Consider the following 71079-nt stretch of genomic DNA (forward strand, 5'->3'; position numbering starts at 1 on the left):
TCCGAGCCCTTTTACAAACCTGGCCCTAAAAGAAAAGATCTAGTAAATGAATGAGAGGAACCTTAACCCTAGCTCCAAAAAGACGACGCACGACAGAGACGGGATACATGAGAGATCACCCCGTGGGCAAGCCCACTTGCTTAGAATCAGCTGGTGCCAGGGAGGACTAGAGTTTTTCATGGGAAATTGCAAATTGGCCAAAAGCGAAGCCATTTATGGGAGGTGGCCGGTTTTGACAAATTTTCCAACTTGAAAAAAATGGTGAAAAAAAATCTTGGAATTGCCGTCGTGCTGACATGTTCAAAAGGAAACATTTCACTTTTCCGGGTCAAACGGACTGTTTGTTTGAAAATTTAAATTCCTTTATACTAAAAAAAAAAGAAAAGGTTAAGAAAAGAATTCAAAGTCAAAATGGAAAGGTTTCAGTTGACCCAAACTGAATTTTTTTTCTTTTGGTTTGTTGGTTCATGAAATTTTTTTTTTTTTTGAGATTATGACCATTTGTCTTGGTTCAGGATGGGAAATTGGTTTGAAATCTCACAGGACAGGAAAACCATTCCCCACCGAGCCCTACTGAAGCCCTGTAAATACAGGGGTTGGATTCTCCCCCAGCTCCAGACGCAATCGCCACCTGGCTCTGTACTAGCGTTTTAGACAAGCCTTTCTCGCTGTGAATGGAACGTATTTTCCCTCGGTTGCTTCTCTTGGCCCTGGCTTGCAAAGAGTTAAGGATCTTAGCTATGGCTCCCTGGCGGTAGAACAACCTTTCACATAGCATTTAGCTACTGACCGCAAACTTACCCCCAAATTATCGATTGTGCTCCAACACCCCGTGTAGCAACACCCCCACTGACACTGCAACAGGCTCATTAAGACACAGAATCCTGTTATCCAGCCTTTGCTGACACAAAGGAACCTTTGCATGGAGCTGATTTGACCTGTGTGTTGTGAGTGGGCGTGTTGTGTATGTGAGTGTGGCGGGGGGGCTTTGTGTTGTGTGTCTGTGTGTGGTGTCAGTAAGGGTGTTGTGCGCATGAGTACGCAGGGCTGTTGCAGGTGGGGGTATTGTGTGTGTTGTGAGAGGGTATGTTGTGTGCATGATGGTAGAGGGGTTTTGTGTCAGAGGGTGTGTTGTGTGTTGTGAGTGGGTGTGTTGTGTGCATGAGTATGGAGGGCTGTTGCAAGTGGGGATGTTGTGTGTCTGTGTGTGTTGTGTCAGTGGGGATGTTGCAGGTGCGGGTGCTATGTGTCTGTGTGTGTTGTGTCAGTGGGGAGTATTGTGTGCATGAGTGTGGAGGGGTGTTTTCGGTGGGTATATTGTGTGGTTGTGTGAGTGTGTCATAGAATCATAGAACTAGAGGTGTTGTAGGCCAGTCCCCTGCACTCAAGGCAGGACTGACAAGTGTGTCTAACCTGCTCTTTAAAATCTCCGGAGATGGAGATTCCGCAGCTCCCCTGGTGTCAATGAATGCGTTGTGTGTCTGAGTGGGATGTTTTATGTGTGTAAGTGAGGAATATTGTGTGCCCCTGCTGCGAGTGTGTGCTGTGTGTAGGTGTAGTGGATCTTTGGACTGGCCCCTGCTGGGTCCATGCAGTGAGGCCCTGACCCCTGGTAGGGTCGTTAGGTGCAGCTGTTAGAAAATGAATAATAAAACCATGTGAACATCCAGGAGTCCCTGGACTGTATTTCTGCCAGAAGCCTGCGGCTCACGATCACAGCCGACGCCATGCTTGCCTTCTCAGTGTCGACTCTGTTCACAATCTCAGCTGGAGACTTGCAGGGAATTTTATTTTTAAACTCGCTGAAACTTTCTCCAGCCAACACTGGGGCTCTCCTTCTCTTCCCCCCTCCCGCCAGCGCATCCTTCTCTGAAATGCCATCATTTCATTTTCCAGGGGGCTGCTTTCCACTTTCGATCTTGCAGATGGCACAGTTAATTATCCGCCCAAACACTCCAGGACTCCCAAAATAAACCAAGAGGCCAGCATTTAAATGGCTGCATGGACCAGAGATGCAGCGACTAAAGCGGCGTTGAAATCCAGGAGCAGTGGCCACGGTCGGCTCTCTGTGACTCGTGAAACGGGCGAAACAGAACATCTCTTCGCTGTGGAATCCACCAGGTTGCAAGGCGCTTTCCCCTGCTACCTTCCTGGTCAATTTCTTGTGGGAAGAAGTAATGGGACTTATCAGTTTGTTGCTGATATCAGTGTCTTTACTGATTCCCTTTTGAAGATGTGGAGGAGGGCGCCGGGCGAGAAGGGAAGATAACAATCTCATTAGGGAATCTTGCCATTTTCTTTTTTCTTTCTTTCTTTCTTTTTTTTTACTGACATATACATTTATTTTTAACATATTTTACTGACAGGCAATTTTCACTCCCCCCTACCCCTTAATTCCACTGACAGTAAACTTGCTGACAGATGGAGCCTAGCCGTCACGCCCAGCTCAGGGATGGGATAAATCAGTGAGGACTGGTTTAGACCCGGCTCTGGGCAGAACTAGCTAACTTAATCTAACGGTCTATCTAATCTCTCCATCTAGATACTTTTCTGCCCTCTGCCCCACCAGCAAATTTTCAGAGCGATTCCCAAGTATCTAAAATTAGAAGTATCAACAATATGCTTTTCTGCATCTCTTTCCTCCTTGCCTGCAGGAGAAAAAGCTCCATGAGTTTATTGGCTGTTTGTTTATGTTTGCATATGTGAGTGGGTGTTTGGTATGTGTGTGTGTGTGTGTGTGCGCATGCTTTGTGAGTGGCGTGTAATGTGTGTTTTGCGAGTGGGAGTGTTGTGGGTGGGTGTAGATGTCTGTGGGGGTATGTTTTGTGAATGGTATGTGGTGTGTGTTTTGTGAGTGGGAGTGTTGTGGATGGGTGTATATATCTGTGTTTGTGTGTTTTGTGAGTGGGAGTGTTGTGAGTGGGTGTGGATGTCTGTGTGTGTGTGTTTTGTGAGTGGGAGTGTTGTGGGTGGGTGTGTATGCCTGTGTGTATGTTTTGTGAGTGGGGTTGTTGGGTGTGAATGTCTGTGTGAGTTTTGTGAGTGGGTGTGTGTGTGTGTGTGACTTTTGTGAATGGGAATTTTGTGTGTGTGTGGGTGAGAGTGGGTGGGTGAGGGGGCGAGCGCTGTGTGTCTGTGTTGAATGTGTTTTGTGAGTGGGTGCTAGTGGAAGAGGTGTGTGTATGTGAATGTATTTTGTAAGTGGTGGGTTGTGGGTTTTGTGAACATGTGTATGTGGTTCTGCGTCTGTTGTGTGAGGGAGTGAGCAAAGGGGCGCTGTGTGTGATCGGGAAGCTAACGGCAGCTTCAGGGACCCGGGGGAATGTCACACCTGGCTGGGGTTCGTGTCATTAGAACCAAGGCCCCCACGTCACAGATTCAGCCCCAGGGCCACTCAAAACTAGCGACGGCCCCAAACCAAACCCCTGAGCCTGACTCCTTGCAACTTCAGGGATTCAAAGTCCAGATCAAAGGGCGAGTCCGTGCCAGGGTTGCCTGTGAGAGCAGAGTACTGGGCCCTGGGGCCCAGGCGCTCCTTCCCAGTCCTGTGCTCCTCGTCGCCATGGTTTGGGCTTGTCTCTATTTGAAACTTGGCTGGAGGTTTGCCAGACTCCTCAATCTCAGCCTTGCCTAGATTAATAGATTGTAAATCAAGACAGGACCACTGGACCGTCTAGTCTGAGACCCTGCCTAACACAGGCCAGGAAACGTCACCTAATTATCCCTGCCTGGAGCCCAATAACTTGTGTCTGACACAAACGTCTTCCCAAGAGGCGTCCACTCGGGATTTGATCCACACTTCCATCCCGTCTTGTGTGCTGACGCTGGTAACCCCACTGAGCTATAGAAATCATACACATGTAGGGCGGGAAGGGACATCAAGAGGTCACCTCGTCCGGTCCTCTGCACGGAGGCAGGACTAAGTATTATCTAGACCAGTGTTCCTCAACGGCTGGTCCCTGAGACCTCCCTGCCACAATTTAGGAAGGCAGTATGCCGGAGTAAGTCAGTCCCTGGCATCATAAAGGTTGGGAAACAGTGCTCTAGACCACCCCTGACAGGCGTTTCTCTAACCTGCTCCTAAAATCCTCCATTGATGGAGATCCCACAACCTCCCCGAGCCATTTGTTCCTGTGCTTAACCACCCTGACAGGAAGTTTTCCCCAAGGTCTAACTTAAATCTCCCACGCTGGAATTTAAGCCCGTTACTTCTTGTCCTGTCCTCAGTGGTTAAGGAGAACAATTTGTCACTCTTTTGCATATCACAACTTTTGGATTTCTCTGAATTAATTCCTCCTTCAAGTCCAATAGCTCTGGTCGTACTACAGCAGATCTCTTAGAAAAGCATCCAGTCTTGATTAAAAAACTCCCGTGATGGAGACTCTGCCACAACCCTGGGTAAGTTGTTCCGATGGTTAACTACCTTCACTGTTGAAAACGTGCATCTTATTTCTAGTCTGAGTTTTTGTCTGGCTTCACCTCTTTATAACAACCTTGGACGTACCTGAAGGCTGTTAGCATGTTCCCCCCTCAGTCTTTTTCTCCAGATTAAACCCGATTTTTTTCAGTCTGTTTTAGCTGATTATGTTTTCTAGACCTTTACTCGTTTTTGTTGCTCTCCTCTGGACTGTCTCCAATTTGTCCACCTCTCCCAAAGTGCGGTGCCCAGAACTGGACACAATATTCCCATTGAGGCTGGAGAGGAGAAGAATTACTTCTCATGAGTTACTTACTTCTCATGAGTTCCCAGGTCACATGGTTATGCTACGTTGCATCCAGCAGAGGGCACAAGCAAACACACACACTAAGCAGGCTCCTAACCTTAAGTGTAGGTGAAGGCTACCTGGCTGGACTAGATACGCCTTTATGGCGGATGGTCTCCCCTCTTGGAAATGGGACGTGATGCCATATGGGTGCTCTTGGTCACGGTGCATCATGGGAGATGTAGTCCGGCCCACCGGGGACCCGGGGCAACTGGCTTACAATTCCCAAGTGGCACTGCAACTACATTTCCAAATCAAATTATGCAGCTTTGGAGGCATTCGGTCTCTGATGAAAAAAGCAAAAATTTTCCATGGGACGCTGATATGGTTCGTGGATGTTTTCGTTTGAGCAAAAACCCAATTTCCCATCAAAAGGCAGTTTCCGTGGAAAATTTCCAGCCGGCCCTTGTCAGCTTCCATTGTAAAAAATTGGAGTACATTTCTACCCCTTGCGTGTGCAGAGAAAAGCCTGAAAACACGGTCATCTATACATGGTGGCTGCTGTTACTCCAGGGGAGTTTAAATAAGTAGAGGATCTGAGCCTGGGAGCTTTTCCCTTTATTTCTAGCTAGCTTTTAGGTTTTTGATCAGGCCTTAGAGGAAAACCCCTGATGTCCTTTGCTCAGCTGCGCTCTGCTGCGCTCGCTCCAGGGACTGCGTCACCTGTGATCATTTAGCTCGTCAGTGCAAACACTCCCAGGCCCGTATGCACCTGGAGGTCTCCCCCTGCCTGTTTCTCTCTCTCGCTGCTAAGCCCTGGAAACACAACAGGCATGAATAGCAGCCAGCAGCAGGGTTGGTCTCCCCTTGAAGCTGCCGTTTGAGAAGGGGATTTCAACTGGAGAGCTAGAGATGTGGGGCTGTGAAGTTCTGGCTGCCCTGAGTCTGGGTGTTTGTTATTGTAGGGTAGCTTTTGTGCAGCACCAATGCCCAGCAGGGGACAGTCAGTGCAGTGGTCCCAGGAAGCCTAGCCAGCTTCCTTTCTCAAGGTTGCAGAGGCAGGTCTAGATGACAGCTGCAGGGGGGAGGATGAAGTGTAGCCAGAGTTGCCACCCCAACGGCCACAGCTGGAGTTTGGAGCAACAGCTGGAGAGGAAGCATTGAGGGCGACAGCAGCAGCGTGACCTGGCCCAGCCACAGCTGGTAAGTGTGGGGAGGAAAGCCCCATGGCAGGGGGCAGATGTAAGAGGAGTTGGGGGTGGAAATGGCCCAGCAGGGGTGGTTTTGCTTTTGCTTTTACATCTTGCTCTGGGCTCTCTAAAACTTGATGGCACCTAATGGTTTGTTGTTGTGAGTTCGCTTGTGCGTGCTGGGGCTCCCCACGCTGGAGTGTTGTTGTAGGGTTGCTTGTGTGGGCTGGGGGTGCTGCAGCTTCGATGGTTATTGGAGGGCAGCTTTTGAGCTCTGGGGCTGCACGCACTGGTGTGCTGTGGTAGAGTGGCTTGTATCAGTTTGCTGTTGAACTGCTCCTGTGGATGCTAAGTGTTCTGAACTGGTTTGTTATGCTAGGGTTGCCCATGGGCCCTGGGCTCCATGCCCTGGTTGTTTGTTGTAGGTTTTCTCATGGATGCTGGGGCACTCGTGGGTTCTGACCTGTTTGACCCACAGCAAATCTCTTCCCTGTCCTGTGCCTCAGTTTCCCCTTCTGTCTTTTGTCTTTCTTCCCTATTGAGTTTGTAAGCTCTCTGGGGCCAGTCTCTCACTATGTATCTATGCAACCTCTGGCTGTAGAGACCTCTTGGTGCTACGGTGATACAAATCCATGTGTTGAGAAATTGGAGTGGTTCCAGGGAAGAGCCCTGAGAAGGGTGAAAGGATTAGAAAAACCTGCTTTATAATGGGAGGCTCCAGGAGCTCCGTCGATTCAGCTGATCAAAGAGACTGTTTAGGGGGTACCTGATCACAGTCTATAAGTATGTCCATGAGGAACGGAAATATGATAATAGAGGGGCTTTTCAATCTCTGACAAAGGCATAACAAGACCGTACGGAAGGTGAAATTAGACAAACTCAGACTAGAAATAAGATGCCCGTTTTTAGCAGTGAAGGTGGTTAACCATTGGAACAATTTACCCAGGGTTGTGGCAGAGTCTCCATCACTGGAGTTTTTTAATCAAGACTGCATGCTTTTCTAAGAGACCTGCTGTAGTACAACCAGAGCTATTGGACTTGAAGTAGGAATTAATTCAGAGAAATCCAAAAGTTGTGATATGCAAAAAAGCAGACTAGATGATCATAATGGTCCCTTCTTGCCTTAGCATCGATGAATCTCTAGGGATAAAAATCCCTTTCACTTCCACCAGCTCCTATGTTAATGAGTATCTCAGTCAGGGAACTTCTTTTTCTTCTTGATCTGATTTCCTTTTTCATCTGGATGGCGTCCCGTTAAGGGGTGCAAGCAATCCGGATCCATGAAGAAATTGACAGTAAAATGTACTGTGTTAACTAATCTGTGGCAGTATTATAAGAATTAAACGGTTGTTCCCGATTACGATTCAGTTCAAATGAAAGATGTGCTAATGGATTTAAAGCTGCCTCAAATTGATGTTGGAAATGTTGTCAAGTCTGTATTTACTGGATAAAGTGCTGCGTTAAAACCCGCTGAATTCCCGGTTTAATGACTAGAAAAATGTTTTAAGTAATTGGGCAAAGTTCAAGGGGTTGTATGGAATTATATGATCAGACCACTCACAGAGTGGGGGTTGGTATGTTTCTAAGGCCTTGTCTACATTTGAAAATCAATTCGGATTAATTTGGTTGTGAATTTAAAACGCTATCGCTAGTCCGGAATAAAGTCCATGTGTAGACTCTCTAATTCTGCAGTAAAAGTCTTTTGGGCACGTTTACCTTTATCCGCTGTCAAAGAGTAATTCCAAGGGGTGATGTAACCACTGGTGAGCGTGAGAGACCCCCTGTGCTGATCTACAGCAGGTCGGAGTTGCCAGTACCCCCTACTTACTGAGTTTTGGCTCATGCATTTAGATCTTCAGGTCCTCAGTTCGACCCCTCAGCGTGTTGGCCACGAGGGTGCTGTTGTATAAACCAAGACCCTGAACTGAGTGATCCCGAGGGGGCTTTTTTCTCTGTGTCTGGTTAGTGGCTTTTATTTAATTCGTTTATCCTGAGCGCGTTCCCAGCAGGCTTTGAGGACACACTTGCTATTAAAGGTACATTTATAAACAGTGCATAAAGGGCTAATAAATGAGGAATCGCTCATGTAATACATGGTTAAAGTGTTATAGAGGCCAACAGGTGGCTTAAGTCATCTGTAACGCTTTCTATTTATCCCATAGCAACTGTACAGCGCCTTGGGTGCCTACACACTCCTGCAGCACAAATAAATAATAATGATGACCATGGAGTGGAAAGGAGTTTTTGCAGGTATCTATTTATTGATTAGAAGCACATCTAGAGAAGAGAAAATGTAAATCTATCGCTATAGACCGACCGACGCGTGCTCTGTCTATTCTTCTTTGATCCCCGTCTGTCAGATCAGTAGCAACGATGGGGCTGAATGAAGCCTTTCCACCCTTTCTCTCTTTAAACCTTTTTTTTTTCTGTGTCAGCCTTCCCCGTGTCTATTCACCGCGTCTTTGGTCTTCCTCTCTTTCTAGTTCCTTGCAATCATGTGTGGATCACTGTGTATGGTATCCTTCCCAGATCCATACGTGACATGTGGCCAAACCTTTGAAGTTGTCTTTCTTGACACTACTGACACAGCATTATTTTTTGCCCTAGCTGTTTTCTTATCTCTTCATTTAAATTTTCTGTAGTCTTGAAACTCTGGTAGGCCCCTCACCAGGTCTTTTCTGCAGTCATGATCTTTGGTTCATTGGCTTTCCTCATCCTCCAGCATTCTAACCCATACAGACGTATCGGCCTGACAGTTCTCTCCTATATGCTGATATTTGTTTATCAGACTATCATTAGCCTTCCAGATCTGGCAGAGTTTTTTCTAAATTTCTAAACAAGAATCTTCTTTTTATGTCTTCTTCACAATTCCCATTCTTCGATACTAGTCCTCCAAGGTACGCTGATTTTTCCATTGTTCGAGTTCTTTGTCTCCGAGTTTGAGCTTTCCCTCTTTTTCTTGTCTTCCAATAATAATTTTGTCTTCTCCATGCTAATTTTCAGTCCAAATTTTCTGCTTCCCTGAACTGCCTTGTCAGTTACCCTCTATAGAACCTCCTTGGTCAGTGCAGCATTAACATCGTCTGCGAATCTGAGGTCATGTGCTGTCCTACCACGTACCATGATTCCTCCCATTTCATCTCTCAGTGCTGCAACCATTATTGCTTCCAAGCTGAACAAATCTGGTGATCGTGTGCATCTCTGTCTCACTCCTACAGTTCTCCTGAGCCATTTTGTCAGCTGCTTCTCTGCGCTCACCACCCTGATCAACTTGCTGCAGATATTTTCTATCTGCTTGATCGGGTTTTCAGGGAAGCCATGCATTCTCATAGCCTGCCGTAATCCTTTCTGCCAAATGCTATCAGAAGCCTATTTGAAGTCTATAAAGTTGTCAGTAACAGGGTCAATTATGCTCTCTGTACTACTCCGATATCTGTCTGATCACAAATAGCTGATCTATTGTCTTTCTAGAGCTGACCCGTTCTCCTGTAAGAGCTGCTTCCACATCTCTTTTCATTCTTCTTTGCAACATCTTGGTGAGTGCTTTCCCCAGCACACTTAATAAACCTTCTTTTCTTATCCCCTTTTCCACAGATGGGCACTATTATTGCTTTCCTCTTCTTTGTAAATCCTATCGAATGGCTCGTGCGTCACCTTCGCCACGTATTCCTCACCTGCTTGCAGCAGTTCTGCATGTTACTTTGTTGTTACTTCCCGGCTCCTTGTTCTTTTTTTTAAACTTTCTATTGAGACCTTGTCTTCTTCTAAGAATCCCGGCACCTCCTCTGCCTTGTTTGTGCCAGGAAGCTTCTCCGGGACTGTTTCATCTACTGCGTTCTGCACATTGTACAGCTCTTCAAAATATTTTTTCCATCTCTTATTCTTGTTTTCATCTTCAATTATTTGTGCCTGCTTGTCTTTCACCGCTGACCTCTCCCACTCACGTATGCCACTCAGTTCTATTCTCTTGGAATACAACCCCTATGTCGCATTGTTCTGCTTCTTTACATTGTTCACTTATCCAGTTGTTTCTGTCCCTCTCCGCTTTCTGTTTTATCTCTCTGGACCACCTATTGTACCCAGCTCATAGACTTAACGTCTTTCTTTTTATTCTCCTTCAGCTTTCTATGCTTGTCATTCAGCTACAGCATTTCATCCATTATCCACCTTGACTTCTTCATTTTGGCCTTGTGGCCTACAACTTGTTCAGCCACTCGTAATCCCATTTTTTACACTGTTCCACGTCTCTTCAACATTTATTTCTTCCTTCACCAAGGACGTGATGTTTTTCCTCACAGTTTCTTTGTATTCTTTCCTGATAGCTGGCTCTTTAGTTTGTCCATGTCATAGATCTTAGTTCTTGGCACTCTTTTTTTTTTTTCTTTTCAATTGCTTTTAGCCTCAGCTTTATTGATGCCAGCACTAACTTAAGATCTGATATCAGCCGCAAACCATCGGCATGACAACACACTTGATTTCCACCTGCAATTCACAAGTACAAAGTCCATCACTCTCTTTGTTTGCCTATTAGGTTATATCCATGTCCACTTCCTCTGCAGCTTTCTTTGTTGAAATAGCATGTTCATTATCACCAGGTGGTTGCTGAAAGTTAGTAGCCTTTCTTCTCTTCTGTTTTCTTCACCTAGTCCAAATCTGCCTATTGCTGCAGTCCAATCCTACCTAAAATCTCCCATCACCCAATATCACGTCTTGTCTTGAAATGTCTCATATTGTTCTCTACAGATAGTTATAAAATTAATCATTTGCTTCTTTGGGCACTCCTGAGGTTGGTGCATATGCTATTGTAACTGCATTGGATTTGCGTCGGGCTCAGACCAACCCTTCAGGCGGATCCTAGGATTCTGGTCCTGCAGATCTGTACATGTACGGGGAGTACTTTTTGCGGGGGGAGGGGAGGTTGAGTTCATACCTGAGTCTGAGCCTGGGTTTACAATGCAGTGTAAATATACCCCCACTGGCCTGCTGGGTGACCTTGGGGAAATCACGCCTCTCTGTGCCTCAGTTTCCCCATCTGTAAAATGGGGGTGGTGATACTGACCTTCATTGTACAGCACTTTGAGGTCGACTGATAAAAAGCTGTATGTAAGAGCTAGGGATTATTTATTTGTATTTCAGTAGCACCTAGAGATTGCAACTGAAATCAGAGCCATATTGCATTGGGCACTAGATAGGCTTGTAGTAAGGCCTGGTCTTGCATTCCAAGTTGCGTTGGTTTAACGTTTATTGTTGCCATTATTTATTTATTTTTATTATTCATTTGTCCTGCGGTACCACCTAGGAGCCCCAGGCACAGCTGAGCACCCCATTGTGTTAAGGATTGTACAGGCAAAGAAAGAAAAAAAAGTCCCTGCCCCAAAGAATTTACAATCTTAGGAAAAAATTTACAATCGACGTATCTGCTTCAAAACTGGCTTAGCTAAATGAGTGCAAAACTCTGTGTAGACACTTCAAATTCAGTTTAAAACTGGCTGGCATTGATTTATCCGAACTTGATATTGATAGACTTTAATTGGCTCCTTTTGATCCGGAAGCAGCCCCCTCTTTTGGGGTCTGATCCCACTCCCAATTCTCGACAGGGCTAGGCTTCTACTGAAGAGATTCCCCCTTGTGAATTACACAACCTTGTGCCTGAGTGAGACGGATAATGCAGCTTTAACACACGCTTGTTTGTCACCTAAGCAACTGGGGAAATCAAATCAAGGCTTTTTAAGTTCCTTCAGATTGCACACATTTATTATGGTCTCTCTCTCTTGCTTGCTCACTCCCCCCCCCCCCCCCCCCCCCGCTTCCCTTCTCTTCCTTTCTGATGTCCTGAAGATGCGCTAATTATGAGCTCAGGTTAGTCTATTATCGTTTGGCGCTGCGAGCCGGCTCCATAAAAGCATGACAGCGAGCATTAGAACGAAGGGAGGCAAAGTTTTGCTTGAGCTGACAACACCACGGGGAGAGTTTCGTTGCTTTTAGACAAGGCACCAGGGAGCTGCCAATTCAAAATAGCCCCAGGTGGATAGCGAAAGATGGCAATTTTATACTTTCTCTGGACATATTATCAACTATTAAGAAAAAGAGAATGCATTTTTATGTGCACTAAAGGGGGGGGGGGAAACCTGTACTTCGCTAATAGGCACTTGAATATTTAAAAGTGGCTTTCTTTTTATTTATTTTTAATTTTTTTTCTGCTTGATTCCCCATTTTTGTTTTGAAGGCTATCTCTCTACTCCACTGCTTGACATTGATTGACAGCCTTACTGATCATTTTAAATGATGCATTAGTTGAAGTAACTTTTATATTTAATATATATAATAATTATTTTAAAGACTCTTTATGTAGAGCCACCCCTTGATGGAAAGAAAGTTCTGATTCCAAATGGCAGGTACAGATAAATCCAAGTACAGGTAAATACGAAAACAGAAAACCCAATAATAATGGGCGATTTCAACTATCTCCCCCCCCCCCCCATTGACTGGGAACATTTCACCTCAGGACGGGAAGCCAAGAGAAAATGTCTAGATACTATTAGTGACTTCTTGGAGCAGGTAATCCTGGAACCCACGGAGGAAGAGACCATTCTTGATTCAGTCCAAAGTGATACACATGATCTTGTTCAAGAGATGATTAGAGCTGAACCATTTGATAACAGTGGCCATAAAGTAATTTGAATGAACATCCTTGTAGGGGGGAAATACCACAGAAACTCATCACAATAGCATTCAACTTGAGAAAGGGGAAATGAGACAGAAACGAGGAGGCTAGTTAAATGGAAATGAAAAGAAACAGTTGCAGGAGTGAAATGCCTGCAAGCTGCATGGAAACTTTCAAAAAACACAATAATAGAGGCACCATACAAGGAGAGATTGAAAAGACGGGGACTGTTCATTTTAGAAAAGAGACGACTAAGGTGTACAAAATCATGAATGGTGTGGAGAAAGTGAATCAGAAAGAGTGATTTACCCCTTCACGTAATAGCACCCAAACCAGGGGTCACCCAATGAAATTAATAGGCAGTAGGTTGAAAACAAACATAAGAAAGCATTTCACCCAATGCACAGTCAACCTGTGGAACTCACTGCCAGGGGATGTTGTGAAGGCCAAAAGTATAACTGGATTAAAAAAAGAATTTAAATAAGTTCATGGAGGATAGGTCCAGCAATGGCGATTGGCTGTGATGGTCGGGGACACACCCAGAGGATGGGGTTATTGCTAAACCTCTGGCTACCAGAAGCTGGGCCTGGATGGATCACTTGATAAATTGCCCAGTTCTGTTCACTCCCTCTGAAGCCCCTGGCACTGGCCATTGTCAGAAGACAGGATATTGGGCTAGATGGACCATTGGTCTCACCCAGCATGGCCGTTCTTATGTCTTATGTTCTTAGGTCATTAGTGGAACTAGGTAGAAACTTTCTAGCTTTTAATTCTTTGGATCTCATGCTCCATTTACGCTAAGGGCTCTTGTAGCATAAAGGGGTCTTTCAGTGAGTGCATATAGCCAGAGAGGTGTAAGATCCTGAGATTGAAGCATTTTTCTTTCTTCCTCTTTAATGCAGATGATAGGTTTGATTTTTGAATATCATATCTCCCCGGGTGATAACTTTTCTAGTGGCCTTTCCAGATTGCCCTTGAATTTAATTCCAGAGGACGCCCTCCTGTTGATTCGTGTAACGTATGTAATTCAACCTCTCGAATGTTTGTTTAAAATATTTCCCCCAGACATTATTTATAGAAGGGTCAAATGAAGCTGTGCCAATGTCCTTTGGTTTGAAAAGGCCATTTTTGACTTTTCTCTAATGGGCTTTTAAAAACCTGTAATAAAACATCTCTGGTTTCTGCGTGGCAATCCCCCTAGCCTCTGATTTCTAAGGAGGCTGTGTGTCCTTTCTGCTCAAATTGTGGGCAGAGATGCCGCAGAGCGGAAGGATGGTCCAGTGGTTATCGCCTATTGGAGAGTGTGAGAGCTAGATCTAACCCAAAGCTATCTATACTTGTAAAGCAGGAATTGCCAGAGTGGCTCAGAACCTGGAGCCATCTGACACTGTGTCCCATCCCCACCATCTGCTTCAGAGGATGATGCAATAACCTCTGCAGTGATGGGATAATCTGTACCATGGGGATGTTTCCTCCTGACCCCGTCAATTAGAGGTTGGCTTTCTGCCCTGAAGCATGGGGGTTTACAACCCTTGCCCAGCCTGTGGGGCTTTTAAAATCCCTATTATTATACCCCTACATATTCCTGTGTGTCATATCCATGTCCCATCACTCTGGAGTTCAGGCTGTTCGGCATCTTGCTAGATTAGGTCCCAACAGAACAGCTCGAGGCCTATAATGACTGATGATTGTTTTTTGGTTGTGTGTGTGAGTGTGAGCGTTTCCCTGGCTCTTGGTCCAGCCAGTATCTAGTAGCATGGTATGTCTGAGAAGACGCCAGCAGCGCATCATCCAAGTCCCTGGAGTTGGCCTCGAGAGCAGCTGGGTTAGACATTAGCTGCTTTGTCCATGCAACCACCTGCAACCCCTGCACTCAATCGGTTGGTGTGATGGAACCCAAATAGCCCCACATCTGCTTGGCAAAGATGTCGCACAGACTTGAGCCACCGTGCTGATTTCTCTTCTCGCAGGGTTCTGGTACTGCCCCCACCCCCATCGTGTCTTCGCGCCGTCCGGTCGTGCATTAAACAGCACGTCTAATGTGGCTCTGGGTCAGTTCACTCTCTCATCCTCACATCAGCAGGGGCACTGGGTGCAGGGTGGAGCGATACGTTTTGGTAGGGCCTCCTTTTATTTTTTTTTTGAATGTGTTGCTCTGTGTTTATATTAGAAAAGGCAGGTCAGAGACGCACACTGCGCACTTAGAACTACCCCCATCCCATGACTTTATGCAGGGCAACCCCATGGCCGGTATGTACAGGGCGATCCCAGGTCCGGGTTTGTGCCCAGTAGACAAGATCCCTGAATCTCCCTCGGCTAAAACCGCTTCTCTGTTAAGGTGCCAAACACAGGAACCACCTGCTGCCTACTTGTCCCTTGCATCTCACCTGGACGTCCTCATGCTTACTGTGTCCCGGCTGCTCAGCCGGCCGGGGCCCGAATCGCGCTCTGGGGAGGTTGGGTTTCGGTTTTTTGTTTTTTTTTAAAGCCCCATTCAAGTTAGCGGGAGAAGGAGAATAACAGATAAACAAACCATTAGGTTATTGTGGCTCCGGCTGACAACAGGCGCGAGGGGTGGAAGATTGCTGCAATCGGCTTGATGGCTCCCGGTGGAGCCTGCCCTGGCAGCAGTTGCTGAACAGATGGATAATAAGATGATGAGTTCCTAATGGGAGACGCTTGGTACAGAGAGACGTGTTTGCAAACCTCCTATTGTTCCCCCCCCCCCCCCCCCATTAGAACCCAGAATGGAGGCCCTTGGCAGTCAATTTTGCAGCCCCGAGAGGCAGCGGCCTTCATCCTGAGCCGCAAGGCCCTCTTGAGTCGTCAGCATCGTCGGCTGGAGGGACAGCAGGGCCTCATGGTTACAGCACTAGACTGGGTCTTGGGGGACCCGGCTTCTTGCCCGGCCTGTGCTGTCTCAGGCCCTAACGCTCTTCAGACCAGGCTTGGGGAGGTTTGATCAGCAATGTGATCTGCCCCGTAGCTCTTGACTGCGTTTAGCAGAGAGAAATGCGGGGGAGAGACAGTATGGTCTAGTGGGTAGGGCACTGAACTGGGGACGCGGGACACCTGGGTTCTACTCCTGACCTGGGCAGTGACCATCCCCCTTCTGTACCTCAGTTTCCCCTCCCACCCTTTGTCTACTTAGCTTGTAAGGGCTCCTCAGGGCAGGATCTGTCTCGTGCTCTCCGGGCAGTGCCTAGCACAACAGGGCCCCTGGTCTCAGCTGGGCTTTCTAGAGGCGATGACAATTTTTTAGTCTCTGTCCCAGCCAATGGTAGCTGGCTGATGGGGATGTGGCATCTGCATAACAGGCCAGGTGCTCAGTTAGCTGACAACCCCCTCCAGTGTTACATGCTCCGCATCGAACCTGTAACCGATGCATTGAACGAAGGGTGACCATCCCTTGGTTCCCGAGTCAGAGATGGACTTGAGCCACACAACACCCAGATCTGGGGGGTCTGGTTCGGGCCACTCGAAAGAAAAGCTGAGACCCAAACCTCCTCCAGGCTCAGTGGCGTTCAGATGGCGGGGTTTAGTCCCAGTCCAGCTCAGCGTGAGATCGGGCCAGCGCCGGGATCCCGATTCAGTAAAGCGTCCGCATGCAGGAATGACACTTAAGCACCTGCTTCCAGTTCAGTGCGTGCTTAAAAACCACTGACGCTTAAAATTAAGCGGATGCTTAAGTGCTCTCCTGCTGCAGCACCTGGAAGGAGTCTCCCTCCCGCCTCTGCACCACCCGCCCCGGCTCCTCTCCGTCCTTTCCAGCAAGGCAACGGGGAAGAGTCGTGCTCCGTGTCCCAAGACACCTGCCCCATCCCACTAGGTGGGACCATCTGTCTCCGCCGCCGATGGCTGGCGAACAGACAGCTTGGCTTCCCAAATGCGCAGAGCCCCGGGGCGCTTGAACGAGAAGAAGGAAACCTGGCCCGAGTTCAGCAATCGTCATTTTAATTATAACGCCAGCTCCACCAAAAAAAAAAAAAAAAAAAAAAGTGTTTGTTTTTTTTGTTGTTGTTTTGTTTCGTTTGTTTGTTTCCAAAGAGAAATCCACAATGCACAGCAAAATATCTTTACAGCGAGAAGGGAGAAATGAAAAACAAAAGGCGAAGGGAGGGGGGAATATACACTTCCATTTTCAAGGGGAGAACAGAAGACTTAGGCTAGTGCTTAATTTGTGATGAAAGAGGGGCCTGGGCTCAAACAATTCGGGGCCGGGACTCGAGCAATTTTTTAACTTTCATAAGTGATGCAACAAGTCCAGAGGCGCCGGGGCTCAGCCCAAGCACAAATTAAGCACTGAATGAGGATATAATATAGGTTTATTTTATTTATAAATAGTCCATGCCTCCCTTTTTTATTCCAAGGGGAATGGTGAACTTTACCCGCCTCCCCCCGCCCACCACACACACACACACACACACACACAAACACCCAGGCAATGAGATTGTAGGCTCAGCTGTGTGTGTCTCTCACCAGGCCGGAAACCCCCCTTTTTAACAGCCCCTCCCCCCAAAAAGGGGGGAGAGCAATTTGTTGCATGATCAAGGCCACTCCGGTAATGAGTCCTCAGTTCTCAGCTGCCGGATTCCACACGCTGAAGATACAGTCAAAAGCCCGAGATGGGCTGCGCGTTCTCAGCTGCCCGGCCGTCGAGTTCGGGAAGCGGTAGGTCGTTGGACGTTTGGAAACGGAGCAAAGTCCCTAGGGCAGGGTGCAGATTGTTCCTGTTTCACCGAGTCCCCTAGCAGGACGGGGAAGGAGGGAAGGTACAGATTTTTTTCGGCGCGTACTGATCAAACAGAAGCAAAAGGGGACAAGGGGCTGCAGGGTTAAATGTGGTCAGGTTTGCATCAGGCTGGTGGAAGGACGGTTGGATTGAGGCTGGAGGTGTGGGGGGGGGGGGGGGGGGGCAGGAGGGAATCCCTGCCCCCTTGGAAATGGGACAGGATGGGCCTTTTGAGAGTCAACCCCTTGGAGAGTCAGTGTCACGCCCCTTTGTTCTCTGGAGTCCAGATGCGGGGCCTCACCCCTCGTGCCCCAGCGCCATGGTACCATCAGCCTCCGCCCGCCCCCGTGCCGGCATCGAGTTCCTCCAAAGCAGGGAGGGGGTCGCAGCAATCCTTCCTGCTCCAGACGGAATCCAGGGACGCATCTCCCCTGCCCCAAAACCCAGCGCCGCCGGCTGCTCTCCTCACTGAATGGGGATGTAAGGCCAGTTGAAGCTGGAGCCCGACAGCAGCATGTCCCGGATTAAGGTCTCGATGGGCGTCTTGCCCACCAGGCGGACGAAGAAGAGCTGCTCGATGACGGGTGCGGAGACGATGCGCAGGGAGGGCAGGCGGAGCAGCAGCCGGCCGAAGCGGCTGGGCTGGTTGGGATACTGATTCCGGACGTACTCCTCCAGGGCGCACTGAGACTTCTCCTGGATGCTCTCCACGTGGCCCAGCTCGGACAGGCCCACTGCGTCTGCAAAGGGAGCAAGAGAGGAGGTGGGTGAGGGAAATGCAGCTCTCAGTAGCATCCTGTACGGGGGAGCTCTGCGGGGCATGGGTGGGGTTAACCTGTGGAACTCCCTGGTGCAGGTCGCAGTTGGGGCTCACTTGTAGGACTCCTTGGCGCAGTCAAAGTTAATCTGTGGGTCTCCCTGGCACAGGCAATTAACCGGCGGGACTCCCTAGCAAGGGGGAATCAAATCCATGACCAAAAGCTTGTTAGACCTGGTCAAACAGACACGGTGCCTGCCTCCACGCAGCTCCCAACCCGGCTAGACATGTGATGCGACACACGAGAGAAGGACTGGATGTGGAAAGATAAGAGAGACGGGGGGGGAAATGGGGAAACTGAGGCACTGATAAGTCAAATTGACTGACTGCCCTAAGATCACAGGTGGGACTAGGACCCAGGAGGCCTGTCTCAGAGCCTTTGCTTTACCCACTTGACTGGAGCCAAGCACAGAAGCTGGGAGCCCTGACCCGCCACTCCACTGTTGTCAGGGCACACTTCTGCATCCTGTTTAGATTGCAATACGCTAAAGAACACTCTACCCAAAGTCTCTCCCCTCCCTGACCTCCATCATCAGCCCGATACCAATGAGAAGTGAAAGGGTTTCAAAGAAAACTCTCTGGCATGAAAACGTCCATTTTTGCAATAATGAAATCTCTTGCTAGAGACTCTCCGTGGTACATTATTCCCAAAATCAGAACCAAAAGCCAGATTTATTTATTTATTTTTTTTATAAACAAAAATCTTCAATCCCCATTTTAATTTTTAAATGATCGTGGGGAGGGGGGGGAATCATTTTCCGGGGCAAGCAATGGGGCTGTATTGAACCCTGCTGAAAGGAAGCAAATGAAAATGTTATGTGAAGTTTCCAACCCTGCCCTAAATTTGTGCAGCGTTTTTGTGCGCTGTTCCATCGCTGCCACATCCCGCACCAGCAGTGGCTGCATCGTAGCAGTGAGTAAAGCAATTTCCAAAGGGCTTTTTGAGATCCTTTAGGATGGAAGGTGCTGATTAACATCTCCGTGATCAAAGAGGAGAGAGCATTCCTCCACCTTCCAAACCCCTTCATCTAATGCAGCCTCACCCACCCCCCCTGCCCAAGAAGCTAAATTCACAGACTCCTTTCTGTCCTCTGTACCTCCCAGCGGCTTATTCTCTCTAGCGCAATGATCACCCCTGCCTCCTTCCAAACTCCTCTCCTGAGCCCCATCCATTCATCCCAGAAGCGGGAGTGGTTCCCCTAGGGCCCGCTGTGTGAGGAGTAGGGTGACGGTCGCTATTTCCCAGCTGGCAATAAAGAATGCCCCCAGCCCAGCCAAGTTTGCTCAATTCCCGGCCTGAATTGAGGCAAAGGAGAAGTGGCTCCTTTCAAAGCCCTGAATGAGCTCTCGCCATTCAGACGGGGGCCGTAACCACTATTGATCGCTCTGAAAGGGGGCTCGGCGCTAATACATTCACACATGCAGCCTTTCAAACGCGGCCCAGCTATTACCCAGACATTTAGCCCAGGCTGAGAGAATGGCTCCAGGCCTGCCTACAATAGCTAGCTCCTAAAAACTCTCATCATGCCAACCTTCCTCCCCAGGCCACCAAGGGGCTGGGAGGATGGGGGTGTCTGGGAGGTGTGTGGGGGGGGGGGAGATGCCCTCAGCTGCTCCAGGGGTGTCTTGCAAAAATCTCCCCAGTGTTGCAGCTTCACTATTATTATCGAAGCTCCTAGAGATCCTAGCTGAGATCAGGGTCCTGTGGGGCCGGGCGCTGCACATACAGCCTCTGCTCTGCACAGTTGTCTAAATAGACCAGGCCAACAAAAGGTGGGAGCAGAAGCGGAGGCATAAAGACCTGCCCGGAGCACCCCTCCCTCAACTGAGATCGTGGCTCCCTTTGTGCCAGGTGCTGCACATACACATACTAAGAGACCGACCTTACCCACTAAGAACGTATAATCTAAATAAACCAGGCACGCACCGAGTGGGTGGGGAAACTGAGGCACAGAGAGGCGAAATGACTTACCCAAGACCACACGGCAGGTCAGTGGCAGAGCCAGGAATAAAGCCTAGGTCTCGTGAGTGCCCCGCCAGACCTTAGCCTCTAGTCCACATTGACTCCCTCTTACTGCTCTGAGCAACCCTTGGGAGCCCTAGCCCAGATGAGCCACCTGCGGGTTTAAGGAGGAAGGGTGACCTGTCTACACTAGAGCTTCCCGCGTTGCTAGGGTGGGTGGAGCTGATGCTGGCCGTGGCGGGAAATGTCTGCTAAATTTCCCTCAGGGCAGGGCGGGGGTGGTAGGGACCCGAGGTACTGAGAAGAGAGGTTTAAGGGGAGTGGGGTTTTTTTTTTTTTTACAATCCAGACTCGCTGGAGAGGCCCGGAGCAAAGCTGGCTCTAATCCCACCTGCAATTGCGGGCCAGGGGAGGTGGCAAGAGCCAGAGGGGGCAGGCTCCAGGCTAGTCCTGAGCCTTGTCCTGCCCTGGTTCCTTGCAGAACTCCGCTGATGCCCCTTAGTGCAACGTACAGCCCCTGCTATTCCCGCCTCCCCGAGCACTCCCGATGTCCCTCAGTCCTGATCTGCTTATTCTGCTATTGCAGGCCGGGCCTCTCTAGCACACAGATGGCCAGATCAATGGACCTGCAGCACTGGTTTCACGGGGTGGGGGAAGCAGAAACTTGGCTGTGATCCCCAAACTCGCCGGCCCTGCGGCCTCCGTCGCGAGGCCGGCTCTCCTCTCCAGAGGTGAAATGCGAATGTATTAAAACTGCTGCCCCAGCCATTCCTCCCAGGGGACCCCATCACCTCCCAGAATCTTTGCTTGACAGTGCCACGTTCCCCCCCCTGCCACTCCATCAACCCTCATGCTCTCAGCACAGAGGGACTGCCCGCCTGGTGTCTCTTTGACGCTGTGCCGCTAACCCTAAGCATTGCAACAAAGCCATCAGCTGCCCTTGACAATGGGGAGATGTAAAAAAATAAATAAATCTGAGGTTTTCTTTATTCCCCTTCTGCTTTTTTGATCCTTCAGGGGGTCACGTTGTCAAGGTTTTCTGTGCTCCCACAAGGGCTAGAAACTTTTTTGTGGGGGATGGATGGCGGGGGGAATTGAACACCAAGATTCTCACATCATCACATGACTCCAGGAGCTGAGGCTTTAAAAACCCCCATCAAATACCTCAAGACTTGTGAAAAAACCACAAAAGCTGGCAGCCCAGTCTCCCCAGGAGCCCTCATTCTGGGGGCGAGGGTGTCTCAGAAAATGAATCCCACACTAGCAATTGCTTGAAAGTGAAATTTATTTGGGGAAAAGTGGGGAGGAGGGAAGCTTGGAAAATTCCCCCTCTAAAAAGCTATCCCCTTTCTGGCTCTAACTGGTCAGGGAAATTAACTCGAATTGAGAAGACCAGCTGGCTCAGGAGATGGAGAAAGGGGTCCATGGAGCCTGACCCAGACCAAATGTAGCTGGTCAATGGCCTGGAAATCGAGCTCTCTCCTCTGGTCGTCTGCCGGTCAGAGCTGGCGGCGTGCTGGGGCAGAGGGCCGCGTACAGAGGCAGCGGCAGCGGCAGCTTGCCTTGATCAGCAGCTGCCCTGATCAGAAAAAGGGTTGATTCTCCACACGCCCTGCTTGGTGCTGTCTGGGCTGCTGACATGTTGCCCTGGCGTGAGTGACTGTGCACAGCGCAGGACACATGGAGAATAATCTGATCAGGTTGGTGGTACATCGAAGAGACCGGAGGTGGTCTGCAGGGTGGGTTTTGTGGGCGCGCTGGGAGTGGTGTACGGTGTAAGAGAGAGTTGCCTGGGGCAGCAAAATGCATTGTCACGCTGAGGTCGGGAGGCACAGAAAGTAAAGGCAGCGTGGTCTAGTGGTGAGGGAGGTGGTCTGGGAGACCTGGGTTCTGTTGCTGGTTTTGCCAGGTGACCGTGGGCAAATCATCTCCCTGCTCTCTTCTTCCCCCCACCCCCCACCCTTTTTGCCTAGTGAGGTTATAAGCTCTGTGGGGCAGGACCTTTTACTAAAGATAGTACAAGACCTAGCGCCATGGGGCTGTGAGACCAGCTGGAGCCTTTGGGTACTACTGTAATGTGCCCCTGGGGGGCTGCCATCCAAGCCCATATTGAATCTGCCCCTAGTGCACTCTGAGATCAGCCTGATCTATGAACCAGCTTCCCGAGCAAATCCCCGCAGGGGCCGGGTGGTTAAGGGAGGTGTGATCATTGGCCTAAGGGGCACACTTGGTTCCCATGGCTATTCCAGGGTGTTACCTAAAGAAGGAGCAACCCCGTCAGCCCCGAACTCCAGCGCACAAATCCCCAAGAGGTGACACTCTTCAGCAGCTCTCACAGCTTTGCCTCTCGCCATGGCGGGGGCTTTCCTTAAAGCTCCAGCTCCTGGCATCAGGGGATCTCCGCTTTCATTCTTCTGCTTTTTTTTTTTTTTTTAAAGTACCTTTCTATCCCCGCTGGTTGCAGCTAGAAGCTTGAAAATGTGGCCTCCCCAGAGAAGCCCAAATTTGTGATTTAAAAAGAAATTGCTTCCCGGGAGAGAGAGGCAGGGAGGTGGAAAAAAAATGTTCATTTCTCTTTTCTTTGTTGGTTTTGTTTTTTTTTTTTTAACTTCCCTGATGAAATTAGCCTCCTTAGTGTCACGTTCTGTTTTTAATCGGCTTCACTTTCTCCTGCACTAGAAATGCGGGCGATCTTGCAGGTAGCCAGCACTGCGAGAGAATTGTATAAAAACCCGTGTGATTTTTTTTTTTTTTTAAAGCCAATCTTGTTATTTTAGGCAAAAAGGGCTGGGCTCAAGGTTTTCCATGACTCCTACCTGTCGGTCACAGAATAGACCGACAGGTCCCAAATCCATACCTGCATTCCCTGGCCAGTAAGATATCATCCCTTCCTGACTACATTCAGACAGGGGGGATTTTAGCCTTAGTTTAAAGTATGGTTTGAAGGACTGATTCTTCACCTGCTTTCCACTCCCAAGCCCTGTCAGTAGGTGACCAGTGATCAATCTAGCAGCTGGCTGGAATGCCATAGCCCTGTTACAGCTCACTCGTGAAATTACAGGCCTGAACTGACTGCAATTGTCTAGAATTTTTTAGGGACATCTGCTCTTATATTCATTTCCCTGCGTGGTTAGGAATACCAGATTTGCCAGGAGTTGAACAGACTATTGATCCATCTATCCTGCTTCTTGCCAGACCAGAACAAGCATCTGGGCCTTCAGTCTGCGGGTCACCTGCCTATCACGTCCCTATAGACTTATGATCCAGCCCTGCCATGCTGGAATAGACCAATAACACATTCACGTTTCTCCGCTGCGGGAAGACATAAGTTTGCAGCCTCGCTGTGCCGTTCAGTACAAAGAGAGTACGGCAGATTCCACCCAGACCACGGGGATTTTCCCTCTGTCTTGGTTTTGCACCAGAGCAAGCTTGGAAAATCAGAACAAGGAAACATACCCACTCCCCACCCATCACCGCCTTCTGGTGCTGCTGTGGGTAGCGGCTTTCTCTAACGACAGCTCCTTTTTCCACCCCAAGCCTCACTCCTGGTCCTCCCGCGCAGCGTTGCAGTGAAGTCATAACCCCCAGTGCTTGTGACATCACAACCCGCTGCCCTGGCAACGGCTGACATCACGAGTCCAGCACAAGGACTTTGCTGCAGTTTCCTTAAAGGGAAAATCTCCATTGTCAAGGAGAACCACACAGCAGAGCTGAAACCAGAGCAAAGGCCAGGATTCCTGTGTGGGTTGAGGCCGGCACTGAGAAAGCGTTCAGCAGTGCAAAGTGAGCGTAAAATGCTCCCAGATCAGAATGGTTGTGCATCAGCATCTGGAACTGCACAAGATGCCTGACAATAGAGAATCTGGCCCCCAAAGTCTCCATGGAAACCATATGAAAAAAAATGTTCCTGTCCTGGACCAGGATAAAAAGTTGAAATTTCAAAAAATTTCACAAACGAAAAGTCTGGGCTGGAGAAAAAAATCGGGGTGAGGTCGATCGAAATGTTTTGCTTTGATCATTTTGAAACGTTTTATTTCCATGTCAGCTTTTTTTTTAAAAAAAAAAAAGAAAGCAACCCTTTCTTAGTGTAAATTTACCAGAATTTCAAAACAAACCATTGTTTCATCTCAAAAAACAGACTTTTTTTGTTGGTTTGTTTGTTCTGGAAATGTCAAAAATGAAACACTTGGACAGTTTGATAACTTCCTTTCCCCTGTCATTTTTCGCATTGGGAGCTTCATCGAAACTCACCCTGTTTTGCAAACAATTTGAGTTTGGACAAATTGCCTTTTTTTTTTTTTTTTTTTAAAGCAAAAAAAATCATGACAAAAAATTCCCAACCAGCTCTGCCTGATGCACGTTAATTAAACCAGGAACTGCTAAGAGTCAGATTTTCAAAAATACTGGGCAACCAGCAGCTCCTACTGAGAACAATAATTCAGCAGTTTCCGTAGAGAACAATGCAAGCTACTGGGTGCTCAGCAGTCTTTGATATCTGGCCCCTACACTGGTGTTTAGGTACCTAAAAGGGAGTTGCTGGATGTTAAAATCTTCTGAAAATCTGGCAGAAGGATTGAAAGAAATGAACTAATTTGATTTCATTGTTGGATGCAGCTCATGGCCTGATCAGTGGAGATGGGACACTGGACACAGATATCAAGGTTTAATTGTTGGTTGGGTGTTTCTGGTTTTTGCTTTGCAGTTCACCTTTAGGAAGATGCTGCAGTATTGCTAACGCCATGTGTCCGAAATCATGAGATTGGCTTTAAAATCATAAGATTTTTTTTAAAGAGAATTAATTTGGGTATCCTTGCATTATCAACTGTGGTTTTGTATTTGTATTTTTGGGTTTTTTACCCATTGGGGTCATGTTTTCAAGCTTTTTTTCCTGCTATGACAAAAGAAAAGCTGAGAGAGAGAGTGAAAGCTGAGATTCTCGCATAATCACATGAGTCCAGGAGCTGGGGCTTTAAGAAAAATATCAAACACTGTGAGAGACACGATAAAATCATGAGCGTTGGTGACACTGCACTGTCCGTTTAGCCCTGACCTCCGAAAATTAGGTTTTGTAGAAAAGGGAGGAGTTTTAATAAAACCTGATAGTAATGGAAACATTTCGTGACTTTTTTTTAATACAATTCTCTTGGGATGCTGAAAACCCTAACGATCACCAGCCTTTTGCACTGGCAGGTGAAAGTGAAACTGACAAAAAACAGAATGTGAAACAAACGAGGCAAATCTCACCAGAGAGGCAAAAAACTTGGCAAAGAAAACAGAAATGAACGTTTTCCTTCCAGCTCCCCGCCTCCCTTTCTCTCGTGGAGGTGAAGGGATAAAGGGGACGCCCCTCATAACCAAAAAGCTGCGGATCCCATGGAGGAAAACAATCAAACGAGGTGGAAAAATTGGGCCGAAAGCCACGATGAAAAATTTGTAACCAGCCCGAAGGATGGGGAGGCAGCTGAGCTACCAGTCGGAGACAGACCCGCCCCGCCTCCCGGCACAAATCACCTGGCAAGCACAATGTGATGGCCTTCAAAGACACCAGTCACCAATGACAGACAGACCTCCTCTAGCGCCCCTTGGCGCAACTCACCTGGTGTGAACAGAGCGATGGCCTTGAGACAGGAGTACTCCGCCGAGTCGACGTGCAGGACCTTGAGCTTCTCCACCTGCTCCTGGAAGACCCGGATGTGGTCCATGAAGGCCACCACCCGGTCGGCCGACATGGGCGAGGCGTGGAGGCCGGCGGCGGCCAGCAGCGGAGCTACGTGCAGCGGCATGGAGCACTGGGCGGCGTTGAGGACGAAGAGCTCGCTCCAGGTCATGCGCAGCAGGGACACCTGGTCAGAGAGCTGGAAGTCGGGGAAGAAGGGGATGTTCTTGGCCCACTCGATGGCGCTGAAGAGCAGGCGGGCGGCCAGCTCGCAGATGTTCTCGATGCCCATGATGTTGGACTGCAGGCACTGGGCCCCGTAGCGGGAGGTTGGGTAAGGCTCCGCCCGCAGCAGCAGGGAGATGAAGCTGGTCAGGTAGGAGTGGCCGTTGTAAGGGTCTCCGTTGTTGAGCGAGTACTGGCCGGGGCAGGTTTGCGTGTGGGCCATGCGTCCCCGCTGTACGGCTGCAGTGGGAGGGAAGAGAAGAGACGGGGTCACTGGAGGAACAGCGGCAGGGAAGGTAGGGGGCTAGCAGAGCTGCTGGTGGCTCTGCAGATAGCCAACTGGCCTGGGAATCGGGTAACCTTGGTCTAATCCCAGCTCTGCCACTGATCTCAGCCAAATCACTTCCCCTCTCCGGGGACGTGCGAGACGCTAAGGCTGCAATGACTCGCCAGCAAAGCTTGCGATCGGAATCGGGCCCTGTGACCGTCCTGGTGCTGCCCAGTGACATTGGGCAAATTGCTTCCGTGCCTCGGTTTTCCTCTCCCACCCTTTGCTCATCCTGCCTATTTAGATGATAGCCCCCGCCCCAAAGAGCTGATGTGTCTTGGGCCGCGTCTACGTGGGACTCTGATCTTGAGGACTCAGGACCTCCACTCCAGTGCAAATACATAAAGAATAACTGGAGTGAAGGGATATTAAATAGGCTTGAACTAGGAGTGATTGGGGGAGGAGGATTAGATGCAGAAGACGTTTAGGGCAGGGCTGGCTGGAAAACAGGGCCAGGGACTTGGACTTTGGTCTCCCACATCACAGGTGCATGCCTCACCCACCAAGCTACTGGCTATTCTGGGGTGAATCACTCTCTTGGAATTTTCCTGGTCTTGTTGTTTAAAATCTTCCTCCCCCCACCCCCACCAAAAAAAAAAAATCAGAGAATGGGGGTGGGGGAGGCATGCACCTGAGAGAGATAAAAGAACAGAAAGATAAAGGAATGGGAGGAGAAGGGGGCAGGGAGAAGGAAGGAAAGTGACATCTCAGTTTCCGTTTGCTAGGGATTAACCAAAGCTTTCCAAAAAGTTAGATTCAATCTCCTCAGATTTGTCCGAGGTCTCTGTTCTCCAAAGCGTTACCCGCTTTTTAGCTGCTGGGTCGGCCAAGTCACTGGGCCAGGCTCCTGTCCCTGGAGTGGACAGAAGGGGCTTTTCCTCCGTCAGCGTTCTCCAACGAAAATCACTTGGTCCCGGCCAGTTCTAGTTTGTGGGATTCGAGCCTGACGCTGACCTGGGAGTTGGGCTCAGTGAGGAAGCTTGGGTGTTTTGGGCCCAAGTTGTCAAGTGCAGGTAATAACGAGATGGCTGAAATCCTGTAAAATCAGAGTCCTGTTCCTCCAAAGTTTGCAACGTCTCAGGCCTACGTGTAGCGAGATTTCAGCGACCTGTGAATCCGCTGTGCCCTGAGGGGTGAGATTTAATTACCCTGGCTCAGGCACAACCCGCCTTTCGGAAACAGGCCAGGCCTCCAATCCAAAGAGAACAGAGACAGGGAGGGATCAACTAATCAATCGTATGAGTCTGGCGGGAGAAAAGAAAGGAAGGTCACAAAGGTGGTAAGAACCATTGTGTGTGTGTGGGGCGGGGGGGATCTGACTGACGAGGTGGGTGGATTTATACTGGGTGTAGATAGCATTAAATTTATAAGGGCTATAAACTCTCCTGCTTCAGGGCATGAGCTAGCCACTAACTGACGGGGTCAGGAAGGAACTTCCACCGGTGTCCACTAAGGGGTGTCCTCTGAGGCATCTAGCCCCAGACGCCGTCAGAGGTAGGATACCAGCCCAGATGGACCCTGGATCCTGTGTGGCAATTCCTGTGTCTATGGCCTGAGTTTTTCAAAAGGGCTGAGCATGCACAGCTCCTGTTGAGGCCTCTGGGACCGGGACCGTAAATATGGCCGTTGATCTTTATCACCCAGGCCCTGAGTTGAGGGCGCCACTGCAATCTAGCATCACCTGCTGGCACCCCCCAGTGAAATGAGAGGGGCTGAATCTGCTTACAGCCGTGCCATGGCGTGGGGCCTCCAGGGAGTCACTTCAGATTGATGCTGGCATGTGGTGAGAGCCGGGTCCGCGCTGTGGTGTTAATTAGAAAAGCAAAAAAGCAAATCTTGTGTGGCTAGGAACATAGGCCTTGCCAGCTTGCACTAGACCCGAGGCCCGGCTAGTCCAGCGGCCTGTCTCCTGCAGTGGCCAGCACCAGCTGCTGTAGAGGAAGGTGTATGACCTGGTGGTAGGCAGAAGTGGGATAATCTGCCCTTGTGAAGATCCCATCTTGATCCTTAATCGTTAGAGCTTCGTTTAAACCCTGGGGTTTAATAATTATCATCCTCATCCCTAGCTCTTACACAGTGCTTTTCATCCCTAGGTCTCAAAGCGCTTTACAAAGGGGGGGGAGGGGGATATTATTTTCCCCATTTTACAGATGGGGAAACTGAGGCACAGAGCAGGGACGTGACTTGCCCAAGTCACCCATCGGGCCGGTTGCAGAACTAGGAACAGAACCCAAGCCTGCTAGGGGTCCAGTCTTCCATACACTCAGTCATGCTGCCTTCTAGATGGTTTGCTAGCAATAACATTCACAACTCTGATTCTGCACTACCTGCACCTAGTGCTGTCACCGCCAGTGGCGCAAAGTGCTACCACACCAGAATGGCAGCGTTTCACACTGGCGTTGCACGAGTGTAAGTGACTGCACAGGGTGCAGGGCAGATGGAGAATCAGCTCCTTGTACAGGGGGAAAAAAAATCTTTCGTCTACTAAGACCTGAGATGTGATTCAACTGAAAGAACTTTTAAAATTAAATTTTACTTTTCACCATTGATCCTGTTTTATTCTCTGGCATTTCTCCCACCTTTCACAGGAACATTACACTGTGATGGGGGGAGGGGAGAAATCTAGCTAAGGAACAAATTCCCTGAGGAGATCAGTCAAATCCAGAGTCTGAGTGTCTTAGCGCTGCCTCTTCAGCGGAAGAATGACACTTACAACACAGACACTCCTATATATCCCTAACCAACACGGCCACCCATCTACCCTGTCTGCTCCTGAGCTCCCGCACAGACACCTTAGATCTAACTCCCAATGCCGATACCCGTCTACCCAGTCTGCACCCAAACACCTACAAACAAACAAACAAACAAACAAAAAGAGGAAATTAATAAAAAAATTTTAAAATATTCCCCCAAAAGCACTCTACCCCAAGCAGAATTTTGACCACCGAAAGAGAAAAATGCCAGAGACGCTATGAAAGCCACTAGGGATTTTGCTCTTGCTAGAAGACTTTACATGGAAGATGTGCAGATATTGCAATGGTGGGTGGCAGTATAAAATCCTGAAACAGACAGAGCAATACTGGTCATTTTAACTTTGTTACTAGTCAGTTTCACTTTCAAATGCCCCTGCAGAGGCCCAAGGATTTTGGTTTTGAGCTTCCAACTAGAGCTGTGTATAACGGGTCTTTTGGTTTGCTGGCAATTCTGAAAACTTGGGGGGAATTGTTTTGGGTTGACATGAAAGTGAAATTTTTCAAGCATTTTCAGAAAATTGAAAAGTCAAAAAAATTCTTTTCAGATAGAACAAAATGTTTAGTTTGACCCAAAACAAAACGTTTCATTTTGATTTCTACCCTTTTAAAATATTTTTTTTGCATTTTTAAAGAAAACTGAAGGAAAATCTGAAACAAAGTTGTTTGGTTCTGAAAAACGGAACCGTTTCATTACAAAAATGTCAAAGTGAAAGAGTCTTGACTTTTTCACCATTTTTTTTTTTTAACCAAAACAATTCAACAAAATCGACATACATTTGTGACATGGATCGGTCGACCAAAATTTGCATTTTTTTTTCAGCCCAAAAACATTTCAGATGAATTGTCTTACCCAGCTCGATTTCCAGTGCTGCAGGGGGAAGGGTCTAAATTAAAAAACTGTTTGGACTGAAATTAAAACACGACCAATGCTCTGATTGTCTAAGCAGATCAAGTTTTGTAAATCTTTCCCCCCTTCTTCTCCTATATGCTGGGCCTGCTTCACTGTTTAGAGCCCCTTCGGGGGGTGGGGCGAGGGAGATGGCACTGTTTAGAAATGAGACACCTGAAACCTAGGGCCAAGCTGATGATGTTAAGTGTATTGCCTTCCATGGAGCTGCAGGATTTAGGCCTAATGAAGGATTCAGATCATTTGGGGGCAGGGTTCGATTATTTGCTTTGTGATCTTAATCTCCGCAGTCCCTGGTTGTTTGCTAGGACTGGAGACAGGAAGTCCTGGTTCCCCTGTGCAAACATTTACACCAGTGCATGCAATGGGGGAAGGGGGACGGGGGGGGATAAAAAGCTGCTCTTCTGATTTAGTAGCATTTAGTTTGCACCAATGTCACTGACCACACACAGGGCTAAAGAGAACCAGGTTCAAGAGATTCTGTGCTTGGGAAAGAATCCGGGCAGCTCACGCAGGTAACCAGTGGAGGTTTAGCGCCACTCCCTGAGCCAGTCACACGGGGGGGAGGGCCAGTCCATTGAAGCCAATGGCATCCCTGCACTGTAAAAGTGGTGTAAGCGGGATCAGAACCTGACCCTCTTTGTTCCCCTTGAATTCGGACTCTGAAATGGGACCTTTCCTCCCAAACAAAGAGGAAACTGACTAAAATAAAACCACCTGCCAGTGGGGACAGGAGAGGGCATTAGGTTTGGCACGGGGGGGGGGGGGGGGTGGGGAGGGGTCCCTGGGGTCCTGATGCTGGGAACCCTTACTCTTGGAAGTGAGGATCAGATCCTGAGTCCCTGCTTCCCTGGTAGCCCAAACGCGCTCTCCATTGGTGGAATGAGTTTGCCGGGTCTCTGGCTCTAACCTGCCTCGCCGGCAGCCGGGCCATGGAGGCTGAACTCCCCTTTCCCCCCGGAGGTGGGGGAGGTCCATGCCACAGGGGCAGGGTCGAGGCCCTGTGGGCAGGCAGCTCACCCTGCCGCTGCCCTTGCTGTACAGAGAGAGGACTCGGGCCTTGTCAGCTGGCCCTCATCTCGGCGCCGACTGCCCCGAGGGCCCGTCCGGGTGGAGGGGAGGGGAAGGAGCAGGATCTCCCCTGCTGTGAGAGGACCAACATTGATCCCAGCTGGGCAGCCCGGAGGGGTCTGAGCGCCCCACCCAGCGCAGTCCTGCTGGCAGAACGTGGCATATGGAGTGTGTTTAACACGGGGCCCGAGCTGCCCCTCTCCTAGCTGGTTCTAAAACCAGGTCGTCTCTGCCTTATTTCCCCGCTTCCCTGTAACTCGGTGGACAGCAGGGGGTGGGCAGCGGGTGCTCTCGAGTGAGCCCCTGGGCACCTCGCGTTAAGCACCTGCTAGGACATCGCCAGGCAAAGCCGGGCTCTGGATGCGTGCGTGATCCCCTTTAACGTTAGCAGGGCGGTGGCGAGAAGGGAGAAAGGACTTAGCGAGCTTGTTTGTTTCAGTGGGAGAGACAAAAAGGACCGGACCGAGGGGGGAGGAAGAAAAGGGGTTCCGATTCCTTTACATTTACACTGGCACAAAGCAGGAGTGACTCTGCTGAAATGAGCATGACGGCGCAGGGGGGGCGCGGCGCTGGGGCGAGGGAAGGCAGAATCAAACCCAGGGGGGTTTACATGTATGCTGGGGAGGGTATATGACAAAAAGAGAGAGAAAGAGAGAGATGGACTACAATAGAAATGAAAAAAGATACCGAAGAGAGAGGCTTTGTGGACATGGCTTTGAAATTCTACGTGTCACTCAGCCATTGAGAGACTCTGTCTCCGCCTCTTAATTGGGTGTTAGCTAGGATTCAAAGAATCTAGGGGCCGAGGGCTGCGGTATCCACCACCGTGGTCAGATGGTACCATGGTAGGAGGTGTTAAAGGGGGCAGGTGCCGGTGTGGGTCAGGCGATCTAGGTTCTATTCTTGCCTGGCTGAGTCGCTTCTGTTTCTCCTGCCACCCTTTGTCTAGTTAGATCCTGAACCCTTTGTGGCAGGGGCCGACTCTCACTGTGTCTGTGCAGCACCTGGCACGACGAGCCGGGGCCCCGATCTCAGGGCCTGTAGGAGCTACTTCAGCGATGGTGGCCGATCGCCCCCCCCGCAGCAATTTAACCATCTGCAGCACTGAAGGGGATGCAATCCAGTGATCCCAAGCACAGCGGATGGTTTCATCCTAGGAGAGACGCAAATGCTCCCCCGACCCAGGTCCATTCTGGGGTTTGATTTTAGCAGCATCAGGCGTTCGAGCAATAGAAACTCCACCCTTAAGTCAAGTTCAGCTGAGCGGGGAGGGAAGGTCGCCTGTGTCAAGAGGTTTCTGAATGAAAAAGGTTTCTCCTGATTAAGTGGGTCCTTGGCAATATTTGATGCGGTAATAACGCTTTGCATTTCTATAGCTGCTTCCAGGACTTCTCCAGGCCTGATACTCCTGACTGGATCCCCAACCCATTGGATAATTTAGTAGTATTAATCCATACAACATCATTGTCAAATAGGGTGGTGTATTAGAGCCAGAGAAACAAAGGCACAGCAATGACCCTGTTCTAATCACACAGATTAGGGACAGTAGTGGGAAACCCTGACTCCTACCTGCCTGTTTTTACCACCTTCCCTTCCAGAAGTGGGACTAGAACCCAGGACTTCTGGCTCGTAGTCTGCTCCCTAGACAACAGCCTGTCCTCCCTGTTTTGCTAGGAAGAAATTTTCCGTCATCTTGAATCTCTGAAAATTTCTGCTTATTCTTTCTCTAAGCAGCTGAATTTTTCTGTAGAGAACATATGGCCACAGGTCACTAACACAAACCTGCAGCTGAAGACCATTGATGCAGGAGCCATTTGCTATAGAGATTCACAGCTGACACGCTTTTTGTAAATGGTCGCTATTGTTCGGCATTATTCTTATTATTCGCGTTTTTATCGGTAAGGTTACAGGCAGAGCTGGGTGGGAAATGATTTTCCCATCTTGGGAAAATTTGAGATTTTGGACATTTTTCCCATCCCAAATCAGGAGGAAAAATTGAAATTTAAAAACAAAAAAAAAATTGCTGACTGAATTTAAAAAAAAAAGTCTTTAGATCAGGACAGTAGAAACGTCTTGGTTTGATAATTTAGACACGTTTCATGTTGATTTCACCCATCTGTAATTTTTTCTTAATTGCACTATAATTCATTTAAATTTCAAAACAAAAAATCCTTTCAAACCAGAAAAAAAAAATGAATTTTTTCCTTTGGAAAATCTCAGTGTCCCGTTTTTGACACAAAAAATTCCAATAAAAAATCACTTGTCCAAACCCACGCTTTTGCTGCAGAAAGTTTCAGCTTCCATGAACTGGCATTTCCCAATCAAAACCATTTCCTCGAAAAACTCCCCACCAGCTCTAATTATAAGACACAGCCCCTTCAGTGCCTAATTCCTTTCCTCTGATAAGACACCTCCTCTTTGTTGGCCAGAAACGTGTCCTGCACCATCTTGAAGTGATTTAACTTAGCTAGTCAAGGTAGGAGAGTTAATATCTTTTATTGGACCAACTTCTGTCTGTTGCCGATAGAGACGAGTTTACGCAGAGCTTTTCTCCAGGTCTGGGAAAGGTACGCAAAGACATGTCTCAGCTAAATACAAGGTGGAACAGATTATTAAACATAAGGAGCTAACACTTGTTGCCAGAGACCATTAATTTAGCTAATCAGAAGCAAATCAGCCAAACCATTTCTGACACGAGGTGGGGACAACTCATCACCCGACAACTCCTTTGTTCTCGGAGAGAGCGGAACACTCTTGGGAATCGTATCTGGCCACTTTATTTAGGTGCCTACCGGGAGTTAAGATGTTGGCCAGATTAACAGATATTAGTCACGTCCCTGAGGCCATGTACCAATACTGCTGTGCAGCTGAAGAGTGCTTGCGTAGCCGTGTCATGCTGACGGAAGAATGCTCTCCCATCGACATAAAACCAGCTCCCCCCCCCCCCAGCTGTATCATCCGTCAGCTTCAAAGCGTCTTATAAAAAGAGGTCAGGATCATCGTCTCTGTTTTAATTATGGGGAAACTGAGGCACAGAGAGACAAAGTGACTTGCCCATGGCCATCCAGGAGGCCAGTGGCAGAGCCAGGAAAAGAGCTTAGTTGGGTCTCCTGCGTGCTAGTCCAGTGCATTATGCACAAGGCCTCCTTCCCCACTTTCTACTTACCCTCTAAAAGCCACAGAGCAGGAGGAGACGAGGGACACGTAATATGCATGGACTGCCTAACTTTGTCAGTGCCGTGCTTTTTTGTTTTATTAAGTAATTGGAGGTAGGGTGAGGAATAACCCCAGAGGAGAGGCTGCCGACTCTCCCGATTGTATTGCAAGCCTCATGACTGATGTTATTCCTCAGGTCTCAGCGCCTGGAATCATGGGAGAATCTCAGCTTGGATTATAAACAAGCAAAAACCCCCGAAGAGTCTAGCCCTCGTGGCTGTGGAGAAAGGGCTGGCAACCTGAAGGCTCAAAAACCAAAAGGCAAACGAAAAGAAGCCAAAGATTGATTGGCTTAAAAATCATGACATCGTATAAAGTAATCTCCTCATTTTTAGTGGGGCCCAGACTCCTGATTTCTGAACACATTGGGGCAGCGACTCTGAATTCGTGAAAGTGGTTTTACGGCCCCTCGAACAATGGGATCTGGGTCCCAGCCTGGGGTGCCTAAAGGTGCTACCAGGAGATAAAATGACATCAGAATAAAAGCAGAGAAATGACAAGCCATAGATTTTTGGCTCCGGATCCAAAGCTGGTTTGGATCTGGGCATGCTCTGTGCTTTTGTACTTTTTCTTTCCACAGAAATCCAAGCAGACGGCGCCCCAGGAGTCCAGCAGCAGCACAGGTGCTAAAACAGCCTGTGATTGCAATCAAAGCAGCCTTGTCTGCTGCATGTCTCACTGAATTCTGCTGCCCTGTAGCTAACTGGGTGGGCTGTCCCACCCTGGTGGATCTGAGCATCATAGACTTCAGGGCCAAAAGAGATCATTGTGATCATCTAGTCTGGCCTCCTATAGAGCCCAGGCCAGAAAACTGCCCCAAAATAATCTCTAGGCACAGATCTTTTAGAAAAACATCCAATTTTGATTTCAAAATTGTCCGTGATGGTGAATCCACCACGGTCTTCGGTACGTTGTTTCAAAAATTAATTCCTCTCACTGTTAAAAATGTACCCCTTTATTTCTAGTCTGAATAGCTTCAGCGTCCAGTTGTTGGATCGTGTTCCCCTCTCTCTGCTAGATGGATGAGCCCCATCATTAAATATTTCTTCCCCTTGTACGTACGTATAAACGGCAATCAATGCCCTTCTTCACCTTCTCTTTGTTAAGCAAAATAGACTGAGCTCCTGGAGTCTATCGCTACAAGGCAGGTTTTCTAACCCTTGAATCATTCTTGTGGTTCTTCTCTGAACTCTCACCAATTTATCAATACCCTCCTTGAATTGTGCGCACCACAGCTGGACACAGGATTCCAGCAGCAGCGATGGAAGGCTAGCAATGGGAGGCAGGAAACTGCCTCTTGCCTGGCCGTGGTTGTCATCACCCAAACCAGACGTGCACTAAACGGCAGAGGAGATGTGCATGGAATGTACCATTGACCGATCCTGAGAGCACCCCAAACCATTGTTGGTGCAACAGGTGCCCTCGGGATCCGGCCATTTGGTCTTAAACGCTCCCATTGAAAGGTGCAGATCTGGCCCTAACCCCCGTCTCGTTTAGAGCAGCAGTTTGCCGGAGAGCTAAATGCGATGCCTGGGTTGCCGTTACTGGTCCTGTAGCAAAGCAGGGCTGAGGTTTAGCAAAGGATGGCAGAAGACTAAGACAGTACATGTATAACCCACTGGAGAGCACCTGTGATAGGCAGCGCTGAGAAAATAATGGATTTTTCGGTTTGGTGGCCAAACCAAAAAATCTGGAAAAAAAATTAGTTTCAGGTCAACCTGAAACAAAACATTTTTTTTTCTCTCGACAACATTTTGTTTCATTCACTGCTACTGAACTCACGGGGAACCGTCTGCTTGGATCACCGGGCAAAGAGAAACCACACTCCACAGAGCACCCCTACACCCAAAACACCCTTCGGCTTTGGAGCTACCGCCAAAATTCATAGCTCGTCATTTCTCTGCTAATTTTGTTATTTTCATTTTGTTTGACTCTAAAGAAAATGTTTCATTTTGTCTTCTGGGGTTTTTGAATCCTTGTTTGTTTGATTAAAATGAATCTAGCTACATTTCTAAACAAAATGTCAGTTTGAAATGAAGAGTCCATTAAACAGACATTTTCTATTTTTTTCCAGCTGAAACTAGTCACTGAATTTGACCCAGATTTGCAATAGTTTCAATTGATCCAAAAGGGCATTTTTCAGTGAATATACTATTGGTCTGAAAAATGTTGCCCCGCTCTAGTTATCAATGCCAGTCTACGAGGGTGGGAGTTGTTATCACCCCTTGTCCCGGAGCTTTAGCCAAGAGGGCAGCCATCACAGGTGCGTGACTGTTCGACGTTTCTAGTGCAATGGACGCATCCATGGCTGTTTTGTGCATCTGCCCTTCTTGTTAGAAGGTGGGAGCAGAGAGGCAGGCTCGATAAGCTCAGCAGAGAATATTTTGCGAAGCTGGGTTAGCTAATCTGTCCAGCTGCAAAGAAGCGACTCAAAAGGGCACATGGGACCTGAGAGCAAAAACAGTTGGGATTCTTTCCCCTAAACCGGTATCTATGGCCCGTCCTAAAGTTTAATCCCACCTCTAGTTCTATGCAGTCGCTCTCCAGAACAATCAGAGCTTGTGCTCTGATAGCACCTTCTCTCCGATGCTCCCAAAGTGTCTCCTAAATACAAAAGCAGCCTTACTACACCGTTCCACAAGGCAGAGATCTATCTACCCATTGCACAAGCAGGTAAACTGAGGTACAGAGGGAGGAAATTATTCGCCGACGGTTGCGCAGCAAGTTTGCGGTAGAGCTGGAAGTAAAACCCTGACTTCCGGGCTCTCTGCTCTAACCACTAGCCCCCACTCTCCTCCCTGAGCTGGGAACAGAAGCCAGGTGCCCCTGCTCTAACCATTAGTTCACACATCTTCCCTAAGGTATACATGTGGCTCAGTTTTGCAAAACACCTTGACTCCTATTTAGGCAACTCAGTCAGAGCCAGATTTTCCAAAGAATACCACATTTGACGTGCTGGGCTCTATGAAAAATCGGGCCACTTATTTGTGAAGAGCTAGTCCTTAGACAGCACCTGACTGTAATGGCGTCCCCATGGAAGAACCCCCAACGTGACATGCCGACATAACAAGCAGGGCTGATGCAACGTGTCCGCTTCAATCCTGCTGGTTTCTTTGGCCAAAATAATTGGTTCAAAATTGTTGCATTTGTTCCTCTGTTTCCCAAAGAATGAACCATCCCAATCACACACAACAGGGATACACAGATGTGTTGTACCTTTGAGAGTACGTGGAGGGTTTCCCTCCCTGACTTATCCACACTCCAATCTTATCATCACAAAACAAATCTTTGTCCTCCTTCATCTAAACATCAAATAGACCCAGTCTGGAGCATGAGGACCAGGTCATCAGTGGGTGCAGATCAGCATAGCTCCATGAAACTAGCTGAGACCCTGACCCGCACTCTTTTTGCCATCTGGTCTTGGACCAAAACCATTCATTTCACTCACGGGTCTCATCTGGAGTGATGTTGGAAAGCCAAGCCCTGTTCTAATCTTCCAAGCCAAAACCTAACTGATTTGAACTCCTCCATCGCTAGGCATACCGGAAAGGTGGGTTCAACAGATCCTTCCATTTTCGGTGTCTTAATTAGAGCTATGAGAATAACAGAGTTTTTGGTCCACTGGCCATTCTGAAAGGAAATTTTTGGCAAACCAAAAAAGTGTGTGGGGGGGAATACTTTCGGGTCAAATGGCACATTTCTTTTCTAACCCTTTTGATTTTTTAAAAAAAATCAAACTGAAGTAAATTCGAAAACACACAGTCATTTCAAATAAAAAAAATCAACATGTTTCATTTCAAAGGCACCAAAACAAAACTTTTTTTTTTTTTTTTGACAAAATGGAGATGAATTCACAAAATGTTTTTTGGTCAACCTGAAGCTGCATTTTGGGGTGGGAGGGGAGGAGGAAGGTTTCAGCCGGCTCTTGACTGAATTGAAAATAAATAGAACCCAGGGCTTGGATCACGGGAAAGTTTTGAGGACACGATCAGCTCACACTGGTTGATTCTCATGCCCGCCTTGCTTTGCGGTGAACAAGGTGCAGGGCATGATGGAGAAACTGGGCTCTGTGGGTCTGGGACTTGGAGTGGGGGTAACAATTTATTTGTGAAATTTCTAGAGCGAGGTGTTTGTGTATTTGTGGAAAGGGAGAGGGGCAGTGTTTAATTTGTGCCAGAGCTAAGCTCTGGGACCTCTGGGCTTGCCGTGTCAGTTATAAAAGTAAAAAAAAATTGCTTGAGTCCCAGCATCTCTCTCATTATAAATTAAGTGCTGGAGGGGAGGGGGGATATGGGATAAAGCCCATGAAGTTGCTGACTGAGGAAAACATCCGATTGTGATATATTTAGCAAATGATCATGCAAACTATCAAAAAAATAAAATAGGGGGAGTGGAGGAAGGGAATTTGCTTCCGTGGCTTGGGAGAGATGGAGTTTAGCACTCGGGAGGATAGTTTAGAGGGAGCCACCTGACTTTATCACCCGTCGTTTCGATTTCTGCATTCACAAGAAATCATCCCGCTTGTGCAGCTATTTGGCAAGTAGAAGAGACAGGGAATTGTTCTTGTTCTAGGCTAACCTGCTCAATATCCAGGCGAGTAGCGTGAAAACCGGTAAGGGCATGAAAAACGGGAAGCTGCTTTTATGCCGGTGGGAAACACAAGAAATGAGGTACCTGCTTCTCTGCTCGGGCCCTGCCCCTTGTGCTGTCATTTACACCAGTGCTAACTGGGTATGAAACACAACCGGGACAGAATGGGTGGATCTGGCTTTCAGTCACCCTAAAGCCTTTTCTACAGGGGAAAGTTTTTTCATTATAACATACGGTCAGGTCGGATCTATGCTGCAGACTTCTTCCAGCGTAGCTCTGTTGGTTAAAGAAGTGTGAGCACCGACCGACAGACGCCAGCGGGGACCAGCCTCTGGTGTAGGCACCGGAGTGCCAGCAACCGCTGAGTTTTTACCAGTATCGCTTATTTCCCTGGCAATAAAAGATACTGTTTTGCTGGTACAGCTGCGCCCACACTAGGAGTGCTTTGCTGGTGTAATATACCTGTATAGCTGCCCCGGCAAGTGCTCCTAGGGGAGACCTGACCTCAAAAACTTGTTTTGGTTTAGCTCACGTCACTTGGGAAAGGGGCTAAACTAAATAGAAAAATCCCACTCTTGTACCAGAACATGGGATTATCTGTACACAGAAGCTGGCCTCCTATAGCTATCGGGGTATAAAGGCCCCATAGCCTGGACACGGTTATACTGGTATACCCCCATTAAGGAGAGGGCATAAACTACCCTAGGATAAAGGTACCTTTATACTGATTTGCACGAGGGATTCCACTGGTAGAACTATATTGGTAAAAAATCACACCCTGGCTGATTTAGCCGGAGAGCGCCCACATGGAGCGTTATATCGCTATGACTTGGACAGAAGGTCCCTTTCTATCACTGTGGCAGCATACGGGTGCCTTAAGACAGATGTGAATTACAGCTGTAGGAAGGGCCCATGGAGAATCAGGCCCTTGCTGTTTTGCACCATGCACAGGGATAAGTGACTGCACAAGGTGCAGGGCAAGTGAAGAATCAGGCCCTACAGCTGCTGTGTGAGCTCATCCCTTAGTGATGAAAGACTCAGCCCCCCAGTCCTGATTGGGGACAAGTCTCCCGTCAGCAAACCATTGGCTCTTTGCCCTCCTGAGAAGGGCAGGCTCAGACCCTCGCTCTGTCGGGGTTGGCAAGGGGTGTGTATCTCTGAGCGTGTGCACGTTTTAAACCCCAGCGTGGTCCTTCAGACAGCTGGGGGAATCGCCACACTAAAGGGGCTACGCTAGAGGCTGTGCTGTTCAATGGCTTGTGACTCAGCAAGGTCTCGGTAAAGGCTCTAATCCCAGTTCTAGCACTACCGGGATGCATGATGTAAGATAAGTCACTTCCCTTCTCTGTGCCTCAGTTTCCCCTCCAAGCCTTTGCCTGTCTGGTTTGCTCAGACTGGAAACCCTTTGGAGCAAGGACTCTCTTCCACTATGTGTATGTACAGCACCCAGCGCAATGGGGTCCTGATCTCAGTTAGGGCTTTGAGGTGCTACCATAATACACGTAATATCTCTTCTCCTAGTGACCACCTTCCATCTGAGGATCTCAAAGCACTTTACAAATACTAACGCCTGTGGGGTTAGGATGGGGAAACTGAGGCATGGAGCGGGGAATTAACCCATCCACGTGAACTGGGAAGCCAGAAAGCAAAACCCAGTCCCTACCTCAATCCTTGGATTGCGAGTGAACTAACTAGCTTGACCGATTCCCTATTTGAATCCTTTTCGGTTCAAAGCCTAAAGCTCCTTTCAGTGAACTAAAGCACAGGATGTGGCTCCAGCTAGCTGTGGTACAGAATGCTGTGACGTTAGGTGGAACAAATGGAAAGGATTTGTTCTCTCTTTTTTTTTTTTTATGTACAAAAAGATTATGTACAAACTTCAGAAAATTCTTCTATAGCGGAGATTCTTGCAGTGAACAACTACAGCTCGTTAGATACCAGTTACTGAAGCACTGAGCGTCGTAGACATTGGATAGGGTATAGGTTTCACTGGAGAGACAAGACAGAGAATTGGGAGAAGGAGAGCCGCCATGGAATTGGAATTGACTGAAAACAACCAGCATCTTTCCTTCCACTATACCGTAAAAGGATTTTTGCTATAAACACGTGCAGTACAGTCGAGTTACCCCAGGCATGCTGCTCCATAAAGCCAGGAGAGTAATGCAGCAGGGGAGAGAGGGGCTTTGTTTAATGAAAACGTGAGTGGTTTTTCTACCACCGCTACCTCAAAAACAAGGAGCCTGATCTCCCCACCCTTACTTCCACGAGTAGTCTCATTCAAATCAATGATGTTGCTCCAGTGAATGAGAGTTGCTGGATCATTGCCTTTACATTTCAGAGGCACAAGACATTTGGTCAATAGCTGCCTTTGCTCTGTGAAAGGATTCCTAGCGCTGGGTTTTTCCAAGCTGCTAGCAGGAGACGAGGGAATTCAGGGGCCCAATCCTCAGTCGGTGGAAAGTGTTAACACATAACATCAGAAAGGGAAGCAGGTTGCAGCTGGCATTGAAGTCAATGGAGCGATGACAGAATGCGCCCGCTGAAAATCTGCCCCCGGGTTTTTTGGAGGCCGCTTCCCCTTGCCAAAGCCTCACTCTTTGGGGATTACAAAGAATAACAATAATTAATAATAATACATACACAGTTCTGCTACGGAGCAGGTCTGCCGCTGGTGTCAGTTGTGACAGCTCAATGGAGCAATGACAAGTTAGACCGGCTGAATTGCTGCCTAAAACTACAGTAAGACATTGCTTCTAAAAGGACCTCACAGACATTAACAAATTAAGCCTAACAATATGCCTGGGAGGTAGGGTACAGGCCGTGCTGCAAACAATACCAGGGTACATCAGAGTTCTGTTTACGGTATATTATTAACCGTCTACCTTCCACGAGTACCAAAGAGTGTCCTAATTCATTTGTTTGCCGCTATGGTAGTAACATTTTAAAAATCCACCCATCTCCCAGCACCTAGAGTAAACTCAGTTAGCTGAGAAAATACATGTCTTTGAAATAAATATGGAGAGCAACGTGTTGTGGCCAGCTTCTTCCACAAAACCCCAAAAAGGCAGATTCTGACCCAAATGCCACTGGCCAAAATCAGGAGTAACTCCATTGAGTTCAGCAGTGGTTTTACACCAGGTGCAACTGAGATCAGAATCTAGGCAGAATCTCTACATAAGTAGAAGGGGGTTTTAGCTTAGAAAACAAAACATTGCTCTGCGTCTATTGATCAGAAACTCCTCAGAACAAGGAAGCCACCTTTCTCTTTGTTGTGATATACTGTGTAAGTTTAGGGGGATATAGCAATTAGTAATTTTAATAATACAAAGAAGAGATGTCTAAGAACTGAAAAAGACAAGCGATTTCAATAAAAACTCTGCCATGTATTTTCTAGGCCCTGAGGGAATTGTAGCTAATCTTTGGTGATTGCTAACAAAATACTGGTTATCACCCCCCAAAAAATGCTGATTTTTTAATGCCTAAAATAATTCCTTTATTATTATTATTTAAAAAAAAAAAATCAAATGACTTTGTAAAAAATCAAATGGCTGAATAGACACTATCAAATGTAAAAACATCAAACAAACTTATTTTTAAAATAAATCACTGTCTCTCTTTTCCTCCCTCCCCCCAATATAACTAACTATGTTTTAGGGACCAACTTTTCAAAAGACCTCAGTTCCCATTTAGGCATCCAGATTTCCACCCGTGCTTCTCAATAGATGCCCAGCACTTTTTCAAATTCTAATCCCTCAATTACTGGTAAACTAGAGAGAATTGTGATATTCTAATTTACTCTTGGGGACTGTGACAATAACAGACTAGCCAGTGTCACTTGTCTCTAGTCAATTTTGCTCTCTGGCTCTGATACACAGTGCTGGAAAGGGGAAGCCAGCAAGACAAGAGAATGGTTGCTTGGTTAAAAAGAAAAAATAAATCCTATTCTCTCTCGAATTAAACAAATAAATAAATCGCAGAAACATTTCCATTGGACTTAGGTTTTGTAAAAAGTTTCATCCCGCGACTCCCTATTTTTTCTGTGCAAAACCTAAATTTGAGGCCAAATTTGGTAGATTATCACCACGGTAGATTATTGCATAAATGCAACGTACCTAGTGAGCTACATGTCTGTAAAATCAGCATGATACTGTGAGGGCAAATGCTTTAGAAATGTATTTAACAATAACACTGCGGACTGAGGATAACCCTTCGTTCTGACCGTGCTAGCAAATCCTTTAAACTGGGTGGTTAAACCTCAGTGAGACGGCTTGTAGATTGCTAGCCGTTTGCCCACCGAAAGTGACCAAGGTGTTTAAATGGTGAATGGGGATTTCTCCTAATCATTCTAATAATTAACAAAAGACCTCATCTGCGGAGAACGAAATGTGACCTCTTTCCGATGCCAAGCGCGAGGGGCAGAAAAGCAAAAATTCAAACTATTCTGTTGGTGGAAAATGGGTTGGGAAATAAAGCTATTGAATGTTTCTTCAATGCCATTAAGATTCTGAGTGAATTCACCCCAATAAAATAATACTGATGAAACTAAAAAAACCAAAACTGTTGTAACATTCTGCAAATCAACACATATATTGGTCCATTCCCATGCCCTTCTTCAATCTATTTGTTTCCAAGTTAAATTACTTTCCAGATGAAGTAAACGCTCACTTTTGCAAATCTATCTGTAACTGTTTCCCTCAAATATTCTTGATCTGAGGAAAGGGGCAGCAATTAGAAATATCCTTTGTAAGATAAAATTTGAATTCTATGTTGGTAACTTATTGATACACTTTAGAATTTTTCTCTGAGCCCAGTTTTTGTAAATTGCATTTGAAGATTTGGATGGAAATTTGCTTTTGTTTTTTTCGAGTGGGGTTTTGTGGATGATTTGATTCATCTCCAGCTATTACTCCCAGCCTATGATAAGTGGAAAAGAATTAAAATATCATTTCTGAACCTACGCTCTATAATTTCAATTGTGTGTGTGCGCGCGCTGCATAGACGTAAGGGAATCATTCAAACAGCTCTTGAAATCCTCTGAATCAAAAAATTATCCCAAGTTTAAACTGGTATGGAAGAAACTATATCGTATATCATTACATAATCAGAAAAAGACAAATAGATGTCTTCCTTTATTTCCACCTAATAATTGACGCTTACTTGCTAACATAAATATTTACCTGGAATAAAATCCCAAGTAAAATGGATGTTAAAAAATCAAAAGGAATATGGGGAAGAGAGCAGTTTAAAACTGCTTTTGAATCTTTCAGAATAGATGATGTTTCAAATGTTGAGTAACCACTAAGAAAAATGTAGTGTCCACTCAACCACAATCCTACTGCTCTAAGCTCACCTTGGACTATGGAGACATGTGTTGGTCAATGAACGGAGGCCAGCAATTTTCTTATTATGCTATGTAGTGCTGCGTAGGGATATGATAGACATGATTTTGTAGCTAAGACATCATGTTTAGCTCGGCAGTTCAATAAGATACATATGTGGGTTTCCTGACCTGCCCCCTCTCCCCCCCCCCCCTTTTTTTTTTTTTGTAAATAGACTTTTTGTCAAATCCTCAGCTCCTGTTAATTTCAGCCGAGCCATACCAGTGTACACCAACTGAGAATCTGGCCACTGTATGTTGTGTGTGTTGGACTGCAGGCATCTTTTTGCATTAGCACGGGGGATTCCTGCCTACCCACAACTAGAACATCAATTTTATTTTAAAAAGTTGTCTTTTAGGGCAGAGCTTTCTGGATGTGAACATGGCTCCAGGCTGCAAGAACTTTTGCCATATCAAACTCTCTAACCTAGCATTTTGCTGCATGCCCATCACCATGGCATCCAAATGTGTTATAGTGGGCTCAGTAAAAGGAATAACAGAAGCAAAACATTCCCCTTTCTAACTTCCTTTTCTCAAAGACATGCCCATGATTTGAGAAAAACTAACCATTAGATTTGACAGAGGGCTTAATAAAGAAATTATCACACATAACTGAAAAGAAAATAATGAGAGAAGGAAATAGATGGAGCTATCCCAGTCCCCAGTTTGATCATGTGTAAATCAGAAGGATTTTATGCCGATGATTTAAATGGTCCTTTGTAAAGAATAAACTTATTAGTAGCTCTCATGTGTGTGTGTGTAATAAACCAGAGTGGCAAGAGTTGCTAAGATCTGCTGTTAATACCATTGGGGATCTGCAGTAATCATCTCACCACAAGAAGATTAATGCCATGAATGCATTATCGCAGCCAAAGTACTGGGTATGTTCATAGAAAGGGAAGGGGCAAAGTTTTCAAAGAAAAATCTTTACTCTGGGGAGTGGGGAGGGGCTTGCTTTGATGTTTTCTTAAATATGTCTCAAAGGAGACTTCATGGGAGAGAAGCTTTGCCACTTTTTCCAGCCCACTCCTTAACTGAGAAAATTAAATATACAGGAGAAGTTTTTAATAGTATGACTGAAATGCTGGTCATCTGTGAAAAGATTAAAAAATAATGTGATTCCTACTGAATTAGTATGGACCCTTGATGTTTACTATTTAAAGAAGGTATTTTGCATTATGAATGAAGTGCTAAAAAGTATTATTATACATATACATCATTATATGTGTGCGTGACATTTATGCAAATGTAACTTAAAAAAATTTCTCAGAGGCTTTGAGATCGGATGAGAAGTGCTATATGAATGCCTGGTATGTTGTTATTTCTACTCAATATATTCATGTGAGAAAACTATGCATGTTACATTACTGCTAAATTCTAGTTTAATTTTAAATCCTGGTAATGGCTAATATTAGGATGGTGAATTCAGTGTAATCAACTTTGGTCTTTTTTTTTTTTTTTTGGTGTCCCTATCCTAGGCATACAGATGTATTTTTTTAAATAATATTTTTATTCCTACTGGTTATCACTGCCTACCTTCTTCTAAATAACATGCATCTAGGCCCAGTGAAAATTCCTACCTCTGCAGAGAAATCAACTTCTAAATCAAGCCCTATTTAAAAACCCAAGAGAAACTAAATGTTCACTGGTTCAAAGGATCAATTTCAGGGATCAGATAGTCAAGTTAAATAGGAATTATGGCTATTTCCCATGATCCTTTTGTTGTATCTACAAGTACAGGGACTGGGGAAAATTAGCCTTTTAAAGATTCTGCTTTTGCTTTTCTCATGTTAAAAAACAAACAAAAAAATTATTCAGGCTCCACTTACTTAGGACCAAACGGGAAGTACAAGAGACAACACTGGAAAATCGATATGCAGGCATGTTAAGATGAATGATGGTGAATTTGGGATAGGCAAAAAGGACAAAACCATCCGATTTTGTGTAGACCAGAAATTTCAGCCACGTGCTGGTGAAATGGTTGATTTGGTGGAACGAAAGTTCCCTGATATTTGCCCTGCATTATGTATGTGAAGTTTGCCCTTCATTTAAAAAACAAAATTAGCTGCATGGAAGAGGAAAGGAAGTGGATCAGCAAATAAAACAGAGACGTGGTTAGAACTCGACAAAAACCATCCTGACGCATTTCTAGCCTGCGGGCTTCCAGCTTACCCTGATCTCGGTTAAGAAATGGGATCTGGAATTCTCCTGGCCATGGGACTGTATGGGGGGGGGGGGGGGGGTGATGCTAAGAGCATCCTGAGGCCCTAAACCAGCAGGGTAGCGACCACAAACACACCTAGAGAGGGAGAGCCCCCGGCTAGGGCTATGGGGGACTGCAGGGTGGCAAGTAGGGTAGGAAGAAAACCCATTCAAGGGAACCACAAGGCAGCTGGCAGAGGTGGGCATCCTGGCTACAGAGCAGAGAACGCATAGGATGGGCAAGGAAAGGAGAGAGTGCGAAAAGGGAAGGGAAAGAAAGAAAAGAGAGATGGCAGGGGAGAGGAGCGCAGAGACAACTGGGGCAAGGGGGAAAAAGAGAAGAGGGGATGGGGAGAGAAGGAAAGAAAAGTACCGAGAAAAGAAAGTGGCTGAAAGAGCGAATGGTAGCGACGTAGAAATGAAAAGCATGCAGGAATTTGAGAGCGAGCGAGAGAAAGGGGGGGAGAGACACGAAAAGGAATAAAAAAGCTTTGCTTCCGTTCATGTCTCTGTAGAATGAGAAAAGGAAAGACACCGTTTCATCCTTTCTTTCCCCCCCTTCCCTCTCTCTCACTCCGCTCTCCTCCTCGCTGAGAAAGAAGAAGAAAGCAGAGCGAAAGCGCAGAAAGAGAGAAAGCAAACCCAGACCCGGAGAGAGAAGGCAGAAGGAAAAGAGAAGGCACCAGCCGGAGAGGAAGGGAACACACAGAGCCGGGGGGGAAAGGACAGAGAGAGAAAGGGGAAAGGCCAGGAACGAAAGAGAGAAAAGCCAGGACCCGGAGGGAGAGAGAGAGAGAGCCCAGGAGGGATCAGCGGAGGCTGGGAAGCGAAGGGACGCTGGGGCCGGGCCAGGCCGGGCCGGGCCGGTGGCTCTGGAGGGGGGGCGGCTCACCTTCCCGGCGCATGCCGACCTTGAGGCACTTCTTGAGGCGGCAGTACTGGCACTGATTTCGGTGGTGCTGGTCGATGGGGCACTCGCGGTTGCCGCGGCAGGTGTAGCTCAGGTTGCGCCGCACCGAGCGCTTGAAGAAGCTCTTGCAGCCCTCGCAGGTGAACTGGCCGTAGTGCTTGCCGCTCGACTTGTCCCCGCACACCATGCAGTCCACGCTCGGCGGGGCGGCCCCCTTCTCCCCCGCCCCCGGCGCCGGCGGGCCCGGAGCCACCACCACCAGCACGCTTTTCGGGGGGCCCGGCGGCGGGGGGGCTCCCTCCGGCTCCGGGGCGCAGGGCAAGCCCGGCGGGGGCTGGGCGCCTGGCGGGCCCCCGGGGATCTCCTCCTGCCAAGGGTTCACTACCATGGCCATAATCCCGGGGGGGAGGAGGGGAAGGAGCAGGGGGGGGGAGGACTCCGGATCAGGGAGGGGGTCGGGAGAAGGGAAAGGGGGCAGACAGGTCGAGGGAGGAGGGGAGGAAGAAAGTGAATCCACCCAGCGAGGAGCGGGCTAAGGGAGAGGGGGGGGGGTTTGAAATCTGTCCTCTCCCAGAAACCGGATGATCGAAGTGGGGGATTCGGTCAGTTTTTCCTGGTTCCCAAATCCTCCAGCAAACGCAAGAGGAGGGGGGAAAGGGGGGGGGGAAAGAAGGGGAGGGGGGAAAAAACCAGCTCTTTAAAAAAATGTATTCTCCTGTCTTGCCCCCGTCTGTCCTGGCGTGGGAGAAGAAAGTTTTGGTTTAGCTGAAATTCTCCCTCCCTCTGGGCTGTGTGTATTGACTAAGAGCGAGATCTCATCATGGGAATGTCGAGTTGGTCTTTGCAAAGAGCAGGATTATAATCCGAGAGAAAGGGGCGGGGGAGGGGGCGAGGGGAGGGGGGATCTGAAATGACGAAGCCAGATTCCTGCAGGTTTTTACTGTCATTCAGCCACACGGCAAATCCATCGCTCTGGTCTTCCCCACCCCATACACCAACCCCAGCAAAACTTGGCCGGGCGCAGAAACTCCCAAGGGGTTTCCAGTTCCTTAGGGGTCTGATACGGGGCGGGGGGGGGGGGGGGGGGGGAAGAGACAGAGAAAGGGAGAAAAGGGGGAGACAAAAAAAGCCATCAAAATGCTACCGAGCGGTAAGTATTTCACAATAAACTCGCGGCGAATTTGCACCCTGGCTTCTCTTCCAAACGCATCTGAATCAAATGCCACAAGCCAAAGACAGCGCGCAGGTTGGCAACAGATCTGTTTAAGAAAATAATCCCCCCCCCCCCCACCTCCCCCGGTGCAGCATTCGCATTTAAAAGAGATCGATTCCTGCATTGCAAACTCTAGAATAAAACCACGCGCCCTCTCCGCGCCCCGAGAGATCCGGCGTGCATTGGTGAGGGCGGGTAATCCCTCGGCTCTCCTCAGTCAATGCAAAGCTGCCTCCAGATATCCCACCAAACGCAGGGAGCAGGCTCGGATCCGCGCCCCGTGGCTTTAGTCCGTGTCACTGCCTCTGATCAGGCGGAAAAGTTGGGCATAAACGGTAAGAAAAGAAAAATTAAAAGGAAATAAGGGGGGGGGGAAAGAGGCAGCATTTAAATCCTCTGGGATTTTGCAGAGTTTCTCCGATTCTTCCTCCCCTGGGGAGGAGACAATATCACGGCGTCTCTCTCGCACACGCGATTATCTGCCAATACTTCTGTGCAAGAGAGCCGGGCTGGGGGCTTGGGGTGTGTGTGTGTGTGTGTGTGTTTTGTCTAGCCTGAATCGGAATATTGCCTTTGCTTTTCTCGGCTTGCTCCTGGCAGGCAAGCAGGCTGGCTTCTTCTCGCCTGGCCCCACCCTCCCGCTTCCAACAAAAATCTTACAACGTGATTTTATTTGTAGGGAGTAAAAAAAAATGTACCCAAAAATAAGGTAGTTTTGGGGGAAATAAACGCGACCAACGGAGGCACAAGTGGGGTGGGGGGAGCCCCGGGAATACAGCTCAGCAGATCTCGATCCAGAGAGAGGGATAGCACGTAAAAGAAATGTTACTGTACCTTGGGCAAGGCAATTTCCTTTCTCGTCTCTCTCAGCCTTGGGGAGTGATGCTCTAGGGTAGCTGCTGTTTTGTGTCTTTGAAAGGCTAGATTATTAATCACACGCACATTTCACCAGATTTTCTTCTTTCCCCCCCTCTTTTTTGTGTGTGTGTGTGTGTGTGTGTGTGTGTGTGTGTGTGTCTCCCCGTGTGACTTGCAAGCTCATAAAAGTCAAGATCTGAAATGAGATGGAGACAGATTCCACCTTTTGAATTTTCCTCTGTCTCCCCTTCCCCCTCCTTGGATAGAGTAGCAGGGGTGGGGGGGGGGTTTGGGGGTGGGGGGGGAGGGATGGAAGAGGTGGGGTTGGGGGAGGAAGGTGGGGAGGGGGGAGAGAAATCGCAACACACACAAACTTTTAAAGTGAAAGAATGGCCCTTTTGCTTGTCAATTACCCCCTGGTCCCCTCCCTTCTCCCCCCCTCCGAAGATGCTCCCTGGGAGGATCACGTGGAGAGCCGCTGAACTCTGACAGTGGAATTCATTGACAATGTGGCCATGGAGACACTTTCCTTATAAGGCCCAACGTTCCAAATAGGGGCGGGGGCTGGAGCTGGGACAAGCCCTGGCAGCGCGGGGAGCCCTCCCTCCACCAGGGTTGCCGAGGGCCCTGATTGGTGCAGCTCAAGAAGGAGGTGGGGGGGGGGAAGGGGCGTGGCTTTCCCTGGTCAATGGGTGGGCAAGTCGGCGAGGGAGAGATTTAAAAGGGGTGGAGACTCCAGTACAAAGGGGCTCATTGGTTACGACCGCTTCTCCGGCTGTCACTTGGTCCCAGTTGCAGCTTGCAGAGGGGGCTGGGGGGGTCTGCTCTGGCACATGGTGGCTGCCGAGTTCATAAATGCCCCGGGAAGTGCCCCCCCTCCCCCCTTGGATTGCTCCCGTCTCTCCCATGCAGCTCTAATGACTGAAAACCGGGCTGGCTTTGCTCTCTGGTAAGGCAGAAAGCTCTGGTGTGATCTGGCTAGTGGGATCGGAGAAGTTAGAGCTGGGAGAGACGTAGAGGAACGTGCCCCTGCAAAATGCAAGATCCCGTAGCACTCCAGTCGATCAGTTATTTGATTGATCAATGACTGTTTGAAGATGTAAAGCACTGGATATTTTTACGAAGCTTCCACAGGTACCAGGTATAGATATAATCCTGAAAAGAGATTGCTTAGTCCAGGTATTATTGTTAATTATTATTATTATTATTTTATATATTATGTACATGCAGCACCCAAATGGTACCGCCCTTTTTTACAGCCAGCTACAAAATACAGGATCCCTTCACTGAGAGCCCAACAGTCTAGCACGGCAGTTTTCAACCTTTTTTCATTTGCAGACACCTGCAAAATTTCGAAATGGCGGTGCAGACCCTATTGGAAATCTTAGACATAACTGTGGATCCCCAGGGGTCCATGGACCCCAGGTTGAAAACCACTCTTCTATGGTAATGACGACCTTTTGCAGATCCCTTAGAAGTAGTCTGCGGACCCCCACGGGTCCATGGACCCCAGGTTGAAAACCACTCTTCTATGGTGGTGACAACCTTTCGCAGACTCCTTAGACATAGTGGGTCTGCAGATCACAGGATGAAAACCACTGATCTATGCTTTGTATCGTAACAATGCTGTTACCATACAAATAATACCAGTTTAGCCTTAGCTAGCGGAGAGTTGTTTCAAAGATTTAAAAGATAAAATAATAACTCCTGACACGTTTACTTACATGACTATTTCTAGCATGCACTTATCTGTAAAGAGCAGTCTAAATATATAGTGTGATAGAAATGATTTTTAATTTTATTTTAAATTACAAAAACAGTCTAGATAGTGCAGTCCTATAACTCCCACTGTTGCAGAGTTGGTTTATAATGTAATATAATTAATAATAAATCAATTTATAATTAATATACATTTCAATGAATTAAACCTAATATTTTTGTTTATATTTTTAGATTTTTGACCAATTAAATTGAAAGAAAAAACTGAAAAGAACCAAAAACATCAAAATAAGGGTGAGATTAAAAAAAGCAAACCAACCAGTTGTAACCTTGATTTAAAACATAGTTTTAACACTCAAAACAGAAAGAAAGAAAGAATAATTGGCAAGATTAAATAGCTGAATGAAAACCAGCTAACATTTGCACCACATTTTGAAAAGGTAAAAGCACTATACAAGTGTTAAATATTTTAAATAAGGAAACAAATTCATGTTACTTAATCATAAAGTTCTGAAAAAGGTTGACCACATGCCTAAAAAAATAAAATAATGTAGCCTATTGTTAAGATGATGGGAATACATCTGCACGGGGCTGTCAAGATGTGACAACTTGAATGAGTGAAAAAAAAAATCCAAGTGAGATTTTAAGTGTCTAATTGAAGCGACACATTGCACACACATGCACACATCCTTCCTTCTTTCTTGGAGGATCCTTTAAAATGTGCTTTAAAATACATCCAGAAGTATGGGGGTCTCCCTTCCCATATGAACTGTGGGGAGGAAAAATGAGGGTTTCTTGCACAGAAAGAAATTTTACTTTGTTAATAGAGCTGTCCCAGGCACCATCTCCAAAATCACATTCTCTCACTACCTAACCTGGCCTACCTGTTACCCTGAAAATGAGTGGGGCATTGTGATCGTTATTTAAAAATAAAGATTACTGGGAGAATGACTGACTGTAAGTCGACCAAGTGCTATTCTCATCAGCATGCAGCTCCATTGCTGTGCCATGAAAGGTAGAACGGGGGGGGGGGGGGGGGGAAGAGAAGGGCAAAATTAAAACTCCACAGAAACAGGAGACAAAAAGGAAGAGAGTGAAAGAAACGGATTGTTTTTCAACCAAACCAGGGAGGATGGTGAAGGCATGGCGATGACATAAACCCGCTCGGCTCTTTGTCTGCCAGAGCTGAGAACCTCCTTCGTACAAACTCCCTCTGCTGTGGTGCCTCTCCTTAAAGAGATTTCTTACATTCCAGATCATCCCATGGCACCGGAATGGACAAGCAAGGTAGCATCATGTTCCCTTTGCCATGTGTGCTGAGTTCATGCCATTCTCAATGCTCTGTGCTGCCCACTGTCTTGCTTTCAGTGGATTTCCCTTCTCACCCACAAGAAAAGAAATTGTCATGAACGGTGAGTTTAACTGGGGCACATAGAACTGTAGGTAGCTATGCCCTCTTGATGCTGGCTAGGCAGCGGTTACAGTATATTGCATTGACCATACTCATCTTTTACCCCGTGCCCCGTTTGTTGGATCTGCCTGTTGTCTCCTGTTTTGTATTTTATGGCAGGCATCACCAGGTGGTGCTGTTACACAGAGTCTTTGTTTTAGCAAGCAAGCAGTGTACAGTCTTACAAGAAATGCGGTGTTGTTGTTAGTGTTGTGATGGATATTCTTGGTAGGGAGCTTTGGCAAGCAACAAGAGAATTTGCTTTCTCTCTCTCTCTCTCCCCTAATGTATTTAACTGGGGCTAATTCTTGAGGCAGAATTGCTGCCTGGGAACCTGGAGCTGCAATTTGGACTGAGATTCCTATAAGGGGGTTGCCTGCATGCTGTTTGTGACCACCTCTGTTCCGGGACTGGTGTAAATAAAACAAATTATGCCAAGAAAATACCCATACTTTGCATCACTAATTTCTCCTCCAGTGAGAAACCCACCTGTCAGGCCACAACATCTGCTTTTCTTTGATAAAAGGGCAACAATATTTTAGATCAGAACAGGGATGGCAAAACTCCCACTGACTTCAATGGAGCAGGATTTCACCCATAGATTTTTGAGGGTAGACAGGATCGTCTAGACCAGTGATACTCAGATCTCTGGGGTTCACGGGCCAAATTAATAATCAACATTACCCAAAAGAGCAACAGTAATATTAATTCATTGTTTCATTTACTGTGGTACTATATATTCATATTTAGTATATTTGCCCAGTCTTTTGTCCGAGGAACTCAAAGCACTCGCATTAATCAGTGAAGTTCCCCACGGCTCTTTGGAGTTTTACAGAGTGGGAAACTGAGGCACAGAAATAGCGACTTTCCCAAGGTCATGCAGCATGTGTGAGACCTAGTAATATGCCCTAGGAATTTCAACTGCTGGCCCCTTGCTCTCAGCACTAGACCACTCTCCCTCACTGCAGGCAGGAATAGAATCCAAAAGTCCAGAACCATGCTCTGTGCCAGCCTGACTCCCTCCACCTGTAATCACTGGTCTGCACTCCGAGATCCATTCTGCATTATATGTTCTTTGTATTTTTCACCACCACTTGCATGAAAATAGGGTCTTTGTTGCTTGGAGATTCAGCTCACCTCTGCCTATTCCTTGTCTGAGGTCATTTCCATCTTCATGGCAAGTGATGCATCAGATGGGAGAAAGGAGGAACAGGAATGAGTGAGATTCCGAAAGCAATGAAGAGATGAATGTTGTCATGTGTCTGTTAGGAAAAGTGGAGGAAAGACAAACTGTTAAGGGGTCTGACTCTCCACCTTATACTGTCATTTACAATAGTGCCAAGTGGGTGCAAAATATTATCATCTCACAATGCAGTGGTGCAAATGACTACACAAAGGCCATGGAGATTCAGGCCAAACCTGGGACCCAGTGGAAGTTTTGCTAATCCCAACCGTTCAAAAACCATGAGTCAGGCTCCAAAAAAATCCAGAGAGTGGCTTAAAAATCACAAGATTTTGCAAAAATAATAATAAATGTTGGATTCCTTTTCTTTGCTTTTGGGTTGTTTGTTTGTTTTTTGTTTTTTTAGCAATTTGAGTCATGCTCGCTACATGCTTTCAGCCTTTCCTTCACAACTGTGAGTGCTAGAAACTTGCTTTAAAAAAAATTCCCATGTAATCACATGATTCCAGGAGCTGGGGCTTTAAGAAAAGCACCAAATATTGCAAGGCTAGCGATAAGATCTTGACTAGTACAGCCTTACTGAACGGGAAACACTGTCACTTTAACTTAGAGCTGGAATGGAGCTTCCCAGAGAGCTCGCTCCTCGTCTTACATTTTTCGAGTGTAAATCACCATCTGGGGCTCTAATTTTGGTTGAGCACCAGGATGCAATGCGCTTGTGCTCTCAGGTCACAGGAAATCTAAAGGGCTCACCTATTAAACTAGCCACATTCCATGTGGTGGGAAAAAGGAACTCTGATTTTGCAGTCCAGCAAACATATCTATATATCATGCTCACATACGTCTAAATATATCTATTTAGCTTTGCTCAGGATTGCTTAAATGTCTTGATTGCATCATAAAGTGGCCCATAATTATACTTGTTGTGACCATAGTTACCAGCAACTCTTTAAATCAAGACAGGGAGAGCCGGATTTATCACTGCGGGGCACCTTGTGCCGTAATTGACCCCGGTATGAAGTGAGGGCAAATCAGAATGGCAGCATTTTATGCTTACCTGGCACTGGTATAAATAGGTGAGCCAGGGGCAGGGCACTGGCGGATCAGGTCCAAGAGACTCAGGAGTGAGGTGCATAATTCTGAGCTTTGTCTGCCCTGCGCCAGCGCGTACACAGCACTTGTGACATCCCCAAAGTCTGCCGCAGTTCAGTGTATATGTGGAGATGTTGGATTCTCTGTGTGTGTGTGTGGTGGGGGTGTCGTTTGGCTTGAAATCAAGAGGCGACATCCCCATGAAATGAACTTAGAACCCTTCAATTCACAACTTGGTCAATTTCTTCCTTTTGTTTTTCTTTTTTTCTGGTCAGTTTCACTTTCTGGCTTTCCTCACATGCTATCAAGATTCTGTTGAGTTTGGATTCCCAGGAAGGCACATGTCCAGGTCCATGCCTTCCTTCATTTAAGAGGGGGGCTGTCTGTCCGAATCCCATTTCAGGCTTGGGGCTCAGAACTGTTTCCAATCCCCTTTTTTTTTTTCTCTCTTTTCCAAGAAAATGTCAGGAAAACACTTTTATTCCCGTTCATTTCTGCATCATCTGAGGCTTAATCTTCTCAGAGCAGATTGTCATCTGGTGTCAATCAACAAGGCTCTCCACAGATGGCCTTACGCTGATTTACACCAGCTGAGGATCTGGCCTTGGAATGCCCCTTTAAGAATGTCAGGGACTCATTCGAACTCAGTCATCAGTGATGTCTGTAAGATACACACACATCTCCAGGATCCTTTTAAACTATGTGGTTGGTCAAAGGAGACTGTAAATAAGCTGTTTCCTATAATTGCTCATAAAACCGTTCACTTGAAATTTCATTATTCATTCCCAGCAGGGCCAGGGGGCCACCAGTCCCATAAATTTGCTTTGGGTTCCCTTTTAGGAAAAATTCATTACCTTTTACCTCAAGATGGAGTGAAATCCTTGTATTGAGGTCAGAGCTTCCAAGGCCCATTGGGTGATTTATAAAGTCAAGGGGGGAGGGAGGGAGAGGGTGGTCTCTGCTTGCAGGATTATTCACTCCCTCAGGTGTGACTTCAGCTTTGAATTAGGTTGGAGGAGAAGGAATTTACTTCAAGATTTCAAAAGCCTGATTTTTTCCAGCCATTCTGTTAATTTCACTTGTTATTTGTGTTTTCCCCCACCCACTCCTTTCTAAGAACCAGATTTTTACAAAGAACCCAGGCCTACGTTTTCAAGCGTCCAGCACCCACAGTTGGAGCCAGATATTCCAAGGAGCTAAACTTCCCATGTGCTGAAAATCCAGTCACGTATTCTGATGCCTAAATGGAAGCTGAGCTCTTTAGAAAATCCAGCCCAGATTTTGAGGGCTGATCCTGTTTGTAAATCTCGCCTCCTAATGCCCCGATGTAGGACAGCACTTAAGCACGTGCTTAACTCTGACTTCAATGGGATTTAGGAATGTGCTTAAAATTAAGCATGCGTTAAATGCTGTCTTGAATTGCGACCCTAAATAAGGGCTACGTTTTCAAAGCTCCCAGCAGCTCCCTCTGTCGCTCCAAGGGGCAGATTTTCTCAAAAACTCAGCACCCCCTGTGCACATCTCCTTGGAAAACCTGACCACTTATTTAGGTGCCCAAAAGGGAGATGGGCTCTTGCAAAATCTGGGCCCAATGTGGGGGAGGGACTGGCCTGATATTTTTGGAGCGATTCCTCCCCCGCGCACACATACACAATATAATTTGCCAGGACGGGAAAATCAAGGATTCCCTTTTAATTTTGATTAGAGAAGGTAACGCGATGCGCTCCAGCCTGCATATTCTTGCCTGTAGAAGGAACTTGACGCACTTCCCAAGCAGCATTCTGTTGGACTGCACCTTTCACCTCCAGGTGTCACTGAGTTCAATATTGCAGAGAGAGAAATTAAGAAGCAGGCCCAGAAACTGTTTTCAGTGGAAAATCGTGGAGGTAGAGACACTCAGGCAGGCTGCTCCAGACAGCAAAAGCTGCAGAGGAGAAGGCCAAATCCTCAAAGGTCTTTAGGCTTCTAATTTACATGAAAGCCTTGATGAGTCTGTTTGATGAGTGCTTGCTCAACCTTCCCTAACTGGCAAATACTTACCGGCATGCTTAACTTTCCATGCACGAATCCTCCTGTGGAAGTAAACATGTGTAAAGTTCAATACGTGTTTGCAGGATCGGAGCCCAGGAGTAGCATGGAAAAAATATCTGGAGTCCTGGTTTGGTGAATTTGCAGTAAACAGTTGCCATTCTATTAGTAGCATTATGGTAATGCCTAGAGGCTCCATCTGAGACTGAGGATTCCTTTGTGCTAGGTGCTGTACAGACATAAAATAATAATAATTAATAAAGATTTAGCTCTTATAGAGTGCTGTTTGTTAGTCGATCTCAAAGTGATCTCTGTCCTGAAGAGTTAACAGTCTAAACAGACAAGACAAAAGAAGGATTGTTATCCCCATTTACCAGATGGGGAACTCGTACATAGAGAAATTAAGTGACTTCCCCATAGTCACACAGTAGGTCAGTGGCAGATTTGGGACTAGGCCATAGAACTCCTGAGTCTCCATCCAGTGAACTAAGGACATTGCTGCCTCAATTGCTCCCCTGAAGTTTTTAATCAAAAGGAAATGCTTCCTCTTTGCAGGTGGAAATCTGTTATTTTCTCTCTATCACTAATGCATCTGTCGCTATAGTTTTAGGTGCCAAGAATCTCTGTATTTTTGCCAAGAAAAGAGGATTTATATTCTGCCTTCCTAAATTTCCTCCCACAGAATTTTCAAATGGATATGAGATGTTTCACCTCTCATTCTAAGATGTTGCTATGCGCTGTTATAAATCTTCAGTGACCCACCGCAGAGGTGGCTGCATTTCAGAAGCAGGCAAAAGGATCCCAGTAAAGCACTGCTATGTGCTGTTAAACAGCTGCTGCATCCCACCCCAGAGGTGACTGCATCTTAGCAGCAGGAAAAAGGATTCCAGTAGAGCATTGCAGTGTACTGTTAAACAGCTGCTGCGTTCCACCCCAGAGGTGGCTGCATCTCAGCAGCCAGCAAAAGAATCCGAGTGCAGCCTTGCTGTGGGCTGTTAAACAGCTACTACTCTTCATTCTAGGGTGGCTGAATTTCCATAGTGGGTAAAGGGATTCCTATATGCCTACGAGATTAGAGATGCGAGATGTATTTTTATTTTTTCAGTATTTCGAAGGAATGCATGGATTTTAGCAGCTGCTCTGCTCACGGATTATACATGCATTTATCAGGAAGCATGTGTATTTGCCACCGGGGCGGCACAAACTAATCTATTACCTTTGTCTTGCCAAGCAGCGGGGAAGTGTAGCAGCATGCAGGGTCGCTCCATTTAAAAAGCAATTGTGCAACTAATCTTGCTCCATTATTTCTGACAGGGAATCGTCACCATATCATATCTTAGAGAAACAGAGAACTATTTGCACATCTCATTCCGATAATGGATGGGGTGAGAAAGCGATTGTGAGGGCTGATAGGAATGAGGCAAGCAGTCAAATGGGGAAATAAAATGTATACAGGGTGTGAGGAAGATGGGGCGTTCAGAGTTGGGGGAAATAAATATTGCGAGTAGGACAGCTGGACAAAGCAGCGGGAATGTGGGGCTGGGGGCTAACCCACGGACTAGTCTGGGGGGATGGGGCCCGTGGGATGGTGCTAGTGGATACAGAAGCAGCCTGTCACAGGCACTTGAAATTGTAATACAGACGTCACCGCATTTCCTAGGTAGTGGTTCCAGTGTCATCTTAGTAACTAAAGAGTCCGTTCCGTCTGACGACTGCTCGCGTGTGCTTTTATATCCCGGCGTCCCAGGTTCGATCCCTGCAGACAGCCCCACCAGGGTTTGTTACGAAGGAGGCCTGGTCTATGCTTAAAACTCATGCCAAGCCGTGTCAGTCAGGGGTGTGAAAAAACCACACAGTCCTACTGACCCAGCTACGCTGACAAAACCCCCCGGGGGAGGTGCAGCTAGGCTGACAGAAGAGGGAGGCGGTGCTCCTACGCCAGCAGACCCTCAGTGGAGGCTGTGTCTACACCAGGGGGCTCTGCCGGCAGAGGCTCTGATGGTCCAGATGGAGATTTGAACTGCCACGGCCCTGAAGTTCCAGACCAGTTTCCTTGGCCAGTGGGCGCGTGTATCCCGCCCTTAGACAAGTCCTCTTTGTCCCTCCTTAGGTGTTAGACCAGGTGTAGAGGTTTATGAGCGCCACGGTGGGGCTGCTCCTAGCTCAGGCAGCGTCAGCTCACGCTCTTGGATCTAGCCGGGAGTGGGTTCAAGCCCCCTAGCTGACCACTCCATATTCCAATCCACAGATGGGGAAACTGAGGCACAGAGCGACTTGCCCAGAGTCCCCCAGGATGCTTGTAACAGAGCGGAAATTGTACACGGGTGCCCACAGCCCAGAGTAGCACCCTGGCTATTGGACCATCCTTCCCCTCAGGGGATGATTCCCCTGAAGCAGGTGGTACAGGCCATGGTGGGAGACAAGCTACTGAGCTGAATGGACCTTGGGTCCCCTCCCGTCTGGCAAAGCCTGTGAAAAATATCATTTTCCTCCCCGCCCCTCTTGGAGATGAAGAACGAACCGAGCACCTTGTTCTTTACTGACGTGGCATTGCTCGCTGGTTGTCTACCCCGGTCTCCGATAAGATGCGTCACCTCCCGTGAGCTCTGGGCTGGCACCCTGGCCGTTGTTAAATCCTGCCGATCGGGCAACCCTGATGCAAAGCCGGGCAGCTGCTGACAGCAAGGAATGGCGGGGTGAGCCGAAAGGGAGCAAAACTCTCTTCTCTGAAACCGAGGCCTGCGTTGAAACACGGGATAACATTTTATCTGCGAGATCCTTTTATCTGCGGCAATTCATCGCCGGCATGTCACGGGAGATCACATGATGTTTCCTTTAGCCACCGTCCCGTATGGATCCCCGTTTCGGCGACCCTGACATTGTCAAAGTGCAGGGAGGGGGGGCGAGATGCATTCAAACATGTAAGTAGCAACAGGGTGGGGGAGGGTCGGGTGGCCGTTACGCAGGCTCATTTGGATACAGGATTCTGCTTCACTTCCTGTCCTAAAATCTTGCCTAGCACAGCCGTTCAACCAGGCGGCTATGTCTCCACTGCTTTTGTGGGGGAGGGAGGTGTTACAGTTCAGGTAGGCGTGCCAGGGTTAGCTTTTATCTAGCTAGCACGGCTAAAAATAGCAGCGAAGCTACGGCAGCCCGGACCCTGGCAAGAGCTAGCCACGTGAGTGTGTGCTCGGGGTTCAGGGGCGCCTGTGCTAGCACGGGTGTGCCTAGCCACGCGGCCGTCATGCCTCCGGTTGCAGAGTAGACGTACCCAGCCACGTTTGAACTCAGAGGTTGGCTGCATTCAGCTGTGGTGGGAGAAGCGATCTCTCCATGTGTTCTGCCCTCGTGGAGTGTTGTCGGAGTGTAAGCTGCCTGGCCCAGGCATTAAATAACACTCCCAAAGGTAACAGAATTTAAGTCTCTTGTCTTCAGGGTTGAGTTTTATTTCTCCAAATCCCATAGAGAGAGAGGTATGGAGATGCTCTGAATGATTGATTGATAAATAGATCTAGCTCGCTCACTCTGTCTGAACTCAGGCTGCCTGTTATATCTCTTGGCAGGCTTGGTTCTGAGTCATATGCTCCCATTACATGACCCCCGGACTCATTCCCATCACCTAGGGAGATGGGCTACACCTGTCCCAGGTGAGGCTGAGCCCCAACCCTTTTGAAGGACCCGCACACCCTGTGACACTGCATCTGCAGGCCACCTAGACCAATAGTTCAGCGAGGGGTGGAATCACCATGTTTGTCTTATTTGGGCTGTTGACTCTGAAACCTACTGATGGCAACACAAACATTGCTAACTGTTGCACTGCTGAGTGTTTTAGCAGCACCATCTAGCTATTGTGCAAATCTCACAACTCCAAACTGCCCCAGCTGCTCCTTCCCAGGTGCCAAAACCTCCCATCACCCACCCTGACAACGTGAACAAGGCAGTTACGTGCGTCGGGAGAAGGCTCTGTGGCTCACTGAGCACTGAAAACGTGGGAGGGTGGCGCAAGATAAATGGAGCAGGAGAATCCAGCCGCGAATCTTGAGCGCCGCAGCTCGTCTGAAGGCTGTTGTCATTCCCGTTCGTAGCGGCTGTAGTCAGAAGCGTTCCACTCGCTCTAGGGCTGAGCTGCTTGCCTGGAAGGGACAGTCATTGGAACTTGATCCAGAGGCCCCTGAAATCAATTGGAGTCTTTCCGGTGATTTCAATGGCCATTGGATCAGGATGGTCATGCGGCCCATGGGCTCTTGCCAAATTCCCACTGCGGCCCCCCGCTGCCACCAAGTTTGGCTCACACTTGAGAGCCTCCCCTGCCCGTGCAGACCTTCCTGGAGGTGGGCTATGTAATCAAACATCTCCAGGCTGCCCAATGCCCCTTCTTGATCACGCCCCGCTGAGACTTCACGGGGCAGATGAAACTGACCAGGTGTTAACCCTGTACGTGAAAGGCCACAGAGCATCCGGTCTACAGCCAATGGAAGAGCGTCCCCTCCACTAGCCCGTCGTCTGGCCCACATGTAGACATGCCAGGCGCGCGGGGCATCCCCTCTACCTGGTAGATCTCACCAGTGGCAAGTTTCCCTGCTAATTCAACCTCCCTTTCACTTTCTTTCAGCATATCCCGTTGCTTCTAGTTGTTCTCTCTCCCCGGCCCATCCAAAACAACCTCTCTGCACCCTTGACATTTGCTTGTTGACCCACGCATAGAACAAGGACTGTGAACAATGGACAAGGACTGTGGCCTCAGATGCAGCGTTTTGTTTGTTTCACACAGCACCTGTCACCTGTTGGGGGAAATCTCTCTCTCTCTCTCTCGCTCTCTTACTCGCTCTTCTTTGGTACGGGCTTTGCGTAGCTGATCGGCCAGGGAGGACAGACTCTTCTTCTTGTATCTGAGGCTTGTACCTCTGTGTCCCAGCTGAGCCATCAGTCGGGAAGGGGCCGTGGATTCAGTAGTTGGTTGTGTCTTGTTGGAGGATTTGCCGTTGGTGCAGGGGTCCCTGCAGCTGCAATATCGGAATAGCTTGTTCTTGTAAGAAAGGGTGGGAGGGTACGGCTTCTCTGAGACACAGACGGCACCTGCACCCTTCAAGAGGAGGGAGGGACTGATCGGGCTGGTGCTCCGCTATTGTTTTGTGCAGCGCATCAAAGCGAATTCATCGATTCTACCTTCAGAAGGCACCGCTGTGATCCTGCTCTGTCCTCCTGTAGAACGCGGGCCTTAGAATTCAATTGCATTGCTATTAGATCCTATCTGCCCCCGGCACGTATCTGCCCCCCGTCACCGGAGCCTCTGAGCACCTCACACTCTTTAATATATTTACCCTCCAAGGCCTCTGTGAGCTAAAGCAGTGCTATTACCCCCATTGTACAGATGGGGAAACTGAGGCACGGAAAGGCGAAGGGACTTGCTCAGGGTCACGCAGCAGAACCGGAAATTGAACCCCCATCTTCTGGCGCCTACTTTAGCACTCAAACAACTGCACCATCCTTTCTTCCAGCAGGCGTAAATCCACATCGCAGACCTGAAGTCCACGGGGCTGCAGCATCTCACACCGGCTGGGGTTCGGGCCCGAGTGGGTCTGATTTTTTTTGTTATGATTTGCATTCCAGGCACCCCCGGGTGCTGGGCCTGCACGCACATGTGGCGAGAGACAATCCCTGCCTGAAGGAGCTACCGTCCAGAAGCACCATGGACAACATGTGGGAAGAGGGGAAGCACCTTGCCCAAGCGGAGAAGTGGCTGGCACAGCAACAGATCCCATCTCCCTTGAATCCCAGTCTAACGCCCTAGATGCTACACCAGGTGATGTGCTTGAAAAGCTGCCCCCTGCCCCAGTCCTGGTGACGTCGTCTGGAGCTGAGAGGTTCTCAGCGCCCACAAGAGGATAGGGCCCAGCCCGCCGTTGTTTTCAGCAAGACCTTGACAGCCAGGGCCGTCCGGGTCGCCGCAGAACACAGAACAAGCTGCACTGCCTGCTGCTGACACGCGTAGCCCGAGGGGCCCCCGGATCAGTTTCTGTGGCTTGTCCCATCATCGGCCTCTCTGTCAGGGCTGCCCACTGCAGGATGCGGAAGCCCGTCCCCCTAGGAACTGGACTGGGACCTCTCAAACTCATGTCATGCAGGGCCTTCTGATAGGAGCAGCTTCCAGTCCTAGTCCACTGCGAGTCCCTTGTCCTAGAGGTGACGGTGTCTGTATGTCCTGAACCTGTCCAGTCCACCCCGATTCCCATCACACTTCCTCCGCCCCTCTCCACCGCTGCGGGACTGCAACGCCTTCAGCCGCAAGATGCTTCCCAGCCCGCTGGTCCCGAATGAGCCTCCCGGGACGGATCCCGCCATCCTCCGGAACCGGCTATAAATAGAAACACCCCCCCACACTCACATTCCCACCTGGACGGGGCTGTCGGACGTGGAGGGTGATGGATGGTGGATTTCATGCTGCGTTTTTAAAGGCCGGAAGAGCGTTGGTGTGGGATCGGGGGTGGGGTCAGCCCCTGTTTGCAACCAGCCGCCCCGGGTGACCCGCAGAATGACTAAGCCCCCCGATGGAATGAAAACAATCCCTTGGCTCCCTCCCGATAAAGGGGCCGGTATATGACAGCAGCAACTGCCGCAGCCCTGAGCAATGGAAGACAGGGTCGGTGTCACGGCTGGGTCAGGCCCAGGCAAAAGAATGGGATCCAGCTGTAATTTACGACCCAGGCTGACACCTCGAGTGAACACTTGGCTGGAGCTGACGGCTGGAAGGAAACTTTTCAGGGGTTCCAAGGAGCCAGCTGAACCTAGAGGGCAGAATGAGCACGGCGTGCCCAGGCCCAGGGAGGGGGGTTAAAGAGAAAGGGTCATCGTCAGTAGCGCCTGGCGAAGGAGCCCCCAGAAGCTCAGATCCAGCCCCCCCCCCAAGTTCAGGATGGTTCTGATCTGGGATTGTTGGTTCAGCCTGTTACAAGGAACTGCAACTGGAGGAAACTGAGGTACGGAGAGACGTAGTGACGTGCCCTGGTCACCTGGTGAGGCAGTGGCAGAGCTGAGAAGGAAACTGAGACCTCTTCACTCGCAATCCTGTGTCTTCGGAGGGAAAGCCCTTTAAAACACACCGTCGCCGTGTCTTTACGAGCGGGGATGATCTCAGTCAGACAGGGTGGGGGCAGTCCAAGGGTGCTGCCTGTCCCGGGAACTGGAATCACGGTCTGCCTGGGACAGGAGGTGCTTAGTAAAGAAAACAACCACAAAGAGGCTTCCACGTAGTTCAAGTCCCACCTTTGGTCTCTGCTGTTTACCAGGGACCGTGCCCTGCCTGGAACCCTGTATAGCCCCCAGAGACAGCTAGAGGCTGAATAGCATCCTGCACATAAACAGATCATGAAACCGAGGAACAGTTTGGGCTGGTGGTTTGCCCCATGGGGGGGCTCTCCCCAGGGAAAGTGAGTGGGGGCATCCAGACACCAAAGTGCCCCGTGGGACAGGGAAAGGTTGTCAGGGTAGTTGCTTCCCAGAGCCCTCACTAAGTCACCCTGTCCCTTCTCTCTGGACCATGTGGCATTCAGAGGAGGATTGGGGCAGGACCGTGCAGTCAGAGCACAAGAGACTACAATGATTATTTACTAAGTGAATTACGGTAGCTGCCATTATGGACCAGGACCCTGTTGCGCTAGGTGCTGTACAAACATAGAACCAAAAGACACGTCCTGCCCTAAAGATCTTATTCCTTGGGCTGGCCTGGAAGATCAAGGATTTGGGAGTGGATGGATTAGCTCGTCCTGGGGGAGCAGGAGGGAGGGTGCGAGAAGACGCTCCGGCAGTCAGCCAGCCAGCCACACGCTATTTTTAGCATACCAGCTCGAGCCCAGCTAGCACGAGCCTGTCTCCACACAGCTGGAAGGCCTCGCTCCTAGCTGCAGGGTATACGTGCTCTCTGGGCACGTTTACACTGCAAAAAAGACACAGAGCCGCGAGTCTCAGAGCCCAGGTCCGCTGACTCGAGCCGGTGCGATGGGGCGAAAAATAGCAGTGGACATTGTAGCAGAGATCAGCAAACCCGTGCAAGCCTTAATCCAGTTAGCAGAGGTTCCAATAGCAATGCAGACATGGAAGCACTGCACCGGCTAGCAAGCTGAGTATGTACCCAGCATCCCTGGACTTGTTCTCAGAGTGTTGGCCCGTGCTGCCACGTCTACACTGCTCTTGTAACCCGTGCTAATTGGATTTAAAGCCACCTGCCTGTGCCATAATCACCCTTTTCCCTGGCAGAATAGACCCCGGGTGTGGGAGGCACTGTCTCCCATTCTGTCTGTGCAGCACCTTGCACAAAGGGGCCCCGATCTCAGCAGCTCTAATCCCAATAGTAATATTAGTTCTGTCCCTGGGATTTTGATGTGTAGGTAGATCCAAGCCCTGTTTAGCCCTAACTTCACCCCCACCCCGGTGGCCTCTCCCACTCTAGAGTCATCTGCCAAAAATGATGGCGCCTGGAGCAGGGCTGTGACTCAGACTTCCCAGGGCTCGGAGTCCCCGCTGGGCTAACCTTTCCAGACTCCTCTCCACGGGGGCCGCAGGAGGGAGAGGTTGTTGATCCCAGAAAAGTGCCAAAACAAACAAGAGGCGGAGAGGGGACCCTGGTGGCAGGGGAGCGCGAGGACAGAAGGTCAGCACAGGAACAGATCAATCCCGCCTGGTGACGCTGGCCCAGGCAATATTTTTAACCTCATAATTAACTCCCTGGCTGACAAGGAAACAGGAGGGTCGTGTGTCAGCGCCAGCTTCGCAAGCGGCGCTCACCCTTTCGCACTGCTGATGTGGCAACGGGGAAGAGAAACTTGTCATTTCTCCCACCCCCGGCCCTCTGGTCCCATTAGCAACCCGCGATACAGCAGGCCGGCCGAGTTGTAGGAAAGAGATCTTTGCTCACCAAGCAGAGAGGCCTGTGATGTTTAGCCGAGAGCAGTCCAGCTGCCGGCTTCTATTCCTTACCACCAAACTAGACCCCACTTCCTGGAGCCTTCCTGCTATACCCCTTGTCCACAGGACCACAGCCACATCACACCCCTACTCTGCTCTGCCCGCTGCTTCGGACGCAGAGCATTTTGCCGGCTGTCTAGTCCCAGCCTTTTCCATTTCACAGTGTGTCTACACTGCAAGCGAGAAGTGTGATGGCTGGAAACGCCACAATTTCGAACTGAGTTCCGTTTAGAAATGGAACGATTTAGGGATTAGGGAAATATCAGTTAGATATTAGGAAGCAGTTTCTACCTGGAAGAATAGTTAAGCCCTAGAATAGGCTTCCAAGGGAGGTTGTGTCATTAGAGGTTTTTAAAAACAAGTTAGACGGACAGCTGTCAGGGATGGTCTAGGTATTCTTGGTCCGGCCTCACCACAAGGGGATGGAGTAAATTCCTTCCTTCCCGACATTTCTATGAAAATAAAAAAATGTCAAAATTACCCAGGACATGAAATTCCAAGCGAAAGATTTGTTTCGGGTGGATCAAAACGTTTTGTTCCGATTATGGCCTTTTAAAACTTTTGTACATGGTCTGCGGTTTCCTTTGGTTTAGGTTGGGTTTTTTAGAATTGGTGAATTTCATTTCCACGTGAAAAATCAAAAGGTTCCTTTCAGAAAATGTCGAAACCAGAGGTTTTAACCCTATTGAAATGTTTCCCTTGGGGTTTTTTTTTTCCCCAAGGTGAAACTTCGCCGCCCCCAACATTTTTTCTGGTTTCGGTGTCAACAAAAACTGCATTTTCCTTTGAGAAAAACGTTTTGACGAAGAATTTCTAAGCGGCTCCACCGGCTGGGCAGTTTCTCACATACGCTGGAAAGGGCGTGGGACGTCATCTGCCAAAATGATCCACCTAACCTCTCTGCTCCTCCATGCTGTTGGAAACCACTGATTGGTCTCTAGACCCCTCTGAGAACAGGTGAAGCCAGAACCATGCTGAGCGCTATTAAATGGACTGACTGGACATCCGGACTGAGTTATTCAGCAACAGGTAGATTGGTAATTGGCGGATCTTGGGAAAATAACCAGGGTCCCCCTCTCACCCCACCCCAGCACCCTCTCGTAGATTTCTCCACTGAGGGGATATCGGGAGAGTGCCTGGCTGCAACCCATTACCCCCAGGGGGATAACAAAGGGTTGAAATGAATGACAGGAAAATAGAACCCGAATATTGGGCTAAACTTGCTGGTGATGAGATGTGGGAGCAACTTGCACAAAGGCTTTTAAAACAGCTCCCTAGGGACTGGACTAGAAGGGGCTCAGGCCGCTGAGATGCTGTCATTTCCCTTTTAACTCAAGGGCGCCTGGTCCCATCTGGTGTAAATCAGCATTGCTTCACTGGAGTCAATGGGGCCATCTCTCTCCTGTGCCCCAGCCCGGATGCCTTTCCATGGGGGATGGGAGCTCCCTGAAGATACTCTGCCTCCAATCTAGCAAGCCAGCACCCAAGGGTGACCCAGCCTGAATCCTGCATGCGCGCGTCCCGGGTTCGAGTCACTCCTAGTCCCTGCTTCTCCTCTTGGAGCTGATTTTCTCAGCCCTGCAGCTGCTTTGCCTGTAAGAGCATGTCTACACTGGGGCTGAGAGAGTGCCTCCCAGCCCGAGGAGACAGACAGGCGCTAGCCACCCAAACCCAGACCCGAGTACAGGCCTGTGCCGCACCCTAAGGGTGTGTCTACTCCGTAGTGTGGATACGGGCTCTGACACGTGTCCAAGCCCCCGACCATCCACACACAAAGCCCTCTGCTACATGCCTGCACCCCCCTCCGCCCCCCCCAGAGTACGGACTGGCTGGCTCGTCCAGGGATACAGGTACAAGCCCAGCCTGTCCGCTTTGCCGTGAGGCCATAGCTAAAGCTCATGTTTGGATAGTCCTCCAAAGCTGTCCCATAATTCCTGGGGCCTACGTCTTCCGGCCCTTCTGCCTCCCAAAGTCCCACTCGCCTCCCTGACCCTCGTCCGTTTCACGGACGCCGGCGTGGGCCATTGCCGCTGGTGGCGGCGCGTGCCGGGGGTTCCTTGCGGCTCAGCCTCCCCCCCCGGCACATGATCCCATCCTCCCACAGAATAGTCCTCCTTGTTGTCAGAAGTGGAACAAGGGGCTCCCTTGTCTTCCCCGCTCGCCTCCACTCCCCCCTGCAAAGGTCGCAACCCCGGGTGCCCTTTGCATGACATGCTCGGTCACGCCTTCTGCGCATTCCACAGCCCCTGCATTCCAGCTGCCCCCGGGAGGCAGAGCCCCCCCTCCCACGGCCGGCTGTTCATCTCCCCGCCCTGCCCCTCGGCTGAGGTTTTTATTTTTTCCTGAGCTCAGCAACACCTGAAGATACCAGAGGAGGAGAAATACCCGCGCCGCCTCCCTCCCCGGTGGCACCACATCCCTGCGCCATCAACATCCAGCAGCAGCTACGCCAGGCTGCTCTAGCCTGATCACTGGAAAGTCTGGGCTTAAAGAACCCCCCCGGGAACTAGCTTGAGAAGCAGTGTCGTCTAGTGGGTAGCGTATTCGCCTAGCAGGGCTTTTAGGTTCCAGTCCCATCTGTGCTGTGTGACCCACACAAGTTGCTGCTCCTCCTCCTCCCTGCACGTCTGTTTCTTCTCCCAATCTGTCGCGCCCAGCATCAGGGTGGGCATCTCTTTGCATAGTGTTTGAGCCATCTAGTGGCGCTTGCTGCCTTTGAGAAGTGGCCAGAAACCAGACAGAGCAGCCATGTGCATGTCACTAGGCCTCTTCTGTTCGTGTGTGTTTAGTAAACACAGTTGTTTGTGACCCGATGTGCGGGTTTCTTTGTGTTGTTTTTGTTGCATAAAGGGCAAAAGGCACAATGCAATCCTTGTCTGTTTTAGGCTGGCAACGTTCAAAGGAAACCGAGGGTGCGGGTTGCTGAACGCTCTTTGACTCCTTCGAAAAGACAGGCTTTAGATCACAAGGGGTTGTCTCTTTGGATGCGTATGTACAGCACCTAGCACGATGCGGCCTTGATTTCAGATGTGGCCTCTAGGAATGACAGGAATACAAATAAATAATAAGGCTTGCTGTGGATCTGCTCGGCACTAGCAACACACCTTTCCCCAGCCGAGGCTGATTCTCGCTACATGCAGAATCAGAGAGCACCACAAAATCGGAACCACGCGAGACAAGGAATAGAGCCTTAAATCAGCAGGGTGAAGGAGCTGGTGAAAGTGAGAGAGGCTTTAAGAGCACTGCACCTGTGCTGGCGAAAGCTCTCCAGAACAGTAAAACAAAGAGAAGAAAACGACAGCACAAGCTGCAGAGCAATGGAGAATCTGTATAATTTGGAGGGAAAGAACAGAGACTGAAAAGATGAATAAAGAAAGATGCTGGCAGCATCGGCCAGTGAAATAAACGACAGCCGGGCGAAGCGTAGTATGGATGATGGATACCAGACTGGGTTTGCAGTTGTGGTGTATTGAGGCCTGTGTTAGCGTTGCAAGCTGTCGCTTTAATTCTGGGAGGTTTTGCTGCCTGGCTTGCAGGCTAGGGGGCTCTGAGGCAAAGTGTGAGAGCAGAGTCAGCCTGGAGAGAGCCAGCCTTAAAACAAGCTGGAGTGAGATGAGTCTCTGTGTGTGTTAGGGAGCAGCCTGTTTCCTCTCTCTCTGTTTCGGGGCTCTTGTGTGTTATCATTCTGAATTCTAGGGAATCAAATTGTGCTATTCCTTCCAGCAATAGTATCTATGTTTTTATCGAACTTCTTTGTGTGCATGGTGAGAACATTAAAGTGTTGCCATCTGTCATGATTTTATCACAGGCCTTGAGATTCTGAAGCTGCCAACTGCTGGAGTCATGTTATGTGAGAATCTCAGCTTTCATTTTGTTTTAAAAAGTATATTTCTAGCTCTTAGCACCGCGGAGAAGCTTGAAAACATGACCCATAAAACCCCTAGTGCCTGAAGACAAATTTAAAGGACCCTATATTTGCTTAATTTGAATAAGTTTGGGGCCAGCTTGTGACAGTTATGAAGATATCCTGGACAAACCTTCCTGAATTAAAGGAAACCTTATTGAATTCAGTTCAGTACCTTGGAGTCCACTGTCCTCATGGTTTTGGGACGTGTGGGGTTGTCAGATCAAGGCGCTGAGTTCATTTTGTCGGGAATCGCAGGGTCATATTCAGGTGGTTGCTGGGCACCTGTGAGGATGTTTAGGGTTCCCAGCGGCTGCGTGAATATTAGCCCCGTTGATGGCTCATCGCACAGAAAGTGCCATTTGCTGCTTGTCGGTCCCCAATTTTAAAGTGGTTCAGTCGTTCAGGGAGCAGAAAATGCCATGTGGTTTGGGTGACCGATTGCACATCAGGAACGAGCAAATCATGGCTAGTCGGGGGGATGCTTTGGGAGCTTCTCATAAGGTGAGACTGGCTGGTTCGACTTCATCAGAAAATGCTGATGGATAACAACGAATCCTAGCTAGCTACTCCGTCAGTCATCTGCTCGGGGCGGCTCTAATTTACCCTCCGCTCCCAGGGTCCCCTATGGGCCCTAGGAAGCAGAGAGCAGCCACAGTGCAGTGTATTCTGGCCCATTCGATGTGCCCAATCCGCCCCCGGCGCTGGTAGGAGCAAGACTCTTCTGCAGCTGGGAAGGCAAGTGGGCGGGGAGATCGTTTCTGACCACTTTAAGGCCGCTTGGCGCAGCCAGAGTGGCCTGGTGGGGCCAGAATCAGGCCCAAAATGTTTATGATTTTTAGTGGGGAAAGTCTGTCCAGCTGGTCTGGATGGGGAGGTACTGGGAGACACCCTGTTGCAAAAGGATGATAGGCATGTGAGTGTATGCATATGACTGTGTGGGCATCTGTGTGTGCACACTTAGGGTGTGTGTGTGTGTGTGTGTGTACATACAAGTGTGTATGTGCATGCACCTATATACAAGTGTGTGTGCATACAAGTGTGTTTATACACCCATGAGTGTTTGTGCATGCGTGTTCATGTGTGTATGTGTGCACACGTGCATATGTGTGTATATATGTGTGTGCTTGTCGTATGTGCATGTGTGTCTGTGCATGAGCCTATGTACATGTATATGTGTGCATGTGAGTGTGTGGATGTACACAACTACGTGTATATGTTTGTGCATACGTGTGGGTGTGCATACAGTGTGTGTGTGTACAATGTGTGTGCATACGGGTGCATGCATACAAGTGCATATGTGTGTGTGCACAAGTGATCTCCCATCTGTCTCCCCTGCAAACCCGGCACCGGGGGAGCCGGCCAAT

The 71079-nt window shown here is 48.4% G+C and overlaps 1 protein-coding gene across 1 annotated transcript; it reads right to left on the minus strand.

Annotated features, from left to right (window-relative positions):
* Positions 1 to 16542: 16542 nt before the first annotated feature.
* Positions 16543 to 49478, minus strand: LOC137167364 (nuclear receptor subfamily 2 group F member 5-like). Its single transcript, XM_067569469.1, has 4 exons — positions 49352 to 49478; positions 47287 to 48361; positions 25666 to 26190; positions 16543 to 18029 (listed from the first exon to the last, which is right to left on the minus strand). Exons 2-4 carry the CDS (start codon positions 47696 to 47698, stop codon positions 17755 to 17757), a joined length of 1212 nt encoding a protein of 403 aa, XP_067425570.1. The 5' UTR covers positions 47699 to 48361; positions 49352 to 49478; the 3' UTR covers positions 16543 to 17754.
* Positions 49479 to 71079: the final 21601 nt, after the last annotated feature.

The sequence above is a fragment of the Emydura macquarii genome, unplaced genomic scaffold (assembly GCF_026122565.2).
Source record: "Emydura macquarii macquarii isolate MOO-44397 ecotype Brisbane River unplaced genomic scaffold, CSIRO-AGI_Emac_v2 contig_2924, whole genome shotgun sequence".
Taxonomy (NCBI): domain Eukaryota; kingdom Metazoa; phylum Chordata; order Testudines; family Chelidae; genus Emydura; species Emydura macquarii.

What these genes read in the sequence shown, in the direction of transcription:
- LOC137167364 (XM_067569469.1), bottom strand. Translation starts at nt 47,698, where the DNA reads ATGGCCATGGTAGTGAACCCTTGGCAGGAGGAGATCCCCGGGGGCCCG. An exon ending in GGTCGGCATGCGCCGGGAAG is followed by an intron (nt 26,191 to 47,286) that starts GTGAGCCGCCCC and finishes CTCCCACTGCAG; the next exon opens with CCGTACAGCGGGGACGCATG. An exon ending in CATCGCTCTGTTCACACCAG is followed by an intron (nt 18,030 to 25,665) that starts GTGAGTTGCGCC and finishes CTCCCTTTGCAG; the next exon opens with ACGCAGTGGGCCTGTCCGAG.